The 71,776-nt window shown below is 44.8% G+C and overlaps 2 protein-coding genes across 2 annotated transcripts; one reads left to right on the forward strand and one right to left on the reverse strand.

Annotated features, from left to right (window-relative positions):
• The first annotated feature begins 20,167 nt into the window (after positions 1–20,167).
• LOC120019173 (serine palmitoyltransferase 2-like) lies at positions 20,168–51,903 on the forward strand. Its single transcript, XM_038962470.1, has 12 exons — positions 20,168–20,396; positions 27,394–27,588; positions 28,378–28,532; positions 29,127–29,275; positions 29,992–30,116; positions 33,149–33,242; positions 33,788–33,893; positions 35,020–35,239; positions 36,568–36,694; positions 46,644–46,779; positions 47,030–47,159; positions 48,590–51,903. Exons 1-12 carry the CDS (start codon positions 20,238–20,240, stop codon positions 48,737–48,739), a joined length of 1,746 nt encoding a protein of 581 aa, XP_038818398.1. The 5' UTR covers positions 20,168–20,237; the 3' UTR covers positions 48,740–51,903.
• An 11,043-nt stretch (positions 51,904–62,946) lies between these two features.
• Positions 62,947–71,438, reverse strand: LOC120019390 (isthmin-2-like). The gene is made up of 5 exons (XM_038962678.1): positions 71,385–71,438; positions 70,769–71,023; positions 68,179–68,473; positions 65,204–65,413; positions 62,947–63,464 (listed from the first exon to the last, which is right to left on the reverse strand). The coding sequence occupies exons 1-5, from the start codon at positions 71,436–71,438 to the stop codon at positions 62,947–62,949; spliced, it is 1,332 nt and encodes a 443-aa protein (XP_038818606.1).
• Positions 71,439–71,776: the final 338 nt, after the last annotated feature.

A 71,776-nucleotide genomic window follows, 5' to 3' on the forward strand; every position in this document is an offset into this window, starting at 1 on the left:
TACACAAAATAGTCCAAATTGCTGAAGTAAAATGAAAAAAATAACTTGTTTAAAAAATGGAGAAGTGGTGTGTGCATATGTATTCACAGCCTTTGCTATGAATCCCCTAAATAAGATCTGGTGCCTCCAATTACCTTCAGAAGTCACATAATTAGTTAGATTGAACACATGTGGACTTTATTTAAGTGTCACATGATCTCAGTATACACCTGTTCTGAAAGGCCCCAGAGTCTACAACACCACAAAGCAAGGGGCACCATGAAGACAAAGGAGCTCTCCAAACAGCTCAGGGAGGGAGTTGTGAAGTACATACAGTTGAATGGAGGGTAACACACAAAGTCTGGGACTTATTAGCAGTAGTGTAAAGTACTTACAGTTGAAGTCGGAAGTTTACATACACCTTAGCCAAATACATTTAAACTCCGTTTTTCACTATTCCTGACATTTAAACCTAGTAAAAATTCCGTGTCTTAGGTCAGTTATGATCATCACTTTGTTTTAATAATGTGAAATGTCAGAATTATAGTGAATTATTTCAGCTTTTATTTCTTTCATCACATTCCAAGTGGGTCAGAAGTTTACATGCACTCAGTATTTGGTAGCATTGCCTTTCAATTGTTTAACTTGGGTCAAATGTTTTGGGTAGCCTTCCACAAGCTTCCCACAATAAGTTGGGTGAATTTTGGCCCATTCCTCCTGACAGCTGGTGTATCTGAGTCAGGTTTGTAGGCCTCCTTGCTCGCACACTTTTTCAGTTCTGCCCACAAATGTTCTATAGGATTGAGGTCAGCACTTTGTGATGGCCACTCCAATACCTTGACTTTGTTGTCCTTAAGCCGTTTTTTTTTTGCCTCCTGATGCCATCTATTTTGTGAAGTGCACCAGTCCCTCCTGCAGCAAAGCACCCCCACAACATAATGCTGCCACCCAAGTGCTTCACGGTTGGGATGGTGTTCTCAGGCTTGCAAGCCTCCCCCTTTTTCCTCCAAACAGTTATATTTTTGTTTCATCAGACCAGAGACATTTCTCCAAAAAGTAGGATCTTTGTCCCCATGTGCAGTTGCGAACCGTAGTCTGGCTTTTTATGGTGGTTTTAGAGTAGTACCTGTTTCCTCCAGCATCTTCACAAGGTTCTTTGCTGTTGTTCTGGGATTGATTTGCGCTTTTCGCACCAAAGAACGTTCATCTCTAGGAGACAGAACGTGTCTCCTTCCTGAGCGGTATGACGGCTGCGTGGTCCCAGGATGATTATACTTGCGTACTACTGTTTGTACAGATGAACGTGGTACATTCAGGCGTTTGGAATGAACCAGACTTGTGGAGGGCTACAATTTTTTTACTTAGGTCTTGGCTGATTTCTTTTGATTTTCCCATGATGTCAAGCAAAGAGGCACTGAGTTTGAAGGTATACATCCACAGGTAGACCTCCAATTGACTCAAATGATGTAAATTAGCCTGTCATAATTTTCTGGAATTTTCCAAGCTGTTTAAAGGCACAGTCAACTTAGTGTATGTTAACTTCTGACCCACTGGAATTGTGAAACAGTGAGTTATAAGTGAAAAATTACTTGTGTCATGCACAAAGTAGATGTCCTAACCGACTTGCCAAAACTATAGTTTGTTAACAAGAAATTTGTGGAGTGGTTGATACACTAGGTTGGAGTCATTAAAACTTGTTTATGTAAACTTCCGACTTCAACAGTGTCAGGGTTGGGTTTCAAAAAATATCAGAAACTTTGAACATCCCATGGAGCACCATTAAATGGAAAGAACATGGGACCAGAACAAACCTGCCAAGAGAGGGCTGCCCACCAAAACTCATGCAAGGAAGATATTAATCAGAGGCAAAAAAGAGACCTAAGATAACCCTGAAGGTGCTGCAAAGCTCCACAGCAGAGATTGGAGTATCTGTCCATAGGTCCACTTTAAGCCGTACACTCCACAGAGCTGGGCTTTACAGAAGAGTGTCCAGAAAAAAGCCATTGCTTACAGAAAAAAATCTGCAAACACGTTTGGTGTTCACCAAAAGGCATGTGGGAGACTCCCCAAACATATGGAAGAAGGTACTCTGGTCAGATGAGACTAAAACTGAGCTTTTTGGCCATCAAGGAAAACGCTATATCTGGTGCAAACCCAACACCTCTCATCACCCCGAGAACATCATCCCCACAGTGAGGCATGGTTGTGGCAGCATCATGCTGTGGGGATGTTTGTCATCAAAAGGGACTGGGAAACTGGTCAGAATTGAAGGAATGATGGATGGCGCTAAAAGCAAGGGAAATTCTTGGGAGAAACCTGTTTCAGTCTTCCAGAGATTTGAGACTGGGACGGAGGTTCACCTTCCAGCAGGACAATGACCCTAAGCATACTGCTAAAGAAATACTTGAGTGGTTTAAGGGGAAACATTTAAATGTCTTGGAATGGCCTAGTCAAAGCCCAGACCTCAATCCAATTGAGAATATGTAGTATGACTTAAAGATTGCTGTACACCAGCGGAACCCATCCATCTTGAAGGAGCTGGAGTAGTTTTGCCTTGAAGAATGGGCAAAAATCCTAGTGGCTAGATGTGCCAAGCTTATAGAGACATACCCCAAGAGACTTGCAGCTGTAATTGCTGCAAAAGGTGGCTCTACACAGTATTGACTTTGGGGGGTGAATAGTTATACATGCTCAAGTTTTCTGTTTTTTTGTCTTATTTCTTGTTTGTTTCAAGGTAAAAAATGTTTTGCATCGTCAAAGTGGTAGACATGTTGTGTAAATCAAATGATACAATACCCCAAAAATACATTTTAATTCCAGGTTGTAAGGCAGCATTTTTCCTATTTTGTTAAGGGGGTGAATACTTTTGCAAGCCACTGTATGTACGTATAGGTAGGGGTAAAGTGACTAGGCTACAGTTCAAATAATAAACCAGCAGCAGTGAATGTGATGATTCAAAATAGTTTAGGGCTGACCCCAATTAGTTGATTGTTTGGTCGATAGGCTGTTGGTCGACCGAGATTTCTTTAGTTGAGCAGTAGCAAAAAAACACCTGTCTGATTGGATCCTGTCTGAGTGGACTGATCCGTTGTGGAGACCGTGGGGATGGCACAGTCCATCACTCTAAGACGTGCTACTGAAATTGTTTATGGTTCTATTACGTAGGAACAATGGTGCAACACTAATACAAATTATATTTTATAACATATTTGCTTTCTCCCGCATTGGGTAGCGGTTGCTGTCTGCAGTTCTGAAACACATCAGTGGTCTGTTGAATTGTGGCTTTTCCTAGACCATGTTGCTATGTGCATAATAGCAAAGTTAACCAGCATATTGGTGTTGAGAACAATGCGGCGGAGGCAGCAGCGGAGTTAGGAGACGAGAACACAGTCGAAGAAAAGTGAGATCTATAATCAATAGCCTAACTGTTAAATGTGCCTGGCTTTATAAATCATCCATATATATCTACAGAAATAAGATATTCTGCTTCTGTTGCCTGTTTGAGTGTAATTAAGGCTTTACACTCTCGATAGACCAGCCCTCTAGTATTATTTATCATTTAGTGTTTACACTGTAACAAATTGTCAGAGAAATTATATTTATAATGACCCTTTTTCTTGATCATCTTATTATTATTGTTATCATCATTGTAATAATGTCTATCATTACCAGGCTTAGTATAGCAGTCTTGTATAACCAACATCAAGCTGTAGGCCTAAGAGTGCATCCTGTTTAGCCTTAATACCGTAACTTACATATATTTCAATATTTATTTAGGCTACTGTGTCAATAATTTATAGTTGTTGGTTGTAGGGCCGTGTACCCCAAGACAGTTGTTGTTTGTACGGCCATGTACCCCAAGACAGTTGTTGGTTGTAGGGCCGTGTACCCCAAGACAGTTGTTTGTACGGCCATGTACCCCAAGACAGTTGTTGTTTGTAGGACGATGAATCCCAAGACAGTTGTTATTTGTAGGGCCATGTACCTCAAAACAGCTTTGGTTGTAGGACCATGTACCCCAAGACAGTTGTTGTTTATAGGGCCATGTACCTCAAGACAGTTGTTGTTTGTAGGGCCATGTACCCCAAGACAGTTGTTATTTGTAGGGCCGTGTACCCCAAGACAGTTGTTACTTGTAGGGCCGTGTACCCCAAGACAGTTGTTACTTGTAGGGCCATGTACCCCAAGACAGTTGTTGTTTGTAGGGCCATGTACCCCAAGACAGTTGTTGTTTGTAGGGCCGTGTACCCCAAGACAGTTGTTGGTTGTAGGGCCGTGTACCCCAAGACAGTTGTTGTTTGTACGGCCATGTACCCCAAGACAGTTGTTGGTTGTAGGGCCGTGTACCCCAAGACAGTTGTTTGTACGGCCATGTACCCCAAGACAGTTGTTGTTTGTAGGGCCGTGTACCCCAAGACAGTTGTTGTTTGTAGGACGATGAATCCCAAGACAGTTGTTATTTGTAGGGCCATGTACCTCAAAACAGCTTTGGTTGTAGGACCATGTACCCCAAGACAGTTATTGTTTGTAGGGCCGTGTACCCCAAGACAGTTGTTGTTTGTAGGACGATGAATCCCAAGACAGTTGTTATTTGTAGGGCCATGTACCTCAAAACAGCTTTGGTTGTAGGACCATGTACCCCAAGACAGTTGTTGTTTATAGGGCCATGTACCTCAAGACAGTTGTTGTTTGTAGGGCCATGTACCTCAAGACAGTTATTGTTTGTACGGCCATGTACCTCAAGACAGTTGTTATTTGTAGAGCCATGTACCCCAAGACAGTTATTGTTTATAGGGCCATGTACCTCAAGACAGTTATTGTTTGTACGGCCATGTACCCCAAGACAGTTGTTATTTGTAGAGCCATGTACCCCAAGACAGTTGTTGTTTGTAGGACGATGAATCCCAAGACAGTTGTTATTTGTAGGGCCATGTACCTCAAGACAGTTGTTGTTTGTAGGGCCGTGTACCTCAAGACAGTTATTGTTTGTAGGGCCATGTACCTCAAGACAGTTGTTGTTTGTAGGGCCGTGTACCCCAAGACAGTTGTTATTTGTAGAGCCATGTACCCCAAGACAGTTGTTATTTGTAGAGCCATGTACCCCAAGACAGTTGTGGGTTGTAGGACCGTGTACCCCAAGACAGTTGTTGTTTGTAGGGCCATGTACCTCAAGACAGTTATTGTTTGTAGAGCCATGTACCTCAAGACAGTTGTTGTTTGTAGGGCCGTGTACCCCAAGACAGTTGTTGTTTGTAGGACGATGAATCCCAAGACAGTTGTTGTTTGTAGGGCCATGTACCTCAAAACAGCTTTGGTTGTAGGGCCGTGTACCCCAAGACAGTTGTTGTTTGTAGGGCCATGTACCTCAAGACAGTTATTGTTTGTAGAGCCATGTACCTCAAGACAGTTGTTGTTTGTAGGGCCGTGTACCCCAAGACAGTTGTTGTTTGTAGGACGATGAATCCCAAGACAGTTGTTGTTTGTAGGGCCATGTACCTCAAAACAGCTTTGGTTGTAGGGCCGTGTACCCCAAGACAGTTGTTGTTTGTAGGGCCATGTACCTCAAGACAGTTGTTGTTTGTAGGGCCGTGTACCCCAAGACAGTTGTTGTTTGTAGGGCCATGTACCTCAAGACAGTTGTTGTTTGTAGGGCCGTGTACCCCAAGACAGTTGTTGTTTGTAGGGCTGTGTACCCCAAGACAGTTGTTATTTGTAGGGCCATGTACCCCAAGACAGTTGTTATTTGTAGAGCCATGTACCCCAAGACAGTTGTGGGTTGTAGGGCCGTGTACCTCAAGACAGTTGTTTGTAGGGCCGTGTACCTCAAGACAGTTGTTGTTTGTAGGGCCGTGTACCTCAAAACAGTTGTGGGTTGTAGGACCGTGTACCCCAAGACAGTTGTTGTTTGTAGGGCCGTGTACCCCAAGACAGTTGTTGTTTGTAGGGCGATGAATCCCAAGACAGTTGTTATTTGTAGGGCCATGTACCTCAAAACAGCTTTTGGTTGTAGGACCGTGTACCCCAAGACAGTTGTTGGTTGTAGGGCCGTGTACCCCAAGACAGTTGTTGTTTGTAGGGCCGTGTACCCCAAGACAGTTGTTGTTTGTAGGGCGATGAATCCCAAGACAGTTGTTATTTGTAGGGCCATGTACCGCAAAACAGCTTTGGTTGTAGGACCATGTACCCCAAGACAGTTGTTGGTTGTAGGGCCGTGTACCTCAAGACAGTTGTTGTTTGTAGGGCCGTGTACCCCAAGACAGTTGTTGTTTGTAGGGCCGTGTACCCCAAGACAGTTGTTGGTTGTAGGGCCATGTACCTCAAGACAGTTGTTGGTTGTAGAGCCATGTACCCCAAGACAGTTGTTGGTTGTAGGGCCGTGTACCCCAAGACAGTTGTTGTTTGTAGGGCTGTGTACCCCAAGACAGTTGTTATTTGTAGGGCCATGTACCCCAAGACAGTTGTTTGTAGGGCCGTGTACCCCAAGACAGTTGTTAGTTTTAAAGGACATGTACCTCAAGCTTTTGCAACATGTCTTTCTCATAACCTTGGTAGGCTTCACTTTTTGTTTTCTACCTGCAATGTCATTCTCTTAGGAACAAAACACACATAGTTCAACTACCATCACTTCAATCTGGCCCCTAGAGTTCCTACTCCGACAGAGAGAGAATCAAACACTTCAATCTGGCCCCTAGAGTTCCTACTCCGACAGAGAGAGAAACAAACACTTCAATCTGGCCCCTAGAGTTCCTGCTCCGACAGAGAAACAAACACTTCAATCTGGCCCCTAGAGTTCCTGCTCCGACAGAGAGAGAAACAAACACTTCAATCTGGCCCCTAGAGTTCCTACTCCGACAGAGAGAGAAACAAACACTTCAATCTGGCCCCTAGAGTTCCTGCTCCGACAGAGAAACAAACACTTCAATCTGGCCCCTAGAGTTCCTGCTCCGACAGAGAAACAAACACTTCAATCTGGCCCCTCGAGTTCCTGCTCCGACAGAGAAACAAACACTTCAATCTGGCCCCTCGAGTTCCTGCTCCGACAGAGAAACAAACACTTCAATCTGGCCCCTAGAGTTCCTACTCCGACAGAGCGAGAAACAAACACTTCAATCTGGCCCCTAGAGTTCCTGCTCCGACAGAGAAACAAACACTTCAATCTGGTCCCTAGAGTTCCTGCTCCGACAGAGCGAGAAACAAACACTTCAATCTGGCCCCTAGAGTTCCTGCTCCGACAGAGAAACAAACACTTCAATCTGGTCCCTAGAGTTCCTGCTCCGACAGAGCGAGAAACAAACACTTCAATCTGGCCCCTAGAGTTCCTACTCCGACAGAGAGAGAAACAAACACTTCAATCTGGCCCCTAGAGTTCCTACTCCGACAGATTGAAACACCTGATAGAGGTAATAATGACCGGATGCCAGGTATACTAGCCTTGCCTCAGTGGTCGACTATTCTTTTCTGGAGTCACTTTATTATGAGCCCCATGCCGATTCTCTGATAGACAGTTTTCACACTCCACTCCACACTGTGCCTCTTCAAGGCTTCACTGCCTATCTCTAGTCATAGCTGTTATGTTGCAATCAGAATTAATTTCCCTCCCACAGTGAGAGGTCAGGCTAAATGTGAAGCACATACACACACACTCCCTGTCAACCCATGAAGCCTTGCAAGCAAACAGTGTGTGTGTTTGTGTGCATGCATATGTGTGTGTGTGTTAGCTTGTCCACACAGCCCCTCGGGCACCGGAGAACAATAAAGCTTGACTCGCTCCATAGGAAAATGCTGTTTTATTTTGCATTGACCTTTATCATGTGGAGAGGAGTGAAGCCGGTGATTGTAATCCAATAGCATCTCAGCAGGAGATGCTTTTCAGACCCCGGTGGAGACTCGCTGTAATGGTGTCAGACGAGCAGTGCCGTGAGAGAATCAATCCACAGTATGACGAATCAATATCTGTTGTTACTGGTCTGATGCAAGGCTGCATATTTTAGTCGTTCAGAGTGTTATCTCTGTAGTCTGTAGTCTAGTCTGTAGTGTGTAATCTGTAGTGTGTAGTATGTAGTGTGTAATCTGTAGTGTGTAGTATGTAATCTGTAGTATGTAGTGTAATCTGTAGTGTGTAGTATGTAGTGTAATCTGTAGTGTGTAGTATGTAGTGTGAAATCAGTAGTGTGTAGTATGTAATCTGTAGTATGTAGTGTGAAATCAGTAGTGTGTAGTATGTAGTGTGTAATCTGTAGTGTATTGTATGTAGTGTGTAATCTGTAGTGTCTAGTATGTAGTCTGTAATCTGTAGTGTGTAGTGTGTAATCTGTAGTGTGTAATCTATAGTATGTAGTGTGTAATCTGTAGTATGTAGTGTGTAATCTGTAGTGTGTAATATATAGTATGTAGTGTGTAATCTGTAGTATGTAGTGTGTAATCTGTAGTGTGTAATATATAGTATGTAGTGTGTAATCTGTAGTATGTAGTGTGTAATCTGTAGTGTGTAATATATACACTGCTCAAAAAAATAAAGGGAACACTTAAACAACACAATGTAACTCCAAGTCAATCACACTTCTGTGAAATCAAACTGTACACTTAGGAAGCAACACTGATTGACAATAAATTTCACATGCTGTTGTGCAAATGGAATAGACAAAAGGTGGAAATTATAGGCAATTAGCAAGACACCCCCAAAAAAGGAGTGATTCTGCAGGTGGTGACCACAGACCACTTCTCAGTTCCTATGCTTCCTGGCTGATGTTTTGGTCACTTTTGAATGCTGGCGGTGCTCTCACTCTAGTGGTAGCATGAGACGGAGTCTACAACCCACACAAGTGGCTCAGGTAGTGCAGTTCATCCAGGATGGCACATCAATGCGAGCTGTGGCAAAAAGGTTTGCTGTGTCTGTCAGCGTAGTGTCCAGAGCATGGAGGCGCTACCAGGAGACAGGCCAGTACATCAGGAGACGTGGAGGAGGCCGTAGGAGGGCAACAACCCAGCAGCAGGACCGCTACCTCCGCCTTTGTGCAAGGAGGTGCACTGCCAGCGCCCTGCAAAATGACCTCCAGCAGGCCACAAATGTGCATGTGTCAGCATATGGTCTCACAAGGGGTCTGAGGATCTCATCTCGGTACCTAATGGCAGTCAGGCTACCTCTGGCGAGCACATGGAGGGCTGTGCGGCCCCACAAAGAAATGCCACCCCACACCATGACTGACCCATCGCCAAACCGGTCATGCTGGAGGATGTTGCAGGCAGCAGAACGTTCTCCACGGCGTCTCCAGACTCTGTCACGTCTGTCACATGTGCTCATGTGCTCAGTGTGAACCTGCTTTCATCTGTGAAGAGCACAGGGCGCCAGTGGCGAATTTGCCAATCTTGGTGTTCTCTGGCAAATGCCAAACGTCCTGCACGGTGTTGGGCTGTAAGCACAACCCCCACCTGTGGACGTCGGGCCCTCGTACCACCCTCATGGAGTCTGTTTCTGACCGTTTGAGCAGACACATGCACATTTGTGACCTGCTGGAGGTCATTTTGCAGGGCGCTGGCAGTGCACCTCCTTGCACAAAGGCGGAGGTAGCGGTCCTGCTGCTGGGTTGTTGCCCTCCTACGGCCTCCTCCACGTCTCCTGATGTACTGGCCTGTCTCCTGGTAGCGCCTCCATGCTCTGGACACTACGCTGACAGACACAGCAAACCTTTTTGCCACAGCTCGCATTGATGTGCCATCCTGGATGAACTGCACTACCTGAGCCACTTGTGTGGGTTGTAGACTCCGTCTCATGCTACCACTAGAGTGAGAGCACCGCCAGCATTCAAAAGTGACCAAAACATCAGCCAGGAAGCATAGGAACTGAGAAGTGGTCTGTGGTCACCACCTGCAGAATCACTCCTTTTTTGGGGGTGTCTTGCTAATTGCCTATAATTTCCACCTTTTGTCTATTCCATTTGCACAACAGCATGTGAAATTTATTGTCAATCAGTGTTGCTTCCTAAGTGTACAGTTTGATTTCACAGAAGTGTGATTGACTTGGAGTTACATTGTGTTGTTTAAGTGTTCCCTTTATTTTTTTGAGCAGTGTAGTATGTAGTGTGTAATATGTAGTGTGTAATTTGTAGTATGTAGTGTAATCTGTAGTATGTAGTGTGTAATCTGTAGTGTGTAGTGTGTAGTATGTAGTGTGTAGTATGTAGTGTGTAATCTGTAGTGTGTAGTATGTAGTGTGTAGTCTGTAGTGTGTAGTGTGTAGTCTGTAGTCTGTAGTGTGTAGTGTGTAGTGTGTAGTCTGTAGTGTGTAGTCTGTAGTGTGTAGTCTGTAGTGTGTAGTGTGTAGTCTGTAGTGTGTAGTCTGTAGTGTGTAGTGTGTAGTGTGTAGTCTGTAGTGTGTAGTGTGTAGTGTGTAGTCTGTAGTGTGTAGTCTGTAGTGTGTAGTATGTAGTGTGTCATCTGTAGTGTCTAGTCTGTAGTATGTAATCTGTAGCATGTAGTCTATTGTGTAGTCTGTAGTTTGCAGTGTGCAGTGTGTAGTCTTTAGAGTGTGGTCTGCAGTGTGTAGTCTGCAGTGTGTGTAGTCTGCAGTGTGTAGTCTGTAGAGTGTAGTCTGAGTGTGGTCTGCAGTGTGTAGTCTGCAGTGTGGGTAGTCTGCAGTGTGTTGTGTGTTGTGTGTAATATTGCTGGTATGTCTCTGTGTAGTCTGTAGTGTGTTGTGTGTAGTCTGTAGTGTGTTGTGTGTAATATTGCTGGTATGGTCTCTGTGTAGTCTGTAGTGTGTTGTGTGTAGTCTGCAGTGTGTTGTGTGTAGTCTGTAGTGTGTTGTGTGTAATATTGCTGGTATGGTCTCTGTGTAGTCTGTAGTGTGTTGTGTGTAATATTGCTGGTATGGTCTCTGTGTAGTCTGTAGTGTGTTGTGTGTAATATTGCTGGTATGGTCTCTGTGTAGTCTGTAGTGTGTTGTCTGTAGTGTGTTGTGTGTAATATTGCTGGTATGGTCTCTGTGTAGTCTGTAGTGTGTTGTGTGTAATATTGCTGGTATGGTCTCTGTGTAGTCTGTAGTGTGTTGTGTGTAATATTGCTGGTATGGTCTCTGTGTAGTCTGCAGTGTGTTGTGTGTAGTCTGCAGTGTGTTGTGTGTAATATTGCTGGTATGGTCTCTGTGTAGTCTGTAGTGTGTTGTGTGTAATATTGCTGGTATGTCTCTGTGTAGTGTGTTGTGTGTAGTCTGTAGTGTGTTGTGTGTAATATTGCTGGTATGGTCTCTGTGTAGTCTGTAGTGTGTTGTGTGTAGTCTGCAGTGTGTTGTGTGTAGTCTGTAGTGTGTTGTGTGTAATATTGCTGGTATGGTCTCTGTGTAGTCTGCAGTGTGTTGTGTGTAATATTGCTGGTATGGTCTCTGTGTAGTCTGTAGTGTGTTGTGTGTAATATTGCTGGTATGGTCTCTGTGTAGTCTGTAGTGTGTTGTGTGTAATATTGCTGGTATGGTCTCTGTGTAGTCTGCAGTGTGTTGTGTGTAGTCTGTAGTGTGTTGTGTGTAATATTGCTGGTATGGTCTCTGTGTAGTCTGTAGTGTGTTGTCTGTAGTGTGTTGTGTGTAATATTGCTGGTATGGTCTCTGTGTAGTCTGCAGTGTGTTGTGTGTAATATTGCTGGTATGGTCTCTGTGTAGTCTGTAGTGTGTTGTGTGTAGTCTGTAGTGTGTTGTGTGTAATATTGCTGGTATGGTCTCTGTGTAGTCTGTAGTGTGTTGTGTGTAATATTGCTGGTATGGTCTCTGTGTAGTCTGTAGTGTGTTGTGTGTAGTCTGTAGTGTGTTGTGTGTAATATTGCTGGTATGGTCTCTGTGTAGTCTGTAGTGTGTTGTGTGTAATATTGCTGGTATGGTCTCTGTGTAGTCTGTAGTGTGTTGTGTGTAATATTGCTGGTATGGTCTCTTTGGAGGTTTTTGTTGTTTGAACTGATAGAACCGAGAGCTTTACTGACCAAGTACCTGACTTTCGGGGCGAGGGCCCAGAGTTTTTTTTTTGTGGTCAGGCCATACGGTAGGGAAAGACTCCTGGCCCTAAGTAGACACATGTTTTTCAATTTGAGGAGCACCCCATTCTGTATGATGCTGTCGTCTACAAATTAAATTGAGCTTTCAGAAGCATAGCCCTACCACAGGCACCCTCAATGTATTCTTTCAGTTCTCAGTTGAGCTTTGACCATTATTGTTGAGACCGTGAGGTGTATTTAATTTTCTCAGACAGCTTGATAATGGCTCTTCACTAGTCTGTTGTTCGGGCTGTGAATGTGGAACAGTGGAAGATGAATGAGTTTCTTAAGAAAAGGAAATTGGTTATTTGGCCAGCTTTTGTGTGGCTTTGAACACAAACAGCTAAACAGTATTGTGTCCTTCCATAATGGAATCTTCAGCGTTCAGACGGAACACGATTGATAGGTGTTTATCTCTGTTCCAGAATGGAACAACCCCCAGACAGAAACAATATTGCGTTGTACAGAAAATCTATCTTTCACACTTTTCAATTCATGGGGCGGTTTTCTAGTTATTTGTTATCTATGTGTTTTTTGTGATATTTTCCTTCCCTGTCAGGAAAGACAAAGCAATGAGTCTCAATGATGAATGGGTGTGCTCTGTGCCCCTTTTTACCTGTTGAAAGTTCTGGACAAAGATCCCAGCAGACTGATGGCTTGTTGTTCCACTGCTTATAAGGTCGTGCTGAACTTATAAACCTCTGCCACTCTTTCTTTTTATAGAACTGCCTACTCTTATGAGTCAGTCTGAGTATTTGATTCTGATGTGAGTGACGCAGGCAAATCCTGATTTAGGCATCCGTTCAACATACTCTGTGAGAATCTCAATTGCATACTACTCGCGTCCGCTCTCCTTGCCTCCTTCTCAAACCCCAATGTATGAGAAAGCCAGAGATTCCGGCCCCCTCCTCATCACAACAGACTAGTTGAGTCTGGGGGTCTTAGCTTGACACTCATTTGGTAGTCATTCCAGACCAACATTCATATAGCTTGAGATTTGTCTATGGCCCGTGAGAATACTCATTGGATGACTGAGCAGTCAGTCAGTGGGTGTGTAGCAGAGGCTGAGGCTAGCCTCTGAATCCTGGAGAGCTGCAGACACACAGTAGTCTCCTCTCCTCAGCAGCGGCCCACTGTGTTTTCCCACTGAGGAAAAGCCTAATCATTATGCAAGACAAGTTTACTCATCACGCAAGTATGGTTCCCAAACCACGTCTGTTGCACTGAGGCTAGCCTCTGAATCCTGGAGAGCTGTTCTCCTGTTCTTTCCCTCTCCTCTCCTCTCTCCTCAGCCGTGGCTCCCCTTCCCAAGTATGACAGAGAGCTCAGAGTATAATCCATTATAAGGTTTAGGTTTAGACAGGCGTAAAAACTCTCTAATGGTTGTGTCAGTCAGAGATTGGCCCCCGCCTAGCAGTCACACACACACACACACACACACACACACACACACACACACACACACACACACACACACACACAAACACAAACACACACACATAGTTGCTGAGAGAGGCATGGCTTCCTGGAATTCAATGTTTAGCACACTGACAGCTGTGGAATGTGTTGTGCTGTGTGATTGAGTGACAGCTGGGACAAAGTCTTAATGTAATAAAAGACCAAGTGTCTTACTGTGGGGCCAAATGGCTCATAGCAGTTTCCTGTGGTTGTTGCTGTTCTTTTCTGATGGTGGCGATGTCTCGGGTTGATAATTTCTACCATGTTTCACTCGCTGCTCTTTCTCCCCTTTGCTTTCCCTCCCTCTGTTTTCTTTCACTTTCTCTCACACACACACACACACACACACACATTCACACAGAGAGGTCAATCATAATAGGTTATGACTCATCAGTAACCTGTCTTCATTATACCATTTACCACGCACATATTGTGATGTCATATTGTGCTAGAGCTAAACAATAGGTATTTTCTGTCCAAGATCTGAGATTTCTCTGGAATTTTTTATCTCAACCTTTTAAAACTATAACATTGAGATATTATGCATCTATCTCATTATTGGGAGCCACCTTGGCCATCAGGGTGATTGGTGTTACTTAGGATCAAGGGCGCAACTTTCACTGGGGACGGGGATGGGGGACATGAAATTGCATTTTTGTCCCCCCCAGTTTTATCATTGGAATGTGATACAAAATGAGGCAATGGTGTGCTTTAGGACCATGCGGACGCCTCCGAGCGGATCCGACTGGATAAAATAAAAGTTGTGTGTCCCCCCCACTTCTAAAATCAAATTTGCGCCCCTGTTTAGGATTATAAATAAACGGTAAACCTAGTCATTCATTACTAATCAGACTGTATTATACTGTGTTAAGGACATGGCTTGGTCTGTAGTATGGCAAATGTTTAGTTTATTAATTTGTAATAAATAAATAAAAATAAGGAGCACCCCATTAAAAATATTTTCAACTACTACTTAAGTAGTTTTTGGGGGTATCTGTACTTTACTCTTTATATTTTTGATAACTTTTACTTCACTACATTCCGAAAGAAAATATTGTACTTTTTACTCCATACATTTTCCCTGACAAACCAAAGTACTCATTACATTTTAAATGCTTAGCAGGACAGGACAATTGTGAAATTCACGCACTTATCAAAAGAACACGTGGTCATCCCTACTGCCTCTGGTCTGGCGGACTAAACACAAATACATCTTTTGTGAATAATGTCTTTGTGTCGGAGTGCTCCCCTAACTATCGGTACATTTTAAAAACAAGAAAATGGTGCCGTCTGCTTTGCCTAAAATAAGGAATTTGAAATGATTTATACTTTTACTTTTGATAGTGAAGTATATTTTTAGCAATTCCATTTACTTTTGATACTTAACTATATTTAAAACCAAGTACTTTCAGACTTTTACTCAAGTAGTATTTTACTGGGTGACTTTCACTTTTACTTGAGTAACTTTCTATTAAGGCATCTATACTTTTACTCAAGTATGACAATTGGGTACTTTTTCCACCACTGTGTGTGTTGTTTAAAAACACTGGTTCCCAACAGGCTGTCTGGGGTGTATAGGGAGAGATTGATGCCCCTGGATGATTTCATTAGATCACATCTACAGTAGGGAAACAACTACACAGGCTGTGAATACATCATCTGGAGAAGGGGAGGAAAGGGGACCCATCAATTGAATGTAACTCACAGGCAACACCATTCAATACATTTCCAATGATGTGTTTACCTGTCAGAGGGGAGACACAATAATTCAGTAGTTGTTCCTATATGGGTATTTAATATGAGTTGATGCTTTTTCACGATTACAGACACATCTGTCCATGTCATATTGTGGAGATTGGTTTGCAGGGATTTAACTTTGCAGGAAATTATTGTGATGTACACTGAGTGGACAAAACATTAAGAACATGTGCTCTGAATTCAGACTGACCAGGTGAATTCAGGTGAAAGCTATGATCGCTTATTGATGTCACTTGTTAAATCCACTTCAATCAGTGTAGATGAAGGGAAGGAGACAGGTTAAAGAAGGCTTTTTAAGCCTTGAGGCAATTGAGACATGGCTTCTGTATGTGCCATTGAGGGTGAATGGGAAAGACATTTAAGTGCCTTAGAACAGGGTATGGTAGTAGGTGTCAGTCGCACCGGTTTGTGTCAAGAACTGTAACGCGGCTGGGTATTTCACGCTCAAAAGTGTCCCGTGTGTATCGAGAATGGTCCTCCACCCAAAGGACATCCAGCCAACTTGACACATCCGCGGAAAGCATTGGAGTCAACATGGGCCAGCATCCCTGTGCAATGCTTTCAACACCTTGTAGAGTCGATGCCCCGATGAATTGAGGCTCTGTTCTGAGGGGAAAAGGCATGCCGGTGCAACTCAATATTAGGAAGGTGTTCTTACCTAAGTGGCTCGTCTGCAACAACAACATCTGTATCTACGCGTCTCTGTATTCCCTGGATAGAGATAACAGATACATGAAAGTGTTTTACCACAGGCAAAAATGCATCTATGCTGTTACACTATTGGTTGTTTTGGCTGTGTCTGCAGCACACCCGATCACAAAAAACTCTTACAGCAAATGCATACCTCTGTGAAAAAAAGTAACAAGTAATTGAACGATATGTGTTGTGATTTCATGTCATTCCCCCCCCCCCCCCCCCAATAAATATTCTGCCCCTGAGAAGATAATATTGTTCAGAAACAAAATATCCATTCAATCAGATTTGATTCAATAACCAATCAGGTCAGGTCTAAATCTATTTGGTGAAACAACATTGTGACATACAGTGTGTCATCCATTAGATCCTTTGCCTTCTCCCACTTAACCCTGTCCTAGATCCTAATAAAGCTTTACAGTCTCATATCTGCTATTAAGAAAAGATCTCAGGCTGTTGCCCAAAATGGCACCCTATTCCCTTTATAGTGCACTCCTTTTTTTAAACAGGGCCAGCTCCTGGTCAAAAGTAGTACCATTTTGAGACGACTACTATTCGTCTTAACAACCTCTATGCACGTTGGCAGAGCTAGTCGAGATAATTCATTGTAACACAGTGAAGGTATATAACCTTGAATAGGGTAAAAAGCATAAAAGTCTCCCGTTGAAAATCGATTGGACAGAGAATCAATTGGTTTGATGTTGTCAGGATATAAATGTCTTGATCTCAGAGTTCATAATAAGTTAGGTTAGAACATTGCTGTTGTACATTGAGGTATACTGTATAACCAACAGTGGTATTAAACCAAAGAGCTTAATATTTGGCGATATGATCCTTCTCCACTGTTTCTATGGTCCCACAGCGCCATCTAGGAGGGTGAGAGGAGTAGTGAAACACCTATACACAACCCTGTTCAATCAAACCCGTATGTAGTGATATTCTCCAAACCCAGTTACTAGTTCTATTGCTCCCACAGGTTAGTGTTGTGTTGGAGTGTTCTATTTAGCCTCTGGCAAACTTCATAGTCCACTTGAGAGAGTATCCTGTGCCAAGAAAGCAAGTGTGTGTTTATAACGTGTTAATAATACAGCAGGGTGAAGACCGATGTCGCTCTACACTGAGTATGCAAAACATTAGGAACACTTTCTCTTTCCATTGACATAGACTGACCAGGTGAAAGTTCTGATCCCTTATTGATGTCACCTGTTAAATCCGCTTCAATCAATGTAGATGAAGGGCAGGAGACAGCATAGCTGCGGGAAGTAGTTTGGGGGTTGGGTGGGCGGCGGTGCTGAAAAGTTATTTTGCCCACGCTACAGATGGCTATGTCGGCCCGCTAAAACAGGACTAGTAAAGGCCCAGTGCACTAGTTTTGTAGCAAAAAAATATAAAAAGAAAAAAGGTTTTGTTTGTTTCTTCAGATTTTTCAGGGGGTGCTGCAGCACCCTCAGAACCCCTACTTCCCTCGGCTGTGGGAGGAAACAAGTTAAAGAAGGAGTTTTAAGCCTTGAGACACTTGATACATGGATTGTGTATACATGGATGTGTGCCATTCAATGGATGAATGGGCTAGACAAAAGATTTAAGTGCCTTTGAACGGGGTACGGTAGTAGGTGCCAGGCGCACCGGTTTGAGTGTGTCAAGAACTGCAACGCTGCTGGGTTTTTCGCGCTCAACAGTTTCCAGTGTGTATCAAGAATGGTCCACCACCCAAAGGATATCCAGCCAACTTTTTCCGTACTTACAGTAAGTAAAAATACTTTAAAGTACTACTTAAGTCGTTTTTGGGGGGTATTTGTGTAGCAGGTTTCTTATGTACCACAGGAGAACCAAGAAATGAAGAGCGACACCACGGCTGTCTTTTAGGCTTTTATGTTGATCTGCAATAGTATTGTGAAAAGACGGGACAGGAACACATCAGTCTCCAATGCACCATCTGACAAGTTGTTCTTTCTCTCTCAGTGTTTTCTCGGACTCACACAATCACACTCATATATAAAGCCATAATGTATACTATAAAATAATAACCAGTCCTTAATACAAATAATGTATAATCTTAATTCTTAGACAATAGAACCATACCTGCAATAGTATTGTGAAAAGACAGGACAGGAACACATCAGTCTCCAATGCACCATCTGACAAGTTGTTCTACACAGGAGCATGAAGAAAGGTAAAACACATATCCTGTCTCACATCCCCAATACATTGCTAGGTGCTTTCAGTGTTGACAGTACCAAAATACAACAACTCATGTACAAAAACACTGCAACATAAACAAGTTACAACGTGAAATCGCCTCTATTCTATTCAGACCGTAGAGGACCAAACTACATCTCCCATAATGCAACGCCAGCACCAGTCGGCAGCTCAGCTAACCGTCTGCATCACAGAAAGGCATGCTAGCTAGCAACAGCAGCACTTTTAGCACTCTGTAAACTATATTAATAACAATAAAACTCTGAAAGTTACACGTTTCAATAGCCTCACACTCCCTTATAACAATATCTACAGCATTAACCTTGGGATGCTTTATTTATTTCACGTTATGGACTTCTACAAAGGAGTAATCTGCAACACATACATTTCTCTCTCAGTGTTTTCTCGGACTGAGGAGAGCGGGAGCTACGGGTAGTACCAGGGTGTTACTGACCCCCAACCTGGTTGTTCTGTTCTGCGTTGTGTACTATTCTAATAATTTGAAGTTTGATGGAATAACCATTTTAACTCTACTACATTTGTACTTTACTATTTATATATATTTTTTACTTTTTATTTTACTTCACTACATTCCTAAAGAAAATAATGTACTTTTTATTCTATACATTTTCCCAGACACCCAAAAGTACTTGTTGCGTTTTGAATTGTTAGCAGTACAGGAAAAATTATAAATGTTCTATTAAGGTATCTTTATTTTTACTCAAGTATGACACCGCTGACAACAGCTCTGCACTGCTCGGGGGAAGTGAAAGAAGTATTAATGCCCTTTCTTCTGCAGAGGCCATATCACCATAAAAGCTGCACGGCCAATGCAGATGTCAGATTGACCATGCAGCTCCTTTAACGCTCTATTTAAATAAATACAAATATATATACACTTATTTTTTGGGGGAGGGGGGTGCTGCACTTGACCTCAGGATAACAAGGACTATTGTTTTATGTTCTCTCCATGGTATTGACTCCAAAGATCAGGAGTGTTATTTCCTTCTATTCCAGGAATGTTTTAGCTGGCAATTCCAAGCAAAGCACAGGCTGTGACTACTGTGTTTGTTATCTTCCACTTCTTGTACTGGTAGGTACAAGAGGAAATAACTGGTGGATAAATGAAATAGTATTATGTGATAAGGTTACCTTTTATTATAAGGTTACCTATATTATGAAGTGTTTATGAATGACTATCACACAATTTTAAACAACAAATTATAGCTGTTTAAAAAGTATTTAAAGCTTTACCGAGCGGGATATTGTGTAGGTAAAGAAAGGCCCACTGAAAGAGGAGCAGATAAGGTTACTGTTTCAGGCCCCTGGCCAGTCATTGCGGCAGTATTTCACTATGTGGCAGTATGTTGCTATGTTTGTGTTCAACAGTAGGCTATGACTAGGGTAAATCATCAAAAAAGGTACAGCCTTCATGTGCAATTGACCTTATGTCCCAAATGGCACCCTAGTCCCTATATAGTGACCTACTTTTCATCAGAGCCCTTTGGGCCCTGGTCAAAAGTAGTGCCCTACATAGGGGGTAGGGGGTATTTGGGATACATGATAATTGGTTTAGACTAGGTATCTTGTAGACTGAGTGTGTGAGGAAACATATTCTGTAACCTTGGAGGATTGTAAATCGATTAACTGTAAACATTTAAACAAGTTGTCATGAACGCTGGAGATAATGTGAATCATTCATTAAAACAGTCATACAAGCTGGAAATAATGTTATTCTATTCAGTTTCCCAAAAATACTACTTTCACAAACATCCTATTCAGGGACATCTGGCTCAGTGGGTGGGTGTAAGGAAAATCGTCTCCTTAGACTGTTTTCCTGTAGGCCATGGCACATGACCAAAGTCCTGTACACACAAGTGAAGTGATACTCGTAGTGAAAATCGTAAAACCATGCAAAAGGTTACTACAGGCTCTTTCGATGGTAATTTACATGGCTAATCCCGTATTTATTCAGTTTTACATGACGTCATAAACTCCTCATTGGTCGCTGAAAGTTAACAGGGGCGTGCATTTCCGGTAATCTCATATTGTGTATTTGCAGTTTCCCCAGTCACAGAGAGAGAAGAGAGGTCCCGGGCACGTAAGTATACAAACCTGGATATTCAGGCGAATAAATGCCACCAAGTATGACCAAGAGCTCGGCGAATAAACTGACAAATGGAGATGTTTTCCACCGGACATCCAACGGTAAGACATCATCGAGAAGGAACGGTTTCGTGAAGAATCATTGCTTGTTCCAACAACCGCAACAGAAGAATCGGCGCCCGAGTGAGGTGAGGCCCACCCGTCAACACTACTGCTACTACCGCTCGATGAGAATAGGGAATGACCATTAGAATATCCGGCAACAATATAGATTGAATAAACACAGGCCAATAAAATGTAGCTACTTATTCCAACTATTTTTATTTGTCGCTTTTTTAAACTAGTATTGAAGTTGAGTCATTGTAACAAGTTTGATAGGGTGGATGCTTTGTGATGAAATGATTAAGCCTCAGAATGTGTTGACTGAATTATAATAATTATTTATCGTATCCGTTTTGTGAAAATGTGTCTTGCATCTCAACACAGCAAAGCATCACCACATAAGTACATCAATTGTATATATATATAGTTACAAACAACTACATCCGCAACACATGTGGTTACAGTTAACAGTTCGTATGGGGGAGGGAGCAGTTATTTATTCAATTGCCATATACTGGTGGGGATGAATGATTTCTGGGCTCAGGTGGTTTTGTAAAGATGGACTCTATCGGCGGGTTGATGGTAGCTGGTACTCCTGGTTGAGTGGGTGTGTCAGGTCGGTGGGAATTCTCGCTCCTGCTCTCACAACTCTCTCCAAGAACAGCGCTTCCATGTTCTTGAGTTTAACTCCGATGATTTTGCTTGACAGCGTTACTATTTTGTCGTTGGTTTTTGTTTTAGATGGATAGCTGATTGTACCAGGCTTGGAAACAGAAAGTGAGAACACTGAACAATGTATGTTTAGAACATGGCTGATATTATTTTATTGACCGGGGATTGATTTAATCTCCTCATGAAATACAGTCGTTGTCCCTTTCTGTATATCTGTTGTGTGTTTGCAATCCGAGAGAGTTTCGAGTCGATTTTATAGTTCCAAGATATTTGTATTGCTCAATTGATTCTATTTGTTCTGAGTCAATGTGGATTGGCCTGGTGTCATCTTCTATGGTTCTGAAGTTTGTAATTTCCTTGTTTTATTTTTACATTAAGAATGAGTCTGTTTTCTTTGCACCATTCTGTGGAGTGTGTTATTTCTGTCCTGTGGTCATCCTGGACCCCTCGATTAGACTGAAGAATAGGCTATGGGTGTTAGACAGCGTAATCATAGGCTGCTATGCTTTCATTGTGTAGGTTATTTAGTTTACTAACCAATTAACAATCAGCCACATGCTAGACTCATTTTCACCATTGTTTTCTCCATAACTCACTTTTAAACTAATCATTTACAACATAAAGTCACTCTTATAAACTCCAAACTCCTATCCAGGTTTTAAATGATCAAATAAAATGTTATTGGTCACATGCATGTGTTTAGCAGATGTTATTGCGGGTGTAGCGAAATGCTTGTGTTTCTAGCTCCGACAGTGCAGTAATATATAATGAGTAATATCTAACAATTGCACATATACTCAATACACACAAATCTAAGTAAAGGAATGATGAATTAAGAATATATAAATATATGGATGAGCAATGTCAGAGCGACATAGCCTAAGATTCAGTAGAATAGAATACAGTATATACATATGAGATGAGTAATGTAAGATATGTGAACATTATTAAAGTGACTAGTGTTCAATTTATTAAAGTGGCCAGTGATTCCAAGTCTATGTATCTAGGAAGAAGCCTCTAATGTGCTAGTGATGGCTATTTTACAGTCTGATGGCCTTGAGATAGAAGCTGTTTTTCAGTCTCTCGGTCCCAGCTTTGATGCACCTGTACTGACCTCACCTTCTGGATGATAGTGGGGTGAACAGGCAGTGGCTCGGGTGGTTGTTGTCCTTGATTATCTTTTTGGCCTTCCTGTGACATCGGGTGCTGTAGGTGTCCTGGAGAGCAGGTAGTTTTCCCCCAGTGATGTGATGGGCAGACCGCACCACCCTCTGGAGATCCCTGCGGTTGCGGGTGGTGCAGTTGCCGTACCAGGCGGTGATACAGCCCGACAGGATGCTCTCAATTGTGCGTCTAAGAGTTTGTGAGGGTCTTAGGTGACAAGCCACATTTTCTTCAGCCTCCTGAGGTTTGAGAGGTGCTTGTTGCGTCTTCTTCACCACACTGTCTGTGTGGGTGGACCATTTCAGTTTGTCAGTGATGTGTACACCAAGGAACTTGAAGCTTTCCACCTTCTCCACTGCGGTCCCGTCGATGTGGATAGGGGGGTGCTCCCTCTGCTGTTTCCTGAAGTCCACGATCACGATCATCTCCTTTGTTTTGTTGACGTTGAGTGAGAGGTTGTTTTCCTGGCACCACACTTCCAGATCCCTCACCTCCTTGCTGTAGGCTGTCTTGTCATTGTTGGTGATCAAGCCTTTGTGGAACCCCAGTGTTGAGGATCAGAGGAGTGAAGGTGGAACATACATCTTGTGTCTGAGCCGTTGAATTGCGACTCCTCTGTCTCTGTACTGACATTTTGCCTGTTTGATTGCCTTGCGGAGGGAATAACTACACTGTTTGTATTCGGCCATATTCCCAGTCACCTTTCCATGGTTAAATGCGGTAGTTCGTGCTTTCAGTTTTGTGCGAATGCTGCCATCTATCCACGATTTCTGGTTAGGGTAGGTTTTAATGGTCACAGTGGGTACAACATCTCCTATACACTTCCTGATAAACTCAGTCACCGTATCAGTATATACGTCAATGTTATTCGCTGAAGCTACCCGGAACATATCCCAGTCCGCGTGATCAAACAATCTTGAAGCATGGATTCCGATTGGTCAGACCAGTGTTGAGTAGTTCTTAGCACGGGTACTTCCTGTTTGAGTTTCTGCCTATAGGAAGGGAAGAGCAAAATGGAGTCGTGGTCAGATTTGCCGAAAGGGGGGCGGGGGAGGGCCTTGTAAGCATCCCGGAAGTTGGAGTAGCAGTGGTCGAGTGTTTTAGCACTGCGAGTACTACAGTCTGTGTTAGAACTTCTGCAGCCTTTTTCTCAAATTTCCTTTTTTATAATCCTCAGCCACAATACATGCAGCCTCAGGATATATGGTTTCCAGTTTGCATAACATGACGATTAGATTTTTTAGGATCCCCGTTAGCCAAAGCAAATGGTGACAGCTAGTCTTACTGGAGTCCAACACCCTAACCTAAAAGACTAAACATTTAAACACATGAACATGTAGTTTGCGTGGTATAGAAGTTCTACTGACACTACCATGGAGAATACCAATCAGAACGGGGAGGCAGGGCAGTTGGTTGTGCAACGTAACTGCAGAGGAGTACTTTGTCTCCCAGGCAGCACACACATGACACAACACAAGCCTCCCCTGGGGATAATGACTGCTGGCTATAGGAAGTGGTCCTTGGGAGGGCTGAATGTCTCTGAGGACAGAAGGCGAGAGGATGAGGAAAAGGGACACTGACAGCTAGGCTTTGATGTGTTGGGAGCTTGGGGCGGTTGGACACACACTTGAGGCTACCGTGGAATTCTAAATTGAACCCATTTTCCTATACCCCTCAGGCAATGTAGATATGAAAGGGTTGTATAGAAACCAAACAACATGGTAATAACGTGTACCTGGACTCCATCTAGTCCACTGATGGACAGAATTAATTTTCTCTATACACTTGACCTATAGACTACCGTCTGATCTTAACAAGTGTCTTGGGGACAAGAATTCATCCTTCAGAATCATTGGAATTTGGAGCATTTTGAATTCAAAGTAACTGACCGGTTGGCCCCTTTTAACAGGTTGTTGCTCTCAACCCGAAGGTGATCTTTGTTGAGCTAGTGATGCAGATAATTCAACAGTACCCTTATCCTACCCACCCTTGGTTGATAATCCTGGTGTTGTATCACCGTCGAGAGTTTTAATAAAGATTAGGTTTAGGAGCGGCAAAAATTGAGAGCCTGGGCATTCACTTCGTTGGCATTGCCCTCCTATAAGACCTCTTTATCCAGCTCATGTGACAGTGACACGTCCTGGATGTGTGGAACTCGTCTCTTTTCATGGAATACGAAACGCCCTATTAGATCCCTGTACTGTAGACTACTGTTCCTCACACGAGTTGGTCTTCGGACGGTTGCTAATGCACAGCTATAAAATGTGTTCAGATATGATCTGTCTGGTTTTTACTAGTCTGTGGTAGTGGCTGGAGGGCCTAGGCCACTAACTGCTCTCTCTGAGCGGTATATTTGACTTTAAACATTTCTCTTTGTGTTTCAGTTAGCTTGAAGGTCTAGTTGTTAGCAGTCAGACCTGTATGTGGGTTAGTGGTGTAGTTTAGAGGGCTATTTCATCATGTCCGTTCCTTATGGGAGAATGACTCTGGGATCAGTTCTGAGTTGCATTGAGCACGTAGTCCACATGCGCGCACACACCATAAAGGTAGCGAGAGGCATGACTGGGTCACATGTGGTTGCTAAGCAGCCAGGGTTTAATGGGTGACCAGGCTGACTGACTTTAGGTCATTTGATTTGAGAGTTTAGTTTTCAACACAACAAGCCACAGTTCAGCCTCAATGAAAAGCCTTTGGATAGCCCTCTGGATAGCCCTCTGGATAGCCCTCTGGATAGCCCTCTGGATAGCCCTCTGGATAGCCCTCTGGATAGCCCTCTGGATAGCCCTCTGGATAGCCCTCTGGATAGCCCTCTATCCTCTAGATAACCCTCTGGATAGCCCTCTATCCTCTGGATAACCCTCTGGATAGCCCTCTATCCTCTGGATAACCCTCTGGATAGCCCTCTATCCTCAGGATAGCCCTCTGGATAGCCCTCTGGATAACCCTCTATCCTCTGGATAGCCCTCTGGATAGCCCTCTGGATAGCCCTCTATCCTCTGGATAACCCTCTGGATAGCCCTCTATCCTCTGGATAGCCCTCTGGATAGCCCTCTGGGCCCAGGGTCCAGGTGATCTGGTTTTGCAGGAGGGATAAAAAACACTGTCACTATTCAGGGGTCTGTTTTGTACAAACAATCTTTATTCAAAGGATCTAATCTGTAGGCATATATACATACATACATGCATGCATACATACATACATACATGCATACATACAGTTGGAAGTTTACATACACTTAGGATGGAGTCATTTAACATTCGTATTTCAACCACTCCACAAATTTCTTGTTAACAAACTATTGTTTTGGCAAGTCGGTTAGGACATCTACTTTGTGCATGACAAGTAATTTTTCCAACAATTGTTTACAGACATAATTTCACTTATAAGTCACTGTATCACATTTCCAGTGGATCAGAAGTTTTCATACACTAAGTTGACTGTCCCTTTAAACAGCTTGGAAAATTCCAGAAAATTATGTCATGGATTTAGATGCTTTTGATAGGCTAATTGACATCATTTGAGTCAATTGGAGGTGTACCTGTGGATGTATTTCAAGGCCTACCTTCAAAGTCCATGCCTCTTTACTTGACATCATGGGAAAATCAAAAGAAATCAGCCAAGACCTCAGAAGAAAATGGTAGATCTCTACAAGTCTGGTTCATCGTTGGGAGCAATTTCCAAACGCCTGAAGGTACCACGTTCATCTTTACAAGCAATAGTACGCAAGTATAAACACCATGGGACCAAGCAGCCGTCATACCGCTCAGGAAGGAGACGCGTTCTGTCTCCTAGAGATGAACGTACTTTGGTGCGAAAAGTGTAAATCAATCACAGAACAACAGTAAAGGACCTTGTGAAGATGCTGGAGGAAACAGGTACAAAAGTATCTTTATCCACAGTAAAACAAGTCTTATATCAACATAACATGAAAGGCTGCTCAGCAAGGAAGAAGCCACTGCTCCAAAACCACCATTAAAAAGCCAGACTACGGTTTACAACTGCACGTGGGGACAAAGATTGTACTTTTTGGAGAAATGTCTTCTGGTCTGATGAAACAAAAATAGAACTGTTTGGCCATAATGACCATCATTATGTTTGGAGGAAAAAGGGGGAGGCTTGCAAGCCAAAGAACACCATCCCAACCGTGAAGCACGTGGGTGGCAGCATCCCCATGTTGTGGGGGTGCTTTGCTGCAGGAGGGACTGGTGCGCTTCACAAAATAGATGGCATCATGAGGCAGGAAAATTGTGGATATATTGAAGCAACATCTCAAGACATCAGTCAGGAAGTTAAAGCTTGGTTACAAATGGGTCTTCCAAATGGACAATGACCCCAAGCATACTTCCAAAGTTGTGGCAAAATGACTTAAGGACAACAAAGTCAAGGTATTGGAGTGGCCATCACAAGCCCTGCCCTCAATCCTATAGAAAATGTGTGTGCAGAGCTGAAAAGGCGTGTGTGAGCAAGGAGGCCTACAAACCTGACTCAGTTACACCAGCTCTGTCAGGAGGAATTGGCCAAAATTCACCCAATTTATTGTGGGAAGCTTGTGGAAGGCTACCTGAAACGTTTGACCCAAGTTCAAAAATTTAAAGGCAATGCTACCAAATACTAATTGAGTGTATGTAATCTTCTGACCCATTGGGAATGTGATGAAAGAAATAAAAGCTGAAATAAATAATTTGCTCGACTATTATTCTGACATTTCACATTCTTAAAATAAAGTGGTGATCCTAACTGACCTAAAACAGGGATTTTTTACTAGGATTAAATTGAGTTTAAATGTATTTGTCTAAGGTGTATGTAAACTTCCGACTGTCACATATTCTGCATGTTTCTATAGAGCAAACAGATTAGGCCTGACTAAAAGTAAATCATGACCTTGTAAGGAGAGTCAGAGAGATACAGTATCTCTGCTGGGTTTAACACTTCTGCATCTGTGTTATATGTAGATTAGTTTCACACTTCTGTGATCAATGGCTCAGTTTACTCACTCAAATGCCATTTGTTGATCTTTCCTCAACTTGGGTGTGTCCCATGGGACAGACGGCAATGGTGCAACCACCATTAGACTTTTCTGCAGACACCACAGGCTAATATTAGAACAGACTAGGCTACCCAATAAATGGTGGTTCAAATGCTACCTGCTTTGCATGACCAAAATTGCATGTAAAGATGGACACCAAATCCCTTCCAGTCAGCAACACAACCATCTTCTGTTTGTCTGTGTATTTCTTCTTTTCCAGAACAACCATGTTGTTCGTAACGACAGCCTGTACAACAAAGCGTTTGTGGAGCAGTTTGAGGAGACTCCTCTGCTTGTGGCTGTTCTCACCTACGTGGGCTACGGGATCCTCACCATCTTCGGGTACCTGCGGGACTTCCTCCGGCATTGGGGCATGGAGAAGTGCCATGTGGCCAGAGAGAGGGAAGAGCAGAAGGTAAGAGATGCAGATGAGTTTTTCCTTGGAGGCTATTCACTTTTTTTCTGTTTAGCTCCTGTCTTGGATGCGCGTTTGTTCTCGCTGACAGATCTAGAATCGGATTACCCCGCCCCTGAATTATTTTTTTTAACCATTAAGGGTTTGGAGAAATAGCTGACCCTGTCAGTGGTTACTGGTTAGGGGCAACTTCTGTCTACCTAGTCCATTGTCATTCATTCATTGCTTCTACTTTAAAACGCCCCTCTAAAACCCCTCTCTAAAACGGTTTTATGATGTAGGCTATTACAGTGCTCATATTTACTCTGGTGCTGTGTGAATAGGGTGTGAAATATGCCTGAACTATACAGACGTGTAACATGGGAAGGTGTGAAACTGATTTCTCCAGACACATTCCACTACAGCTTTAGCGTTTTCGAAACCTGTTTTTTTGTAAACCGCAATGCTCAGTGCAACCGTTATGCGTTATGCCAAACCAGTTGTCCTGAAGCTGTGAAAGAGACACACCTATGCCTGTGGAATTTGCGTTGTCTATAAACACACTCTTTCTGGCTAGTGCACACCAAATGCTTTAATATTGAACAGTTAGGTCAAACGATTTCTTTGAAAGCTTGGGAGAAAGACATACCTGTGTGTTTGCATAAATTCAGACCGTGTTATTGATTCCAACAATGACTGACAAGTCTCTCTGTGTCTCTCTCTCTCTCTCTGTGTCTCTCTCTCTCTGTGTGACTCTCTCTCTGTCTCTCTCGCTCTCTTTCTCTGTGTCTCTGTCTGTGTGTTTTCTAGGACTTTGTTCCACTGTACCAGGACTTTGAGAACTTCTACACCCGGAATCTATACATGCGTATCCGTGACAACTGGAACAGGCCGATCTGCAGTGTTCCAGGAGCCAAGATGGACCTGTTGGAGAGGGCCTCCAAAGACTACAACTGGACCTTCCAGTGAGTGGCCCATCCTAACCATAATAACTCTAACAGGGCTTGTGTGCATGTGTAGCTACTAGACTATTGTATATGGTACTGTAGACTCTGGACCTACCCATGGACTATCATGGCTTTTACAGGGAGTAGATGGGTCTGTGTGAGAACGACCCATGTCATGGGTCTATCATGCCCCCTCTATCACCTACAGGTCATTGTCCTACTTACAATGATAAGAGAGGGAAGTCTATCTGGGGACGAACGTGATGTGTAGAAACCAACAGACAATATCTGTCACGTATCGTTGTGTGGTAAAACCTCATTCACTCTTTGCTAGGCAGGATATGCTGCTGTCACAACTGCATGTAAGTGTTAGGGAACCCGTCAAGAACAAGTTCAAAACAAAACCTGATATTATTGTCAACACGATAGCTACTCTTGCTGCTTGTCAAAACTCACAAGTACAGTATAAAAGAAACAGAAGCCTTCGTTTGGTGTGTTTAGCGTTATCAGCAGGTTTTAAAATACAGGACTTCACAGTGTAAGATCGGACCTCCTCCAACACAACTGTAGTTCTGTCTCGTCAGAGTTGCTATAAGTTGTCTTTCTACCCAGACACACAGGTAAGGTGGTGAAAGACGTGATCAACATGGGTTCATATAACTACCTGGGCTTTGCTGAGAACACTGGGAGGTGTGCCGACGCTGCCACAGAGTCGACCCACCACTATGGCGTTGGAGTGGGTAGCACCCGCTATGAGATGGGTAAGACATGGTTATAATCACCTTCTTGTTGGGGACAAGGGCCGTTTTGTTTTTAAACACTCATATCTCTGGACCGCAGGTAGAGCATGGTGCTTACAACGCCAGGATAGTGGGTTCGATTCCCGGTACTACCCGTACCAAAAATGTATGCACGCGTGACTGTTAAGTCGCTTGGATAAACATATCTTCTAAATGTCATATGTTATTTAAAAGGAAGCGCTGATACAAAACGTTGGTAAAATTTAAAACTGCAGACAACCTTCTGGGGACAAACTGGCTCACTCATTCTGTTGTTGGGCTTGGTTGTGCCGTCTACTTTGGTAGTTTTGCCATTTTTAAAGGAAACAAGGAAACAAAAGTCCTCTTGTCATGTATCCCACAATGACAGAGCACAGAATAGAAAGACATGTTGGACATTAACATTCTAGTCAAGTCGTCCTCCATGTGTTGTTTTTGTCAGGCCTTTGTTATGTGCAGGAAGCTGTTGTTCTGAGGTAGTGCATCTTTGTGTTGTTGTATTGTAGTATGACCTGGACAGTTGTATTGAGTTAAAAATGGATAGTGATGTTGATTTAGAGCGTCACTGTAACTGATATGGATACTAGTGAATGTTAGTACGTTTTGTATTGATGTCATGCACGCTTTATGGTGTCATGAACACTCGTTGAAGTAAGACATCATTTTTATTTACATGTTCCTGTTCCTGCTGTATCCAGGTAACCTGGATCTCCATGAGGAGTTGGAACAGCTGGTTGCTAGGTTCCTGGGGGTGGAGTCATCTATGGCGTTTGGGATGGGCTTTGCTACCAACTCCATGAACATTCCGGCTCTGGCTGGAAAGGTAGGGATAAAAATATATATTTCTCACATGCTTACGTCATTTAGAATCTGCTCTTATCCACAGAGACTTTAGGCCTAAAGTCAGTGCATTTAACTAACATATATAGGTAAGACAACCACATATCACAGTCGCATTTTGCATTACTGAAATCATTTTCAATACTTCCTAATCAAACACAATAGTGTACATATTTCTGCGTGCAAAAATGAGCACGGGACCGGAGCGAATTGTTTTTATTTTTTATTGGGAAGGGACAGGAAAGTTCCGGGGTTATGAAACGGTTGTGTGATCAGGAAAGACTGGACAGGAATGGTTTTGAGCTCCCGTGTCAACCTGTAGCACTGTCCTCTGTAGTGGCTTGTGGTTGGAGGCCAGGCAGTTGCCATACTAAGCAGTGATGCAGCCGGTCAAGACGCTCTCAGTGGTGCAGCTGTAGAACTTTGTGAGGATCTGAGGGCCCATGCTGAATCTTTTCAGCCTCATGAGGGGGAAAAAGCATTGTTGTTTCCTCTTCACGACTGGGTTGCTGTGTGGGGACCATAATATGTCCTTATTGATGTGGACATTGAGGAACTTGAAGCTCTCGACCTGCTCCACTACAGCCCTTTTGATTTAAATGAGGGCGTGCTCGGCCCTCCGTTTCCTGTCGTCCACGATCAGCGAATTTGTATTACTGACGTTGAGGGAGAGGTTGTTGTCCTGGCACCACACTGCCAGGTCTCTGACTTCCCTATAGGCTGTGTCATCGTCATTGGTGATCAGGCCAAACCACCGTCTTCTGCAAACTTAATGATGGTGTTGGAGTCATGCGCGGCCATGGGTGAACAGGGACTACAGACCCCTAAGGGCACCCCTAAGGGGCTCCGTGTTGAGGTTCCGCATGGCGGATGTTTTGTTGCCTACCCCCACCACCTGGGGGCAGCCGATCAGGAAGTTGGGAATCCAGTTGCAGAAGGAAGTGTTTAGTCTCAGGGTCCTTAACTTAGCGATGAGCTTTGAGGGCACTATGGTGTTGAATGCTGAGCTGTAGTCAATGAATAGCATTCTCACAGGTGTTCCTTTTGTCCAGGTGGGAAAGGGCAGTGTGGAGTTCAATAGAGATTGCATCATCTGTAGATTTGTTTGGGCGGTATGTGACTTGGAGTGGGTCCAGGGTTTCTGGGATGACGGTCCAGGGTTTCTGGGATGACGGTCCAGAGTTTCTGGGATGACGGTCCAGGGTTTCTGGGATGACGGTCCAGGGTTTCTGGTCCTGATCTTACTACATGTATTTCTCACTCCATGAACATTCCTGCTGGCTAGGTAGGAATCTCACCCTCTCTCTCACCCTCTCTCTCACCCTCTCTCTCACCCTCTCTCTCACCCTCTCTCTCACCCTCTGTGTCTCATCTCTGTTCTCTCTCTTTCTTATCTCTCTTATCTCGCTCTCGCTCTCACGTTCTGTAAGTCAATGAACTGAAGTAACCTCTCATTGATGTTAACCAGTTGAATGATAGGACAACATTTTGATTTCCACCTAAATAGACCCAAACGTAATAATTTCCCATGAGATGGCCATGAACAATAACTGGTAATGTAGCATAGTTTTAGAAAGATCTGGAACTCACCTTTCTGGTAAAAACATTTATATAAATTGCTGAGGTCTACTCACTTGAGGACACAAGCTCAAGTACATAGTATAAGTATTATGAAAATATGAAAAATCATATTTCTTTCCTATTCAACAAAAGTGTGGCTTGAAATAACAAATGCTTTAAATATTATAACAATGAAATTCTAAACAATTTCACCGTTCCTAGAACTGTAAAATAAATATGAACATACTTAGTGACCGTACAATATTGGCACCATTTCATATAACTGTTGACAGAGAATTTTCTCCTGAACGTCCTCTGAGCGGCGCAGAAACTCCATTCAATGTTTGCAGACTCGTTACAACTTCAGCTTTAAGCACAGTGATTTTGTCCGTCTCTGACCCAGACAAAGTGGTCTTGCTTCAATTCTACGAAATGATTTAGTTAAGAGGTAAATCCGGCTGAGCATATCACACAGAGATGAAACCACTATGGCTGGATTCGTTTGACTGTCACCGTTCATTTTCCTTCTCCCAAGCTCAGCTCACTCGCTCAGAGGAAGAGATAATTGATTCTTTGTCTGGATAGGCCAGAAAATGTGACACGTCACTCCTTATGCAAATGTAGGGTCTGAAACCTGACACTTGGAAATAGAGAGCAGACAACTGGGGCTTTTTGGCATTATAAGGCAAGGGACACTACGGCGTTCACAGGGCGCTTTCGACACCAACATGTCATTCGGGAATCAGTCCAGAACTGCTCAAAGTCCCCCATATGGGGGTTCACGCCGTTCCAAAATTCTCTAGTTTCCTCAGTGTGTTTTCAAAACATTGAGAAACAGGTCGTTAATCATCATGATGCCTGAAAGGCCTTGAGTTATTAGGATAGGAAGCTCACTCTCCGCCCCTCTCTCTCTCTCCGCCCCCCCCCTCTCTCTCCCCCCCCCCCCCCTCTCTCTCTCCCCCCCCTCTCTCTCCGCTCCTCTCTCCGCCCCCCTCTCTCTCCACCCCTACTCTCTCTGACTCATATAACCCTTTACTTCTCCTCCTCTAAGTTTTGTTTTGACAAAAAGTGAAGTAAAAGTCTCTGACTGGCAGGCGCGTGGTCGTCCTCGTGAAAGTAGTCAACACACTTCCTCTCGACAGACGCACACATTGAGGAGAGGCGAAGGACCATTCACATGTTCCTGATAGACTTCCTCCTCCTCGCCTCTTCTTCTTGGAAATTACATCGTTGCTTAATGCACTAATTCTGCTCAATCGTTCAATCACTAGATGATGGAATTGTGTAACTTGTCTTGTGGTAACTATACAATGGCTGTGGGGTGTCGTGGTGTGATGTCTGAGGTGTCATTGACTGTGACCCCCCTTCAGGGAAACTGTCCTGTATACCACTTTACTGTGTTAGGGTTTTTGTGTTGCGATGTAAATAAATGATATTATTTTGCTGTAATTCCAGGGTTGTTTGATCCTGAGTGATGAGTTAAACCATGCCTCTCTGGTGCTGGGCGCTCGGCTGTCTGGATCCATCATCAGAGTCTTCAAGCACAACAGTGAGTCATTTAGTGTTGTCAAAGACGACCCTGTTTGATCACCATCTATCTATTACCTCAGGCAGCTCTCTACAGTAAACTTACAGATCACAATGGGATGTAATCTGCTCCGTGCAATCAACACAACACTAAAGACCAACTGTCTCTCATTAGAAGCTCTAGTCTCTGTCTAGCTGTTTGTTTGTCTTTATATTAGTCTGAGCACATGTAAGCCACCGTCCATCTCCAGCCACCTCTACACCATCTACTGTTCCTCCCTATCCAGTTAGACGTGACTCTGTAGTTAGGTGTCAGTTAATAATATGGATATTTCGTGCCAGTGTTTGTTTTGTTTTCTCTCATTGCTCCTCCTGGCATTCTATTTTAGACTGACAAGACAGGGGAGATGTGACGCATAAACACATTTCTTCACTCGAAGACTTGCTGCCACTCAGTGTTAGCCAGCCATCTTGTTGTTGTCTTGCTTGGGATACAATGTCTAAACATTCAGGTACTTACGCTGCATTATTCAGACGCTTTTCTATGTTCTGTGTCTGTCTCTCTAGATATGGTGAGTCTAGAGAAGCTGTTGAGAGATGCCATAGTCCACGGCCAGCCCAGAACACGCAGGCCCTGGAAGAAGATCCTCATTCTGGTCGAAGGAATATACAGGTACTGTACCTTTTTTAAGAGGTATCATATGTACAGCTATCATCTGCATTTCTATTCTGAGTTTTCTTATTAAGCGTTCATTAATGAATTCCAATAAATAATGGAAATAACCCCAGCTGAATCAGACGCTCACAATACATTTTAGAAAGTCTCCCTGCAGGCTCGGCACGGCCTAGTCTCCCTGCAGGCTCGGCACGGCCTAGTCTCCCTGCAGGCTCGGCACGGCCTAGTCTCCCTGCAGGCTCGGCACGGCCTAGTCTCCCTGCAGGCTCGGCACGGCCTAGTCTCCCTGCAGGCTCGGCACGGCCTAGTCTCCCTGCAGGCTCGGCACGGCCTAGTCTCCCTGCAGGCTCGGCACGGCCTAGTCTCCCTGCAGGCTCGGCACGGCCTAGTCTCCCTGCAGGCTCGGCACGGCCTAGTCTCCCTGCAGGCTCGGCACGGCCTAGTCTCCCTGCAGGCTCGGCACGGCCTAGTCTCCCTGCAGGCTCGGCACGGCCTAGTCTCCCTGCAGGCTCGGCACGGCCTAGTCTCCCTGCAGGCTCGGCACGGCCTAGTCTCCCTGCAGGCTCGGCACGGCCTAGTCGTACAGTTAGGAAGTTTCTTTTAACTGGGTGTGGCAGGATGTTGACTGAATAATTTCCTAGTCTTTACATAGAAGTGGGCATAAATATAGTGCGACTTGAGTTGTTTGTCATGTACTTAGTGTAAAGGTCCACCAATCCGTTGTGATCAGTATGGATCTTGGTGAAGCTGCCTGTCCCTGATCAGTTCACTAAATGTGTCGTTAAAACGGTCTGACACACCCTGAGTGATCTAGAGAAACACACAGTCACTGACTTCTCACTGCAAATGAAGATCAAAAAGAAACATACACTGCTTACGTTGTTTTAGATTGCACATAGGGAGACGTTCACATGTCTTAGTACGGCGGTGTGGTCATTTTCCAGACACAACAGTTGATCCACAGAATATTTATAGTGTGTGTGCTGTGCGTACACGTTTGTGTGTGTGTGCTGTGTGTACACGTTAATGTCGTGTGTGTGCTGTGCGTACACGTTCATGTCCATGTATGTGTGTGTCTGTCTCTCCTCCCTCCACATCTCACCATTCTCCTCTCCATCTTCAGTATGGAGGGATCCATCGTGCGTCTGCCTGAGGTGATAGCCCTGAAGAAGCGCTACAAGGCCTTTCTCTACCTGGACGAGGCCCACAGCATCGGGGCACTAGGACCTCGCGGTGGAGGGGTGGTCGAGTACTTTGGTCTGGACCCCAAAGATGTTGACATCATGATGGGAACGTTCACTAAGAGCTTTGGTGCTGCTGGAGGGTATATCGGAGGAAAAAGGGTGAGTTGGCTGTCTGACAGAGGTTAAAGGTCAGGGGAGGTCATTATTGGAGTATTTACCAAGAGCTTTAGTGCTGCTGGAGGATAGGTCGGAGGACTAGGCCGCTGCTGGAGGATAGGTCGGAGGACTAGGCCGCTGCTGGAGGATAGATCGGAGGACTAGGCCGCTGCTGGAGGATAGATCGGAGGACTAGGCCGCTGCTGGAGGATAGATCGGAGGACTAGGCCGCTGCTGGAGGATAGATCGGAGGACTAGGCCGCTGCTGGAGGATAGATCGCAGGACTAGGCCGCTGCTGGAGGATAGATCGGAGGACTAGGCCGCTGCTGGAGGATAGATCGGAGGACTAGGCCGCTGCTGGAGGATAGATCGGAGGACTAGGCCGCTGCTGGAGGATAGATCGGAGGACTAGGCCGCTGCTGGAGGATAGATTGGAGGACTAGGCCGCTGCTGGAGGATAGATCGGAGGACTAGGCCGCTGCTGGAGGATAGATCGGAGGACTAGGCCGCTGCTGGAGGATAGATCGGAGGACTAGGCCGCTGCTGGAGGATAGATCGGAGGACTAGGCCGCTGCTGGAGGATAGATCGGAGGACTAGGCCGCTGCTGGAGGATAGATCGGAGGACTAGGCCGCTGCTGGAGGATAGATCGGAGGACTAGGCCGCTGCTGGAGGATAGATCGGAGGACTAGGCCGCTGCTGGAGGATAGATCGGAGGACTAGGCCGCTGCTGGAGGATAGATCGGAGGACTAGGCCGCTGCTGGAGGATAGATCGGAGGACTAGGCCGCTGCTGGAGGATAGCCAGCTCTCTCCGAAAGGCAGAAACTTGAGTGCCAGCTTTTTTCCTCATGTTCCCGTTCCATTAAGTGAATGAATACTAGACTAGGAAGTATGGCTAAGCAACGCCAAAAGATCTGCGATCAGGAGAAATGTTCTTGGCGGGGTGCCAAGACCTCTGAAGCAGCACTCAGTGCTGGAAACACCAAAACATTCAGTTACAACAGAGCTAGGTGCAGGGGTCCCTCCCTTCTAACACTGAAACTGCCTTGGGTGTTCCTACACAGATAATCGCCACTGACATGAGTCATGACATGTATATTATGAGTCGAAGCCTTTGTTTTCAGGGCTGGTTACTGATACAGTTTACTGAAAAAGTTTTGGTGTGGTGGTTTCGTCATCAACAGGACAAGCCGGTTTCATCATTGCCCAATGAGACATTTCCCACAGTGAAACCAGACTTCCATGGCTCAGTTGGAGCACGTTTGATTTCTGAATAGATCCCATACTGTCTACATGAGAATGACAATGGCCTCTTCTCTTCCCCCATAGGAGTTGATAGACTACCTGCGGTCCCACTCCCACAGTGCTATCTACGCCACCTCCATGTCTCCTCCTGTGTCCCAACAGATCATCACTTCTATGAAGATTATCATGGGGGAGGACGGTACCACTCTGGGTGAGTTTACACAGCCAGCCTCCATCAGCTGGGAGGAAACACACTGTGTAGCTGAAATAGAACTAGTTAGTATCCCAAATCCTGCAATCAGTAACACTTTACCCCTGTTTTATATGTATACTGAACAAAAATATAAACGCAACATGTAAAGTCTTGGTCCCATGTTTCATGAGTTGAAATAAAAGATCCCAGAAATGTTCCATACGCACAAAAAGCTTATTTCGCTCAAATTTTGTGGACACATTTGTTTACATCCCTGTTAGTGAGCATTTCTCCTTTGCCAAGATAATCCATCCACCTGACAGGTGTGGCATATCAAGAAGCTGATTAAACAGCATGATCATTACACAGGTGCACCTTGTGCTGGGGACAATAAAAGCCCACTCTAAAATGTGCTGTTTAGTCACTCAACACAATGTCACAGATGTCTCAGGTTTTGAGGGAGTTTGCAATTGGCATGCTGACTGCAGGAATGTCCACCAGAGCTGTTTCCAGATAATTTGATGTTCATTTCTCCACCATAAGCCTCCTCCAACTTCATTTTCTGAGAATTTGTCAGTACGTACAACCGACCTCAAAGCCGCAGACCACGTGTAATCACGCCAGCCCAGGACCTCAACATCCGGCTTCTTCACCTGAGGCATCGTCAGGGAGGTGTGGTGCGGAGTATTTCTGTCTGAAATAAAACCCTTTTGTGGGGAAAAACTCATTCTGATTGGCTGGGCCTGGCTCCACAGTGGGTGGGCCTGTCTCCCAAGTGGGTGTGGCCTATGCCCTCCCAGGCTTCCCCGTGGCTGTACCCCTGCCCAGTCATGTGAAATCCATAGATTATGGCCAAATGAATGTATTTCAATTCACTGATTTCCTTAAATGATCTCTAAATCAGAAAAATATTTGAAAATGTTGCATTTATATTTTGGTTCAGTATACTGTGTATTCAGACCCCTTGACTTTTTCCACATTTTGTTACATTACAGCCTTATTCTAAAACGGATTTAAAAATAAATCCTCATCAATCAACACACAATCCCCCGAAATGACAAAGCGAAAACAGTTTATTAAAAATCAACAGAAATACCTTTACACAAGTATTCAGACCCTTTGCTATGAGACTCAATTGAGCTCAGGTGAATCCTGTTTCCACTGATCATCCATGAGACGTTTCTACAACTTGATTGGAGTCCATCTGTGGTAAATTCAATTGATTGGCCATGATTTGAAAAGTCACACACCTGTCTATATAAGGTCCCACAGTTGACAGCCAATGTCAGAGTAAAAACCAATCCATGATTGTGTTGAGGCACAGTTCTGCGGAAGGGTACCAAAAAATGTCTGCAGCATTGAAGGTCCCCAAGAACACAGTGGCCTCCATCATTCTTAAATGGATGAAGTTTGGAACCACCAAGACTTTTCCTAGAGCTGGCTGCCCGGCCTAACTGAGCAATTGGGAGAAGGGCCTTGGTCCGGGAGGTGACCAAGAACCCAGTGGTCACTCTAACAGAGCTCCAGAGTTCCTCTGTGGAGATGTGAGAACCTTCCAGAAGGACAACCATCTCTGCAGCACTGCACCAATCAGGCCTTTATGGTTGAATGGCCAGAGGGAAGCCACTCCTCACTAAAAGGCACATGACAGCCCCTTGCCGTTTGCCAATTGTGATCTAAAGACTCTCAGACCATGAGAAACAAGATTCTCTGGTCTGATGAAACATTTACATTACATTTACATTTAAGTCATTTAGCAGACGCTCTTATCCAGAGCGACTTACAAATTGGTGCATTCACCTTATGACATCCAGTGGAACAGCCACTTTACAATAGTGCATCTAAATCTTTTAAGGGGGGGGGGGGGGGTCAGAAGGATTGCTTTATCCTATCCTAGGTATTCCTTAAAGAGGTGGGGTTTCAGGTGTCTCCGGAAGGTGGTGATTGACTCCGCTGTCCTGGCGTCGTGAGGGAGTTTGTTCCACCATTGGGGTGCCAGAGCAGCGAACAGTTTTGACTGGGCTGAGCGGGAACTGTACTTCCTCAGTGGTAGGGAGGCGAGCAGGCCAGAGGTGGATGAACGCAGTGCCCTTGTTTGGGTGTAGGGCCTGATCAGAGCCTGAAGGTACTGAGGTGCCGTTCCCCTCACAGCTCCGTAGGCAAGCACCATGGTCTTGTAGCGGATGCGAGCTTCAACTGGAAGCCAGTGGAGAGAGCGGAGGAGCGGGGTGACGTGAGAGAACTTGGGAAGGTTGAACACCAGACGGGCTGCGGCGTTCTGGATGAGTTGTAGGGGTTTAATGGCACAGGCAGGGAGCCCAGCCAACAGCGAGTTGCAGTAATCCAGACGGGAGATGACAAGTGCCTGGATTAGGACCTGCGCCGCTTCCTGTGTGAGGCAGGGTCGTACTCTGCGGATGTTGTAGAGCATGAACCTACAGGAACGGGCCACCGCCTTGATGTTAGTTGAGAACGACAGGGTGTTGTCCAGGATCACGCCAAGGTTCTTAGCGCTCTGGGAGGAGGACACAATGGAGTTGTCAACCGTGATGGCGAGATCATGGAACGGGCAGTCCTTCCCCGGGAGGAAGAGCAGCTCCGTCTTGCCGAGGTTCAGCTTGAGGTGGTGATCCGTCATCCACACTGATATGTCTGCCAGACATGCAGAGATGCGATTCGCCACCTGGTCATCAGAAGGGGGAAAGGAGAAGATTAATTGTGTGTCGTCTGCATAGCAATGATAGGAGAGACCATGTGAGGTTATGACAGAGCCAAGTGACTTGGTGTATAGCGAGAATAGGAGAGGGCCTAGAACAGAGCCCTGGGGGACACCAGTGGTGAGAGCGCGTGGTGAGGAGACAGATTCTCGCCACGCCACCTGGTAGGAGCGACCTGTCAGGTAGGACGCAATCCAAGCGTGGGCCGCGCCGGAGATGCCCAACTCGGAGAGGGTGGAGAGGAGGATCTGATGGTTCACAGTATCAAAGGCAGCCGATAGGTCTAGAAGGATGAGAGCAGAGGAGAGAGAGTTAGCTTTAGCAGTGCGGAGCGCCTCCGTGACACAGAGAAGAGCAGTCTCAGTTGAATGACTAGTCTTGAAACCTGACTGATTTGGATCAAGAAGGTCATTCTGAGAGAGATAGCAGGAGAGCTGGCCAAGGACGGCACGTTCAAGAGTTTTGGAGAGAAAAGAAAGAAGGGATACTGGTCTGTAGTTGTTGACATCAGAGGGATCGAGTGTAGGTTTTTTCAGAAGGGGTGCAACTCTCGCTCTCTTGAAGACGGAAGGGACGTAGCCAGCGGTCAAGGATGAGTTGATGAGCGAGGTGAGGTAAGGGAGAAGGTCTCCGGAAATGGTCTGGAGAAGAGAGGAGGGGATAGGGTCAAGCGGGCAGGTTGTTGGGCGGCCGGCCGTCACAAGACGCGAGATTTCATCTGGAGAGAGAGGGGAGAAAGAGGTCAGAGCACAGGGTAGGGCAGTGTGAGCAGAACCAGCGGTGTCGTTTGACTTAGCAAACGAGGATCGGATGTCGTCGACCTTCTTTTCAAAATGGTTGACGAAGTCATCTGCAGAGAGGGAGGAGGGGGGAGGAGGATTCAGGAGGGAGGAGAAGGTGGCAAAGAGCTTCCTAGGGTTAGAGGCAGATGCTTGGAATTTAGAGTGGTAGAAAGTGGCTTTAGCAGCAGAGACAGAAGAGGAAAATGTAGAGAGGAGGGAGTGAAAGGATGCCAGGTCCGCAGGGAGGCGAGTTTTCCTCCATTTCCGCTCGGCTGCCCGGAGCCCTGTTCTGTGAGCTCGCAATGAGTCGTCGAGCCACGGAGCGGGAGGGGAGGACCGAGCCGGCCTGGAGGATAGGGGACATAGAGAGTCAAAGGATGCAGAAAGGGAGGAGAGGAGGGTTGAGGAGGCAGAATCAGGAGATAGGTTGGAGAAGGTTTGAGCAGAGGGAAGAGATGATAGGATGGAAGAGGAGAGAGTAGCGGGGGAGAGAGAGCGAAGGTTGGGACGGCGCGATACCATCCGAGTAGGGGCAGTGTGGGAAGTGTTGGATGAGAGCGAGAGGGAAAAGGATACAAGGTAGTGGTCGGAGACTTGGAGGGGAGTTGCAATGAGGTTAGTGGAAGAACAGCATCTAGTAAAGATGAGGTCAAGCGTATTGCCTGCCTTGTGAGTAGGGGGGGAAGGTGAGAGGGTGAGGTCAAAAGAGGAGAGGAGTGGAAAGAAGGAGGCAGAGAGGAATGAGTCAAAGGTAGACGTGGGGAGGTTAAAGTCACCCAGAACTGTGAGAGGTGAGCCGTCCTCGGGAAAGGAGCTTATCAAGGCATCAAGCTCATTGATGAACTCTCCGAGGGAACCTGGAGGGCGATAAATGATAAGGATGTTAAGCTTGAAAGGGCTGGTAACTGTGACAGCATGGAATTCAAAGGAGGCGATAGACAGATGGGTAAGGGGAGAAAGAGAGAATGACCACTTGGGAGAGATGAGGATCCCGGTGCCACCACCCCGCTGACCAGAAGCTCTCGGGGTGTGCGAGAACACGTGGGCAGACGAAGAGAGAGCAGTAGGAGTAGCAGTGTTATCTGTGGTGATCCATGTTTCCGTCAGTGCCAAGAAGTCGAGGGACTGGAGGGAAGCATAGGCTGAGATGAACTCTGCCTTGTTGGCCGCAGATCGGCAGTTCCAGAGGCTACCGGAGACCTGGAACTCCACGTGGGTCGTGCGGGCTGGGACCACCAGGTTAGGGTGGCCGCGGCCACGCGGTGTGAAGCGTTTGTATGGTCTGTGCAGAGAGGAGAGAACAGGGATAGACAGACACATAGTTGACAGGCTACAGAAGAGGCTACGCTAATGCAAAGGAGATTGGAATGACAAGTGGACTACACGTCTCGAATGTTCAGAAAGTTAAGCTTACGTTGCAAAAATCTTATTGACTAAAATGATTAAAATGATACAGTACTGCTGAAGTAGGCTGGCTAGCAGTGGCTGCGTTGTTGACTTTGTTTGAAAGTGTAGCTGGCTAGGTAACCTCGATAGCTGGCTAGGTAACCTCGGTAACTGGCCAGATAATTAGTCTAACTACACAATTGTCCTAGATACAAGGACAGCAAAGACAACTATGTAGCTAGCTAACACTAGCTAGCTAACACTACACTAGTCAAATCGTTCCGTTGTAATGTAATAGTTTCTACAGTGCTGCTATTCGGTAGAAGTTGGCTAGCTAGCAGTGTTAGCAGTGTTAGCAGTGTTGACTAGCAGTATTGACTAGGTAGGGGAACGGCAGCGCGGCGGACGAAAATAGCTGGCTAGCTAACCGAAAATTACTCTAGACTCCACAGTTATCTTAGATACAAGGACAGCAAAGACAACTGTGTAGCTAGCTAACACTACACTAATCAAGTCGTTCCGTTGTTCCGTTGAATGTAATAGATTCTACAGTGCTGCTATTCGGTGGCTAGCTGGCTAGCTAGCAGTGTTGATTACGTTACGTTACGTTAAAAGGACGAAAATAGCTGGCTAGCTAACCTAGAAAATCGCTCTAAACTACACAATTATCTTTGATACAAAGACGGCTATGTAGCTAGCTAAGATCAAACAAATCAAACCGTTGTACTGTAATGAAATGAAGTGAAATGTGATACTACCTGTCGGAGCGAAGTGGAATGCGACCGGGTTGTTGAATGCGGAAGCTATTTTTGAAACCAAGATTAAACTCTTTGGCCTGAATGCCAAGCGTCATGTCTGGAGGAAACCTGGCACCATCCCTACGGTGAAGCATGGTGGTGGCAGCATCTTGCTGTGGGGATATTTTTCAGTGGCAGGGACTGGGAGACCAGTCAGGATCGAGGATCAAGGGAAAGATGAACAGAGAAAAGTACAGAGATCCTTGATGAAAACCTGCTCCAGAGTGCTCAGGACTTCAGACGGGGGAAGGTTCACCTTCCAACAGGACAACAACCCTAAGCACACAGCAAGGCAATGCAGGAGTGGCTCCGGGACAAGTCTCTGAATGTCCTTGAGTGGCCCAGCCAGAGTCCAGACTTGAACCCGATCGAAGATCTCTGTAGAGACCTGAAAATATCTGTACAGCAACGCTCCCTATCCAACCTGACAGAGCTTGAGAGGATCTGCAGAGAGGAATAGGATGAACCTCCCAAATACAGGTGTGCTCCGGAACTCGAGGCTGTAATCGCTGCCAATAGTGCTTCAACAAAGTACTGAGTAAATAGTCTGAATACCCTTGTAAATGTGTAAATTTTTTGAATACCCTTGTAAATTTACATTTTTTATTTATAATAAATTAGCAAAAATGTCAATCTGTTTTTGCTTTGTCATTATGGGGTATTGTGTGTAGATTGATGGGGGAGGGGGGCAATTTAATCCATTTTAGAACGTAACAAAATGTGGAAAAAGTCAAGGGGTCTGAATACTTTCCGAATGCACTGTATCAACCTCAACTACTCCCGAACATTAACTACGGTATTGGCACTGACCCTGTAAAACCTGAAAAACCTGATTCCATCATCAATACTTAATCATCAGGAGTTGAATCTGGTCCAAAGGGTTGATGATGACGGCAATACAAAAGGTTTTCACTTGCGTTAGGCGGTGCCTGGTACCGCACAGTGTCATTACCACCAGTAACCACAAGGTGGAAGTACAGACCTGGAAAGCATTACTGACTTCTGACTAAATTCATTGATTCTTGCTCACAGAAAAACTGAAGGAAAAACAGTTTGCATTGATTAAAAAATATGCACTTAAAATACAATTAGCTGTGTGTGGATTCTTCCAAACTAAAACTTAACACGAATATAAAATCCAATAGCTGTTGAGTCCTGGTTGAACTGTACTTAAAAACTAGTGAAAGTTGGGTCTCCTGTCTGGTCCATCTGTAGAACACAATCTCCTCTCTTCAACCTGAGTGCTGTCATCAGGTGCAGTGGAGTTGACGGTCACTCCTACACACACTGTACAGCAAACATCTGGAACCAGCTCAGCCCATCCAGAGTGTATCTATCCCCCTCTCGGTAGCACCAGGCTGGGTTAAAACATCCAGTTGGTCCCCTGCTTCCCTCAGGGCTCTGAGTGATTTGAAGCCTGTGAACTGGTAGTATGGACTTTCCCCACATGGCTTCATGGCTTTCAGATGTCTGTCTGTCTGAGCTCCAGTGTGTGTGTGTGTGGCTTCCAGCTGTGTACAAAGCGACATGCCACTGTGGATTAGAGTTCTCTCAGGAGTTCACTATGCTCCACACACACACACACACACACACACACACACACAGCCTAAACCCAGCGAGGGTCCGGGTCACTCCAGGATTATGTTATTCTGACAGGGAGGTTCCTCCTGTTCCTACCTAGATAGTTGCAAATAACCACAGATCTCGGATCAGATTACCCTATAGTCAACCTTAACAGTAACCACTGGAGGATGAAAACATATCTGATCCTGTATCAGCGGATAGGGACAAAGTACAGAACTGATATCTCTGCACCACTATCTCAATGGTCCAGACCAGTCTCTGACTGACACAAAGACATGGAAATGGCTGATCCCACAGTGATAGTTTTCTCAGGAAAGAGGAACGTTGGCAGTTTTATTGTTCAAAGCCTCATATGTGTTTGAAATTCAAGCCTTTGAAGTTACTGCCATGGCTAGGTCGCTAGGAGGGGTAGTGAGGCTAGATCGCTAGGAGGGGTAGTGAGGCTAGGTCGCTAGGAGGGGTAGTGGGGCTAGGTCGCTAGGAGGGGTAGTGAGGCTAGGTCGCTAGGAGGGGTAGTGAGGCTAGGTCGCTAGGAGGGGTAGTGAGGCTAGGTCGCTAGGAGGGGTAGTGAGGCTAGGTCGCTAGGAGGGGTAGTGAGGCTAGGTCGCTAGGAGGGGTAGTGAGGCTAGGTCGCTAGGAGGGGTAGTGAGGCTAGGTCGCTAGGAGGGGTAGTGAGGCTAGGTCACTAGGAGGGGTAGTGAGGCTAGGTCACTAGGAGGGGTAGTGAGGCTAGGTGGCTAGGAGGGGTAGTGAGGCTAGGAGGGGTAGTGAGGCTAGGAGGGGTAGTGAGGCTAGGAGGGGTAGTGAGGCTAGGAGGGGTAGTGAGGCTAGGAGGGGTAGTGAGGCTAGGAGGGGTAGTGAGGCTAGGAGGGGTAGTGAGGCTAGGAGGGGTAGTGAGGCTAGGAGGGGTAGTGAGGCTAGGAGGGGTAGTGAGGCTAGGAGGGGTAGTGAGGCTAGGTCGCTAGGAGGGGTAGTGAGGCTAGGTCGCTAGGAGGGGTAGTGAGGCTGAATGTTTTGGCCATAGTGTTGAGTGCCAGAATGACTGACTGGGTTTCACATCTCGGGGAACTAACACGAGTCTTCAGATCTCAGCCAAGGTTACCCATCATACTCTCCATTACACAACCAGAATGACTTTCTCTGGTTTGTAGCTCAAATCAATTGTCTGCATAGGACAGACAACTAAAATGCATATTTCATATCTGGATGGGACGGGGAACAGTCAGGACATCAATTTAAAAGGAATGTGAAACAAGTAGAAAGCAATCCCTCCTGAGAATATCCCCCCCCTTTTTTTTCAGCTTATATGACTCTTCAGTTCTCGCAGAATGGTTTTGAATTCCTGGGCTCAAGAAAATAATGTCTGTGTGAATTGAATATCAGACTTGCTGTGTCTTGGATATCTTTAAAGCTGTATGTTTCTGTCTCTCAAAATGAAATGTCAGATGCTGGTTTGGAGCTCTTTCTCATGTCGCTGAAGTCACAGCAACACCTGTACCCACGACCCAGGCCTAGTGAACAGGCAGGAACTAGGGTCTAAGCCTGTACCCACGACCCAGGCCTAGTGAACAGGCAGGAACTAGGGTCTAAGCCTGTACCCACGACCCAGGCCTAGTGAACAGGCAGGAACTAGGGTCTAAGCCTGTACCCACGACCCAGGCCTAGTGAACAGGCAGGAACTAGGGTCTAAGCCTGTACCCACGACCCAGGCCTAGTGAACAGGCAGGAACTAGGGTCTAAGCCTGTACCCACGACCCAGGCCTAGTGAACAGGCAGGAACTAGGGTCTAAGCCTGTACCCACGACCCAGGCCTAGTGAACAGGCAGGAACTAGGGTCTAAGCCTGTACCCACGACCCAGGCCTAGTGAACAGGCAGGAACTAGGGTCTAAGCCTGTACCCACGACCCAGGCCTAGTGAACAGGCAGGAACTAGGGTCTAAGCCTGTACCCACGACCCAGGCCTAGTGAACAGGCAGGAACTAGGGTCTAAGCCTGTACCCACGACCCAGGCCTAGTGAACAGGCAGGAACTAGGGTCTAAGCCTGTACCCACGACCCAGGCCTAGTGAACAGGCAGGAACTAGGGTCTAAGCCTGTACCCACGACCCAGGCCTAGTGAACAGGCAGGAACTAGGGTCTAAGCCTGTACCCACGACCCAGGCCTGGTGAACAGGCAGGAACTAGGGTCTAAGCCTGTACCCACGACCCAGGCCTGGTGAACAGGCAGGAACTAGGGTCTAAGCCTGTACCCACGACCCAGGCCTAGTGAACAGGCAGGAACTAGGGTCTAAGCCTGTACCCACGACACAGGCCTAGTGAACAGGCAGGAACTAGGGTCTAAGCCTGTACCCAGGCCTAGTGAACAGGCAGGAACTAGGGTCTAAGCCTGTACCCAGGCCTAGTGAACAGGCAGGAACTAGGGTCTAAGGCCTAAGAGAGGTCGCGTGCCAGCCAGCCTGTTTCTGCTCTCTTGCCAGCTCCTCATGGGATTGACAATGGAGTAGGAGCAAACTAAAACCCATCAGGCGACAAGGGAGGGTCTGGAATAGAGGGTGTGAGCAACAGTCCTTTTTAAAGGGGTGTGGTTTACCTGTTTAATTGTATTACTGGTTAATGGTTGTAATTACTAATGGTTTAACAGGTTTACTAATGGGTTTACGGGATAATGGATTAAATAGAGAATGGTTTCATTGTGTTTTCAGGTGAGGTCCGTCTGAGGCAGCTGTCAGAGAACACTACGTACTTCAGGAGGAAACTCAGAGAGATGGGCTTTATCATCTATGGCAACGATGACTCTCCTGTCGTACCCATGATGCTCTACATGCCCGCCAAGATAGGGTAGGTCTGGTAACAGCCTGTTAGAGATTTTTACCAGAACACAAACAAAACACCAAGAGGGGGTAGGTTTTATCAGTCCGCCGCGTAACATCTTGGTCAACACAGTTTTAGAGTAAATAACCACGGTGAACATGATTGTTTCTGTTCACTTTTCTCTGACACGATCAACATGGCATTCCTCAGTCAGTCACAGAATAAGCAGATTGGTCACATGGTCTCTAACCCCGCTCTCTGATTGGTTTTCTCTCAGGGCGTTCGGTAGGGAGATGTTGAAGAGGAACATTGGGACGGTGGTGGTTGGCTTTCCAGCCACGCCCATCATCGAGTCCAGGGCCAGGTTCTGTGTGTCTGCTGCCCACACCAGAGATATATTGGACACGGTGAGTCAACCAATCACGGACTAGAGTCAAAGGACTCCTCCCCCTCCCCATGGCGTCATCTCTATCTGCATCTTGCTGGTTCTTTTGTCTGTCTCTCATTCAATAGGATATTTTGTCTGTCTGTCTCACTCAATAGGGTTTGTGTTCATCACTAGTTATATTCTATTCAACTCTCTGATGTTAGTATAGGATGGAAGGAGAAGAAACTGCATTTGAGTATTGAGATGCACCTCAAGTATCTGTGGTCCTAGAATTGGGTCCAGTTCAATTGATGGGAATGTTTATGGTTGGTAAGTTGTATATCAATGGTTAGAAAGACTATTTCTGCCTTGAGACAACAGCATCATCCTTTTAATGGCTGAAAGAATCCCTCCACATCTCTTCAAAGCAGTGGGACTGACTGACTGACACTTTCCCAGTAGTGAGTTAGTCAAGTCTGGCTTCTGACTTTCATGGCTGATGTGCTGCAGGTGTGAAGGACAGGAAATATGTGATTTATTAGAGAGGGTGAGAGGGTTCAGAATATATGTTTCTTTCAAATACTTCAACTGGCCTCAATAGAGCTTACCTGGCGCAATGGAACCAACAATCGTCCCATAATTACCAACTCCACCCGTCTGGTACACCCAGGCAGGTTCAGTCATATGTACCACATGTTTTGGGAGAACAGCTATTATTTGAACCCAGGTGTGGGTGGGAGTGACTTGGAAGGACGACAACACAGGCCATTACTATGGTGGAGCAGCGAGCTCAGACACTTCTATTTAGGAGTGTTGTCTGTCCAAGAGCTCAGACACTTCTATTTAGGAGTGTTGTCTGTCCAAGAGCTCAGACACTTCTATTTAGGAGTGTTGTCTGTCCAAGAACAGTCCATCTTTTTGATGAGTGGGTCATCACTGTTTTTAATAGTCCGCTTCACTTGTTGAAATGTATGAAGATACTTTTTACTCTCTTTACTCTCTTTACTAAGTTCAGAGAAGGTATGGAAAAAAGAAAGTAGAGAGAGATAGATTGTTTCCAGGTGGGTTGCGGACCGATGGTATTACAGGACAGATAAAGTCTCCTGAGGTAAGTGGTGTAGTTTTAGCTCGGGTTGTGTATTCTTTGTTCACCCTTATGCAAATGGCCCCCATTTCTCTTCACTAACAATTTAATCAGGTGAATTTCAGGGTTCAGCAACCCTCACCATGCTGTAAGAAACACACCTCCCCCATCTCAATCTCCTGGATCAGCAGGAAGTACTCCTGGTTCTAATGTTCAACATGCTGCTGTTGATCTTGATGTTGTATAGCTTTTCATTTCTCCACAGTAGAGGATCCTGCTTCTGAGACCAAATAGAATCCATCCAGCTCTCTCTCATACTGTTGTTGATGTTGAGTAGCTTTTCATCATTCCACTTGTTGTTACATCTTCTCTCCTGTCTTCCCCAGGCGTTGGAGGCCATCAGTGAGGTAGGAGATGTATTACAGCTGAAGTATTCTCGACACCAGAGACATCATCTCCCCTCCTCCCTGGGTTCATGGTCCTCTGAGGAGAGTCTGCTCCAGGAACCCAGCCACGTCAAGCCTTCTGTCATGTAACTAACTGAAACGCCTACACTGATGTAGGGTCAAGTTGCCTCTAGATGCTGATCTTGTGTCAGTTTAGTATTTTTCCACACTAATAGTTAATGTTAGGATTGGGGGATGGAAAGCTGATCCTAGATCTGTACCTAAGTGGAACTTCACCAGGTCTGAAAAGTCACCATGGTCCTCATGTGTCCGTAGGGTTTTCTTAATGCATCTTAACTTATTGTGACTTAATTTTTTTTGAGTTTGTACCTTAACGTTGAGTCTTAAATATGTCTGTGTGCATTATGGGGTCTTCCAATGCAATAATAACAAGATTACATTGACATTGTAGTAATTTAGCAGACTTTTCCAGAGCCACTCAGAGCATCTTGCTCAACGGCACATTGACAGCTTTTTCACTGATTCGGCTCTGGGATTCGAACCTTTAGCTTACAGACCCAACACTTTAAACCACTAGGCTGCCTGCTGCGTTTCCTAAAGGTATTTTCAGCTTTTAAGATAGGAGGGAGTAATCAAGGGGTCTGAAACCTGGAACGTTTTAATATTAAAATATACAGTACCACTTGTTTGGTTATACCAATGGTTGGTTACTGGCAGGAGTTATGTAACAGACAAAGTAAATGAATAATATCTATCATTCCTTACATTAGTAGAGCACTGTTGATATGGGTAAAATACCCCTCCCCACCTAAATATAGGCCTTCATATCACATGGGGTACATCAAGTGTCAACCTTATTTTTTTATTTAATTTAACTTAAACCTTTCCACTTTAATCTGTGTTTTATACTTGAATATTGTCACTGGGTCCTTTCTCTAACCAAATCTATGTATTGTACATTATCTACTGTTTATACTGTAAATTAACATGTGAAATCTTCTTTGACTTAACATCGTAGCTAGTCACCAATCACAGAGCTGCTTTCCATGAGTAGTCCTAGCTCTCTCTCTAATCTACCTATCACACCTGGCTCATGTTCATTAGGGCACATCTCAGCCAAAACAAGCAATTTCTTATTGGACAAGCCCTGGTAGTCCCTCCCAGTTTCAGTTAGTTTTGTTCCATTTTGTGCCTAATGAACACGACCTTGTTCCAAAAAGATCCGTTGTGATATTTAGAATAGTAGGGGGAATCCCTTTGTAGAGCTGACATGTTGTGAATCATCTTTTTCAGCCTTTAATATTTAGTGTTCTTTACACCTGTACTGGAATAACTTGAACTCATATGTCTTAAACGTTTTGAACAGCTCTAGAGTCTTTAACAGAGCCATAGCTGGAGATTCTCTAATACTGCTATAGGATGAATAAGAGCCAGGTCGTGTTGTGTGTTTCTTTAGGATCGGTTTCCTGGAATAAAAGAAAATATATATATATATTTCAATGGAGATTCTTGCCTTCATCTGTGTCCGGGAAACTGACCGTTACTGAAGAGACATGTCATGTGAATATCGAACTGTATATCTGAACCGAAGTGCTTAGTTTATTATTAAACAATCCAGCGCTGATGTCTTCTTCCTGAACAATGACACGCTGGGTGTAATGTAACCACACTGTCTATCTGTATGTATGACGATGCTGCATCCTAACCATGCTTGTCTGATGTACAGATATGTCCTTATTCGGAAAACACTTCCTATGGATACCCTCTTTGTAAGCTATTATAAGTGCATCCATAATGCCTTATGAGCTATGTATAATGCATTATAATGCACAAAATAGGTTTAATACAGGAAGTGTTACCCCTTTGTTTATTTATTGCAAATTCCCTATAGTATTTCAATCTGCCTTGTTTTGGGGAAGATGTTTCTAATGTAGTATCTCTGTGGGTTGCAGCTCTAAGTTCTACAGCGGTTCTTCTAAATTCCATTTACAGTCAGCCATTTCAGGAAGTCAAATTTTATGGAATTTCAGTTTGGAATTTTTTTATGGAAATTCAGAAAACGATTAGAATTTACCTAGTGAATTGACTTGATTTGTAAAGGGATTGACCCCCAACCCTGTTCCAGAGGAACTATGTACGCGCGTTTTAATAACCGACAACATGTCTTCAGTGCTAATACTACTGACGTGCATTATAAATACACAGATGATGTAGCCTCACTGTAACGACAGGCGTTGCGGCTGGCTAACGACTGCTTGGTTTGAAGGAAGCGTATTTTTACCGCCGACTGTCTCTCACAATGATTCTTCTTATCTGATATGGCATTCCAGAATTAGCTGATTTTTGTTTTGGCTGGCTTGTATATTTCTTTTGTGTAAATTATATATTTGATTTTCCATGGGTCAACCTATGGGTCATTTCAAGTGTAATATTGTGATTAGTCAAATATCCGGTTTGTAGTTGAGGTGTGTGAGTGTAGAAATGTATCGAACAGAGCTGAGGCTGAGACTGTGATCATTCCACCACTACAAGCTCCTTTTAAACTATCTGTGACATTTTAAAGTGTCTAGAATTTGTTCAGCAGTAAAACTGAAACCTAGTTGATTCTGCATTGTATTTAGTTCAAGCTGGGTGGGCCCATGTAGTGTCTCTTGGTCCCGAATGGCACTCTTTTTCCTATAGTGTACTACTTTTAACCAGAGCCTTAGTCAAAAGTAGTGCATTATATAGGCAATGGGGCACAATTTGGGATGCCTGCTCCGTATCCTGTTCCCATCTCTATTGAGACAGGATGTGATTGCTCATATCCAGCAACATGATCTCAGGAGAGCTGTTTACATTTCTACAAAGCAAATAACATTTAGCCTCAGATTTAATTCATCACTGGCCCGTTTTTTAAAGTAAATGTGTTTTTAAAATGAAAAGATTAAAAAGTCCTTTGATGTAAAATGACATTGTTTAACCAGCAATGGGAGAGATTTGTGAACTGACTTTTGGACTATGAATAAAACCTGTATGTTATCAGTAGGCTTTTACCCTTGGCAAGTTCAATGTTTGGAGATAGTTAGGGTTGAAAGAAACCATTTGAGGTTTTTGAAGCAATGGTGTGTGTTAAACCGTGCTGTTGGAAACGGTGCTAAGATTAAATCTGTCTTTGTTTGTATCAAGCTCTTGGTTAGATTTGTCTTTTGGCAAAGGTCTATATACATACGCACGATGTGTAATGTAATCTATCGGAAAGTCTTTACAGAATGAATACCATTAAATGACTTACAACCTGTTTGTATCTTAAAGAAGACATCTCTGATTTATTCCGTTTATATGTTACACACACTGACCTATAGAGAAATGTATCTATCGCTATGACTAACACCAACATCTGTATCTCTAATGAAAACGATAGAACAAATGATTCTGTGTGTGTATCCTTCTCATTGTTGAGTTGAGCAACTATATGCATTTCTCATTGAAAAAACACCTATTGCCTATATGATTCAACATTTCCGATTTTTAACATTTTTAGTCCGTCCCAAAAATGTCTCCTGTCCTTTTTATGTATTTTCCTTGAGCTGTTTATTTTTTATTTATTTTTTCCTCCTCTGTTCTGTCTTAACATCTGTGGATATTTATCTATTATTCTGAGAACAAATGTGGTCACGATCTGTCTAGATGCATTCTACACAGAACTAATTTGTAGTCAATTTAGAACTGTAGAGCTCACTGTAGATGCGCCCGCTTCAATGGGGCCAGAAGCCATGCTTTGTTACGATTCTGAATGGCAACAATGCAAGAAGCTGTCATGTGGGGAATTGTAGGTGGCTCTTTTCAGCTAGTTTTATCTTGTTCAACAACTCAGACATGCGTCGCATGTGGCAAGGACTATAGACTATCACACACAGAAAATGCAAATTCAGCTGTGTGGTGCCCGCTGAAGCCTCACCTCCCAGCCAAACTTAACACATTCTATGCTCGCTTCAAGGCAGACAATACTGAGCCATTCAGGAAGACTCCCGCTGCTCTTGACGTCTAGGTGCTTTTGCTCTCCGAGGCTTACGTGAGGAAAACGCTCAAAAGAGTGAATACTCACGAAGCCGCCGGCCCAGATGGCACCCAGAGTGTGTGCTGACCAGCTTGCAGACGTATTCTCCGCTATCTTCTCAGACCCAATCTAATTTGCCTACCGCTCCATCAGATCCATGGAAGATGCCATTTCCATCACTATTCACACGGCCGCTACACATCTAGTCAAGAGGAACAACTATGTGAGAATGCTGTTCATTGACTATAGTTCAGCATTTGACACTATTGTTCCCTCCAAGCGCAACACCAAGCACAGAGCCCTGGCTCTGAACACCACCCTCTGCAACTGGTCCTGGACTTCCTGAAGGGCCGACCACACGCTGAGAGGATTGGCAACAACACCTCCACATGGACTCTTAATACAGGGTTGGTGACGACACCACAGTTGTAGGCCTGATAACCAACAATGATGAGTCAGCCTATAGGGAGGAGGTAAGTGAACTGTCATAGTGGTGTCATGACAACAACCTCTCCCTCAATGTCTGCAAAACAAAGGACGCAGGGGGGGGGGGGGGGGGCGGCGGTATCTCTCCCTTACCAGACGGAGTCGGAGCATGAGGTCTGATACCGACAGGCTCAGAGACAGTTTCTATCTACATGCCATCAGACTGCTGAACACCTGAACTGGACTGACCACCTGGTCTGATTCTCCACACCTTAAACATGCACTCACTCATATGCGCACACACACACACACACACACACATCACAACTGCTGCTACCAGACTCTTATTATACTGCTCAGTTTATACACTAGCCCCCATCTCCCCTTTGTGTAAATACACGTGTAAATATTGGACTTTATATGGTCCTTTCCTGTATTATACTGATGCTAAAATGTTTATTCTATTCTACTGAGCCATTTACTTTATTTTCATATTCTTATCTTTTATTGTGTCTTATTGTTGTTTCATTGTCGAGAAGGAACCTACAAGTAAGCATGTCGTTGGCTGATGTATATCCCATGCGTATCCCGTACATACAACTTGATGTCTTCTTTTGAGCTGTTTTCACTGATTTCATGTCAATGCCAAAATGGCTCAAATTCGCTACCTAGCTCCACAAACATTTTTAGACTATACCTGGTCTGTTTTGTTGCTAAACAACCAACCCGTCTAAAGAACTGTAGAAGACCGACATCATAAAGGCTTTATGGAAAGGGGGATACCTAGTCAGTTGTACAACTGAATGTGTTCAACTGAAATGTGTCTTCCGCTTTTAACCCAACCCCTCAATCAGAAAGGTGTGGAGGACTTAATTGACATCCACGTCTCCGGCGCCCGGGGAACAGTGGGCTAACTGCCTTGCTTGGGCAGAACGACAGATTTTTACCTTGTCGGTTACTGGCCCAACGCCCCCTCCCGCCAGGCTACCTGCTACCCTTTTATTTACCAGTCGTGTGTGTGTGTGTGCATGGGTACACAGCACTGATGTTTTCTTGCTATTTTAATTCTACATGAATCACATTTATGCGTCATGGTGAACCTAAAGACATTTTAGAGTATTTAAAGCCAGTATTTGGATTACCTTAGCCTGTGGATCTCCATTGGCCTGACCTCTGACCTCTTAATCCCTGTTATTTAGCCCCCTGTAAGAGAATATAGAGAGACATGATTATGTACTGTAGCTACACTCACATTTATAGACTAAAGCAACCCTGTGAGCAGTGCTGGTACCCAATTGTCATACTTGAGTAAAATTATAGATGCCTTTTAATAGAAAGTTACTCAAGGAAAAGCTCAAGTCATCCAGTAATATACTGCTTGAGTCAAAGTATTTGGTTATAAAGTAAATGTATTTGCTAAATATACTTAAGTATCAAAAGTGAGATTCCTTTTTATATTAAGGAAAGCATATGGCATCATTTCTTGTTTTTAAAATTTAAGGATAGCCAGGGCCACACTCCAACAGTCAGATATTATTTATAAAAATGTATGTGTGTTTAGTGAGTCTGCCAGATCAGAGGCAGTAGGGTTGACCACGTGTTCTCTTGATAAATGCGTGAATTGGACCAATTTCCTGTCCTGCTAATCATTCAAAATGTAACGAGTACTTTTGGTTGTCAGGTAAAATGTATGGAGTAAAAAGTACAATGTTTCCTTCAGGAATGTAGTGAAATAGAAGTTATAAATAGTAAAAAATATAAACAGTAAAATAAAGTACAGATACCCCCAAAACCTACTAAGTAGTACTTTAAAGTATTTTTGCTTAAGTACTTTACACCACTGCCTGTGAGAGTATATGGACAGACATGATTATGCAGTAGAACAACCCTGAAAACAGATTGATGGCTTTGATGTTGTCTGTGAACCATAGAATCATGAATCAATGGAGATGTGATGTTTACTTCCCAACCTATAGCAAGAGAAACCAACTTTCTTCCACAACACTGTCGTGTTTATAGGTTCGCTGTGTGCATCCCTGCCAGTTGCCTGACTCTCTGAGGTCGTTAAAGATCCCATGGCGCTTATCGTAAGAGTAGGGGTGTTGACCCCGGTGTCCTGGCTAAATTCCCAAGCCGTCCCTCATACCATCAGTCACCTAATCATCCCCAGCTTACAATTGGCTCTTTCATCCCCCTCCTCTCCACTGTAACTATTCCCCAGGTCATTGCTGTAAATGAAAACTTGTTCTCAGTCAACTTACCTAGTAAAATAAAAAAGTTGATAATGCCCTGAATTAAGACCGAGAGCTGAGTCCCTGTGATTTCTATAGTAACTAATAGGTAAGAATGTATCAGTCTAAGAAGTGTTAGTTCCGCCGGGTTCTCCAAATCCCTGTTGAACTGTAAAAACAAAATGATGTCATCTGTAGAACACCGTTGATGAAGAAAGTTGAGTCAACATCCGATCCTGTTGATCCGTGGTGTTTAAGCTAATCTAATAATGTAAGCAGTTTGAACACACACTTTATCCATGTGTGATTTGAATCAGAGTGCAAAGTTAAATCCTGCTTCCTATTAATCCACATAGTGATGCAGTCACAAATCACCACAACCTTTTGATACACATCCCAGTGATTCTATACTTGAGAAACACACTGTCAAATTGAACCTGTCAATGAAGTTCATAAGCTTGACTAATACACATCTGAAGCTTCTAATGTGTCCCAGAATGAACTTTTATTTTCAAAGAAACCGTGTCTCCAGTGTAGATCTTATCTCAATGTTCTACTCCATAATTTTCCAATCCCCCTCTTCCTAACAAAATCAACATCGACAGACAACTTCCTCTTTGATCCAATCCCTTTGTTTGCATCCAACACTGGAGATAGAGGAGCTCGCTCTGGGAAATAAACACGTCAAATAAAACTTTCTGCCTGTTTCAGTCTGTTTTGTCTCCAATTGAAAGCAGATTGCTGTTCTACACGTGGTAAGGCTGGGGATCATTCAATCTCTATGGGTTCAGCAGCATCTCTATGGGTTCAGCAGCATCTCTATGGGTTCAGCAGCATCTCTATGGGTTCAGCAGCATCTCTATGGGTTCAGCAGCATCTCTATGGGTTCAGCTTTGTAAGATTAGTCAGCGGGCCTGCATGGTCCTGGTCAAATGGAAAAACAAAGTCGGCTTCTCTCCCTGGCTGTCTAGCTGGAACCCTGAGAGAGATACCGAGGGCATCCTTCACTGATCAGGTTCTTGTGAAAACATTACATTTGGTAAGAACACAGGCCTGTCAAAGTTTGCTAATGTGTTCCCTGTTGTGTTTTTGAAATGTAGTGGATGAGTAGAGGCCTAGTGGGAGTTGTGGGAAGTCAACCACACAGAGAAACAGAACATTGTACATTAATCGTTTTGCTACTTTACATTTTGTTCTGAACTGTTAAGAGCTACAAGTCAGAATTTCACAGTACCTTTACACCCGCTGTATTCTGTTCATGTGACAAATACACTTTGATTTGACATCTGAATGTGTGTAAACTGGACTGAATAAGGACACCTTCAAACGAGCCAGACAATCAATGCAAATGTCTTTATATTCCTCGTTGTATTTGTCACGACATATTTCCACTGCAATACAATAAAAATATCAAAGGATATACAGACACTTAATATAGTCAATGTTGGAGTGGTCCTGTCATGTGACGTCACCGTGTCTCCATCCGTAGTAGAGTTGCAACATTCCTGAAACTTAACCAACATGTATTTTTTTCAGGAATCCCGGTTGAAGAATTCCAGGTCGGATGATTCCTTTCGCAGCATATTCCCTGCTGATTCCAGAAATTCTCAAGATTTCAGAGAAATCTGGGAAAGTTGTCAGATTTTTTGCGACCCTAGACCGTAATAGTGCACCATGTAGGTTTTAGAAGAGTCAAAGTTGGAGCAGACTTTTAAAAAACGGACAATAAATACTGTACAATGCGGTAGTAACACTAGTTTAGGAAATCACAAAAGATCAACCATGCTTTTAAAACAGAAACTCACATGATAATACACTTTACAAATGAACAATGCAGCATTTCTGCCAAGTCATCCCTTCACAATTATAACAACATATAAACAAACGGCGACATGGGTAAATATGCTGACGCACCATCGTTTGTGGTTTTTATACATTAAATAAAAGGCCTTCCTTAAACGTGTCATTTCAAAACTAGATTTCCTTATAGAGGTTTGGAGCGTAAACATTTAGACTAAGAGTCCCCTCTATAATGAAGCCTTTGCCAATACAACACAGCAACGCAAACAGCTATTTAAATGTAATTACATTAATTGAAAGAATACATTTCTTGCCAAATAACACACAAAGAGGATAATTTCATAATTTTAAGTGTATTTATCCACTATCCATTTTCCTCTGCTGTTTTCATTTCCCTAACAGGTACCATTATGTGAATGAGCATTCTGAACCACTGGGTCCCGATACTTCTCCACTGTTGAGGTACATGTAAATATTGACTATATTCTCTAACAACTTGAGTTCCCCTGAGAACTGTAGAAACATCCATGATTGAAGGTTATCAAGCTGTCATTGTTGAGACTCTGGACCATAAGCTCAGTCCAGACCAGATCACTCCACCCTGTAGGTTCTAAGAACATCTGTTTTGCATGTTATCATGAATTACCATGAATTACCATGAATTATCATGAATTACCATGAAATGCTGGAGGTTGTTGTTCTTGTTTGCCAAGATCTTTAGACCCAATTCTCTCCTCAGCCATAAATATATATTTTAAAGAAGAATCGCTCAAACACGTTAGTGCAACCACATGTAGATTCCTCGCCAGTCCCTATCACATCTGAAGTCTCTTCTCTTAGCAGCATCGTTAAGACTTTTCAATTGGCCAAGACATGTTCCGTCTCGCCATTCCCCTCTTCGAAATAAGACTTACCACAGTATCAAACATCTCACATAGCAAAATCATATAAGGAAGTACGTTATGGAAAAGTTATGTTGCTCTGTTCAGCAGTGTTGGGATTTGTTACTCGAAAAAGTTACTAGTTAACAAAATTAACACGCTCCGTTACAGTATTACTTTGTGTGGAAAGTAACGCGTTACATTAGTAGTTATATTACTTTGTGTGGAAAGTAACGCGTTACATTAGTAGTTATATTACTTTGTGTGGAAAGTAACGCGTTACATTAGTAGTTATATTACTTTGTGTGGAAAGTAACGCGTTACATTAGTAGTTATATTACTTTGTGTGGAAAGTAACGCGTTACATTAGTAGTTATATTACTTTGTGTGGAAAGTAACGCGTTACATTAGTAGTTATATTACTTTGTGTGGAAAGTAACGCGTTACATTAGTAGTTACATTACTTTGTGTGGAAAGTAACGCGTTACATTAGTAGTTATATTACTTTGTGTGGAAAGTAACGCGTTACATTAGTAGTTATATTACTTTGTGTGGAAAGTAACGCGTTACATTAGTAGTTATATTACTTTGTGTGGAAAGTAACGCGTTACATTAGTAGTTATATTACTTTGCGTGGAAAGTAACGCGTTACATTAGTAGTTATATTACTTTGTGTGGAAAGTAACGCGTTACATTAGTAGTTATATTACTTTGTGTGGAAAGTAACGCGTTACATTAGTAGTTATATTACTTTGTGTGGAAAGTAACGCGTTACATTAGTAGTTATATTACTTTGTGTGGAAAGTAACGCGTTACATTAGTAGTTATATTACTTTGCGTTACCTTCATTAAAAAAATCTCAAACTCACAATTTTTTTGACTTTCGGAGGGAGAAAGGCGAGCCGTTCACGCTCTACCAAAGATAGGCTACTTACTAACTCAGGTTGGAGCTGCTTTCCTGAGCTAGTCTAAAGGTGCTGTGTTATCATATGGGCTACTTAATTAGCCATGTAGACTGTCATCCAAACATCTCTACAGAGGTCCTATCTTTTCATTGAACATCTTTCTATGGAGCCACCAGTTATGGATATAGAGCGAGTAGGCTACACGGACCCATAACCATGTATAGAGGACACACCTGCCAGTAGATGGGGAAAAGGCCACTCTAAGGGCGTTTCTATGGACAGCAGCTGTCATGACATTTCTACAAACAGGCTTTCTCCGCTGCTCGACAACTAAATGAGGAAACAAGTGGAGATCGGATCATGGAAACACGTGGCCGGTAGAGATATGATTCTGAAAGTAACGCACGCGTTGTTTGACAAAGTAAATGTAATAATACACTATATATTCAACAGTATGTGGACACCCCTTCAAATGAGTGGATTTGGTTATTGCAGCACCACCCGTTACTGACAGGTGTATAAAATCTCCATAGACAAACATTGGCAGTAGAATGGCGTTACTGAAGAGCTCAGTGACTTTCAACGTGGGACCATCAAAGGATGCCATCTTTCCAACAAGTTAGTTCATCAAATTTCGTCCCTGCTAGAGCTGCCCCGGTGTCCTGCTAGAGCTGCCCCGGTCAACTGTAAGTGCTGTTATTGTGAAGTGGAAACGTCTAGGAGCAACAACGGCTCAGCCGCAAAGTGAAAGCTCACAGACGGGACCACCAAGTGCTGAAGCGCACAGCACGTATGAATTGTCTGTCCTCGGTTGCAACATTCACTACCGAGTTCCAAACTGCCTCTGGAAGCAACGTCAGCACAATAACTGTTTGTCGGGAGCTACATTAAATGCGTTTCCATGGCCGAACAACCGTACACAAGCCTAAAATCACCATGCACAAGGCCAAGCGTGGGCTGGAGTGGTGTAAAGCTCGCTGCCATTGAACTCTGGAGCATTGGAAACACGTTCTCTGGAGTATTGAATCACGGTTCACCATCTGGCAGTCTGACAGACTGCCCCAATGCATAGTTCCAACTGTAAAGTTTGGTGGAGGAGGAATAATGGTCTGTGGCTGTTTTTCATGGTTCAGGCTAGGCCCCTTAGTTCCAGTGAAGGGACCTCGGTGTTACTCTGGACCCTGATCTCTCTTTTGATGAACATATCAAGACTGTTTCAAGGACAGCTTTTTTCCATCTACGTAACATTGCAAAAATCAGAAACCTTCTGTCCAAAAATGATGCAGAAAAATTTATCCATTCTTTTGTCACTTCTAGGTTAGACTACTGCAATGCTCTACTTTCCGGCTACCCGGATAAAGCACTAAATAAACTTCAGTTAGTGCTAAACACGGCTGCTAGAATCTTGACTAGAACCAAAACATTTGATCATATTACTCCAGTGCTAGCCTCTCTACTCTGTTAAGGCAAGGGCTGATTTCAATGTTTTGCTGCTAACCTGCAAAGCATTACATGGGCTTGCTCCTACCTATCTTTCCGATTTGGTCCTGCCGTACATACCTACACGTACGCTACGGTCACAAGACGCAGGCCTCCTAACTGTCCCTAGAATTTCTAAGCAAAAAGCTGGAGGCAGGGCTTTCTCCTATAGAGCTCCATTTTTATGGAATAGTCTGCCTATCCATGTGAGAGACGCAGACTCAGTCTCAACCTTTAAGTCTTTATTGAAGACTCATCTCTTCAGTAGGTCCTATGATTGAGTGTAGTCGGGCCCAGGAGTGTGAAGGTGAATGGAAAGGCACTGGAGCAACGAACCGCCCTTGCTGTCTCTGCCTGGCCGGTTCCCCTCTCTCCACTGGTATTCTCTGCCTCTAACGCTATTACAGGGGCTGAGTCACTGGCTTACTGGTGCTCTTCCATGCTGTCCCTAGGAGGGGTGCGTCACTTGAGTGGGTTGAGTCACTGATGTGATCTTCCTGTCTGGGTTGGCGACCCCCCCTTGGGTTGTGCCGTGGGGGAGATCTTGGTGGGCTATACTCGGCCTTGTCTCAGGATGGTAAGTTGGTGGTTGAAGATATCCCTCTAGTGGTGTGGAGGCTGTGCTTTGGCAAAGTGGGTGGGGTTATATCCTTACTGTTTGGCCCTGTCCAGGGGTATCGTCGGACGGGGCCACACTGTCTCCCGACCCCTCCTGTCTCAGCCTCCAGTATTTATGCTACAGTAGTTATGTGTCGGGGGGCTGGGGTCAGTCTGTTATATCTGGAGTATTTCTCCTGTCTTATCCGGTGTCCTGTGTGAAATTTAAGTATGCTTTCTCTAATTCTTTCTTTCTCTCTCTCAGAGGACCTGAGCCCTAGGACCATGCCTCAGGACTACCTGGCCTGATGACTCCTTGCTGTCCCCAGTCCACCTGGCCGTGCTGCTGCTCCAGTTTCAACAGTTCTGCCTGCGGCTATGGAACCCTGACCTGTTCACTGGACGTGCTACCTTGTCCCAGACCTGCTGTTTTCAACTCTCTAGAGACAGCAGGAGCGGTAGAGATACTCTGAATGATCGGCTATGAAAAGCCAACTGACATTTACTCCTGAGGTGCTGACCTGTTGCACCCTTGACAACCACTGTGATTATTATTATTTGACCCTGCTGGTCATCTATGAACATTTGAACATCTTGGCCATGTTCTGTTATAATCTCCACCCGGCACAGCCAGAAGAGGACTGGCCACCCCTCATAGCCTGTTTCGTCTCTAGGTTTCTTCCTAGGGTCTGGCCTTTCTAGGGAGTTTTTCCTAGCCACCGTGCTTCTAAATCAAATCAAATGTATTTATATAGCCCTTCTTACATCAGCTGATATATCAAAAGTGCTGTACAGAAACCCAGCCTAAAACCCCAAACAGCAAGCAATGCAGGTGTAGAAGCACGGTGGCTAGGAAAAACTCCCTAGAGAGGCCAAAACCTAGGAAGAAACCTAGAGACGAACCAGGCTATGAGGGGTGGCCAGTCCTCTTGTTCTACACCTGCATTGCTTGCTGTTTGGGGTTTTAGGCTAGTTTCTGTACAGCACTTTGAGATATCAGCTAATGTAAGAAGGGCTTTATAAATAAATTTGATTTGATTTGAAATCTTAACGCTACAGCATACAATGACATTCTAGACGATTCGGTCTAAGGCCCAATTCTGGGGAAGGCCCTTTCCTGTTTCATCATTACAATGCCCCCATGCACAAAACGAGATTCATACAGAAATGGTTTGTTGAGATAGGTTTGGAAGAACTTGACTGGCCTGCACAGAGCCCTGACGTTAACCCCATTGAACACCTTTGGGATGAATTGGAACGCCAACTGCGAGCCAGGCCTAATCGCCCAACATCAGTGCCCGACCTCACTAACGCTCTTGTGGCTGAATGGAAGCAAGTCCCCGCAGCAATGTTCCAACATCTAGTGGAAAGCCTTCCCAGAAGAGTGGAGGCTGTTATAGCAGCAAAGGGGGGACCAATTCCATATTAACGCCCATGATTTTGGAGTGAGATGTTCGATGAGCAGGTGTCCACATACTTTTGGTCATGTAATGTATTACCCAATTTGAAAAAAGTACCGCGTTACTTTACTCCATTACTCATAAAAGTAATCTGATTATATAACATGTTACTTTTGTAATGCGTTACCCCCAACACTGATGGTCAGTCAAACAGACAGAGCTCCTACAACACCAACAGGCTAGATGACAACGTCATGCTTACATGCACACAGGATTGTGGACAGACATCGAGAGAGCTGGGAATCATGCTGGATGCGAAACACATCGGCAGGACTGCATCTCTTTTTTTTGTTCAGTTCAATGAAGTTCAATTCTGTTCTGTTGGGTCTGGTCGCATGATGTTTAATGTGCAAAATCCTAACTTGAGATTAACTTGCACCTTAAACTTCTCAATCCCCAAACTTCCTATGGACTTTAATGCAATGCAAAACAGCCCTGCTTTCTTTTCTCAAGTCAGGATTGTACCCCACTGTTCTGGCACATTCTGGGTAATGTAGTTTTGGCTACTGCATGCGTTCTCAGTACTCCCGGGCCTCCTCCAGCTCGTTCATGAACACGTCCTGGTGGGGGTTCTCCGGGCAGACCAGGCCGTTGTTGGGCGGTCGCAGCGCGTGGAAGTGGCTCCAGTCACCTTTACACAGGATCCAGGGCAGCACGTCCACCTTGAAGTGGAGCTCCGGTGAGAACTCCGTGCTGATCAGGTTGGGCGTTCCCGCACCCTTCCCCCGTGTGATCAGACGGCCACGGTTGTCGTAGCAACAGTGCTGGGCGGCGAGCGTGGCGACGTCGCCGGAGAGGGCCGAGCGGATGCAAGTCCTCGCCGAGGGTTTGTAGATGTCCAGGCGTTCTTTAGGGCCACTGGCGTCACGCCAACGGAACGTCCGGTCGTGTCCCTCGTCGAAGACGCTGACCACGGTGTAGGCAGTGGCCGAGGGGTAATTGCAGGGGCAGCTGGGTAGTTCTGACAGGACCTGGTTGAGGTATCTCTGGAGGAAGTTGCTCTTACAGTTCAGCCACTTCTCACAGGTGTCCACGTCTAAAGGGAGAGCAGAGGGAGACCATTGTGTCAATTACCATCTAATTACATAGTTATTTCTGCTCTGTTCTGTCTGGCCTGTTCTGTCCTACTCTGTTCTGTTAGCCCTGTTCTGTTCTGCCCTGTCCTACTCTGTTCTGTTAGCCCTGTTCTGTTCTGCCCTGTCCTACTCTGTTCTGCCCTGTCCTACTCTGCTATGTTTTGTTTTGTTCTGTTCTGTTCTGCCCTGTTCTGTTCTGTTCTGTTCTGCCCTGCTCTGTTCTGCCCTGTTCTGTTCTGCCCTGTTCTGTTCTGCCCTGCTCTGTTCTGCCCTGCTCTGTTCTGTTCTGTTCTGTTCTGCCCTGTTCTGTTCTGTTCTGTTCTGTTCTGTTCTGCCCTGCTCTGTTCTGTTCTGCTCTGTTCTGTTCTGCCCTGCTCTGTTCTGTTCTGTTCTGTTCTGCCCTGCTCTGTTCTGTTCTGCCCTGCTCTGTTCTGTTCTGTTCTGCCCTGCTCTGTTCTGCCCTGTTCTGTTCTGCCCTGTTCTGTTCTGTTCTGTTCTGCCCTGTTCTGCCCTGTTCTGTTCTGTTCTGTTCTGCTCTGCTCTGTTCTGTTCTGTTCTGCCCTGCTCTGTTCTGCCCTGCTCTGTTCTGTTCTGCCCTGCCCTGCTCTGTTCTGTTCTGCCCTGCTCTGTTCTGCCCTGTTCTGTTCTGCCCTGTTCTGTTCTGTTCTGTTCTGCCCTGTTCTGTTCTGTTCTGCCCTGCTCTGTTCTGCCCTGCTCTGTTCTGCCCTGCTCTGTTCTGTTCTGTTCTGCCCTGCTCTGTTCTGCCCTGCTCTGCTCTGTTCTGTTCTGCCCTGTTCTGTTTTGTTCTGTTCTGTTCTGCCCTGCTCTGTTCTGCCCTGCTCTGTTCTGTTCTGTTCTGCCCTGCTCTGTTCTGCCCTGCTCTGTTCTGTTCTGTTCTGTTCTGTTCTGCCCTGCTCTGTTCTGCTCTGTTCTGTTCTGCCCTGCTCTGTTCTGCCCTGCTCTGTTCTGTTCTGTTCTGCCCTGCTCTGTTCTTTTCTGCCCTGTTCTGTTCTGCTCTGTTCTGCCCTGCTCTGTTCTGTTCTGTTCTGCCCTGCTCTGTTCTGTTCTGTTCTGCCCTGTTCTGTTCTGTTCTGCCCTGCTCTGTTCTGCCCTGCTCTGTTCTGTTCTGTTCTGCCCTGCTCTGTTCTGTTCTGTTCTGCCCTGCTCTGTTCTGTTCTGCCCTGCTCTGTTCTGCCCTGTTCTGCCCTGTTCTGTTCTGCTCTGTTCTGTTCTGCTCTGTTCTGTTCTGCCCTGCTCTGTTCTGCCCTGTTCTATTATGTTCTGTTCTGCCCTGTTCTGCTCTGCTCTGTTCTGCTCTGTTCTGTTCTGTTCTGTTCTGTTCTGTTCTGTTCTGTTCTGCCCTGCTCTGTTCTGCCCTGCTCTGTTCTGCTCTGTTCTGCCCTGCTTTTTTCTGCTCTGTTCTATTATGTTCTGTTCTGCCCTGTTCTGTTCTATTATGTTCTGTTCTGCCCTGTTCTGTTCTGCTCTGTTCTATTATGTTCTGTTCTGCCCTGTTCTGTTCTGCTCTGTTCTATTATGTTCTGTTCTGCCCTGTTCTGTTCTGCTCTGTTCTGTTCTGCCCTGTTCTGTTCTGCCCTGTTCTGTTCTGCCCTGCTCTGTTCTGCTCTGTTCTGTTCTGTTATGTTCTGTTATATATATTTTTTCCCAGGTGTAAATCGAAAAAGGGTATTCAACGTACCTGTGCCAAAAGGTTCAGTGCCGTTCTCCATCTGGAAGGGGAAAGGCTCAGCCACAGTGTTGACATGGTCGGGACAAGGCTCCATGTCACATTTGGAGGCCTCTGTCAGGGTGCAGGAGTAACCACAGGACCGTGTCCTTTTCCTCTCTCCATGACCACAGGTGACAGAGCACGGGGACCAGGCGCTCCACTCCTCCGTCTCCTCCTTCTCTGTGGGGGGACAAAACAAATCTCATGATATTAAATGATAATGCATTTAGATGTATAGTGTTTCTCCTATTTAAGCTGTTTTACATTTTATGGAGGTAACACACACACACACACACTTCTCCCCCATCACATGATTACTCGCTAATCAGTAAGAGTTGAATTTCTCTCCCAGCCGTGGGATTTCCTAGCTAGGCTACATCCTAACTGTGTAGAACTCCAATTAGAAGCATTTGGCTGGTTCCCCACCTGTGCTTAACGAGCTATCAAGGAAAAGGAAAACAACTTGAAAGGGTTAATTAGTAGTACTACTTAGGTCGTTTTTGGGGGGAATCTGTACTTTACTATTTATATTTTTGATTATTTTTACTTCACTACATTCTGAAAGAAAATAATGTACTTTTTACTCCATACATTTTCCCTGACAGCTAAAAGTACTCGTTACATTATGAATGCTTAACAGGACAGGAAAATGGTCTAATTCACGGACTTATCAAGAGAACATCCCTGCTCATCCCTTCTGCCTCTGATCTGGAGGACTCACTAAAGACAAATACTTCATTTGTGAATTATGTCAGTGTGCCCCTGGCTATCCGTAAATGTAAAAAAACAAGAAAATTGTGCCGTCTAGTTTGACTAATATAAGGAGTTTGAAATGTTTTATACTTTTACTTTTGATACTTAAGTATATTTTTGAAATTACATTTACTTTGATACTTAAGTATATTTAAAATCAAATACTTTTAGACTTTTAAGTAGTATTTTACTGGGTGAGTTTTACTTGAGTCATTTTCTGTTAAGGTATCTTTACTTTTACTCAAGTATGACAATTGGGTACTTTTTCCACCGCTGTAGTAAACAGTGGTGCTGAGAAACAAAGCTAGATTTGGTTTAGATGCATTTACTGCACTGACGTATGACCCAGAAGCTAGACTGTAGACATTACAAGGATAAGTAAATTGGCTCTTAAAACTCCTTTATCTAATCCCTTAACATCCACATTACTAAAAGTGTAAAGTGAATTTACAGGAAATTCTATTTTATAAGTGTTTCCATGACAGGAAAATCCAAATCCATAACAAGGCTTTTCTATGTACAGTTGAATGCTCCTCTGGTCTAACCTTTCTCCTCTGGTCTAACCTTCAGCCTATCTGCCTTCTAAAAAGTTTGAGTCTGGTGTTTAATGATACTGAAAACATGTCCGCCCTCGATTACCGACGAGATGAGGTGGGTGCAGAAATTGCAGCTTTGTTCGGCGGCGCAGCCGTGTCCTTTGTGGCACAGCCAGCTCACCATACGGCCGAACACAGGAATAGACTCTTCTCAGGAGCATTTAATTTACAGAAGGGAAGCCCCAGCGTTACGCTAGTCTGACTGACATACTTTATGTTCACTAAAAGCCTTCAGATCTGATCACTTCATAAACATTGTTGCCCTGTTCCTAGATCACATGCACCTCATTTAGACGTTCAATGTTGATGAATGTATACATACTGTATGCACACATGCTCATTTACATCACAATCTATGAAGCTGCAGCCCTTCTCTCTCTTGAATAAAGCTGCCTGGTTCTGCTGTAGTCTACAGGGATGAATAAAGCTGCCTGGCTCTGCTGTGGTCTACAGGGCTGAATAAAGCTGCCTGGCTCTGCTGTGGTCTACAGGGATGAATAAAGCTGCCTGGCTCTGCTGTGGTCTACAGGGCTGAATAAAGCTGCCTGGCTCTGCTGTGGTCTACAGGGCTGAATAAAGCTGCCTGGCTCTGCTGTGGTCTACAGGGCTGAATAAAGCTGCCTGGCTCTGCTGTGGTCTACAGGGATGAATAAAGCTGCTTGGTTCTGCTGTGGTCTACAGGGATTAATAAAGCTGCCTGGCTCTGCTGTGGTCTACAGGGATGAATAAAGCTGCCTGCCTGTGCAGCCAGAAGGCACTATGCTCTTTTCCCATCATGCACAGGGAGAAAATGGACTGAGAACTAAGAGAAACAAAAAACAATAGAGGCGTAAATGTTATCCACGTCCCTGAAAGCCCCCGAATTCTTGAACAGGCTCAAAAGGCCTTGCCGCCCAGGGCAGAGGGCCGAGTCGGGGTCTGGGGGGCCCAGAGGGGGGATGAAAGACCCAGCCGAATGGCCCCTGTCATCCACTGTTCCCAATCTGCCCTCTAATTATACACAAGCAGTGGGCTGTTTTGTCCATCCGGGGGAACAGGCTCATGCTGCCATTAGCGAGCGCATCAGGCCCATCTTCAAAAGACAGCAGGCCTCCACAGCGAGCTGCAAGTTGGGACCCAGTGTCCACTTCAAAGGCTGGAGCTCCACAATGGCCTGACGGTCGAGTGCTCGCAGAGCATAGCTCTCTCGCTCGCTCAGTCAGTACAGCCCTGCCACCCTGCCACAGTCCTCAGTCAGTACAGCCCCCGCCACCCTGCTGCAGTCCTCAGCCCCTTCTCTCTCTCTCCCTCGGTCTCTCTGTCTCTCTCTCTTTCTTTCTGTCTATCGACCTTTTTGCTAACGAATCACTTATTGACATTTTTCTTAATCCTGTGAATCTTTCTTTCTCTTTGTTTCTCACTATTTCAAAACAATAAAATTCTCAACTTTTGTAGGCCATTTTATAATGATCCACTACTCTGAGGCATGCAAAAGTGGATCAGAGATCACTGTTCTTTTCCATTTTTTTTTTACTACTTTGTCCTGCTATACAGACACTGTGCCACTTAGCGAACAAAATAAAGTCTCACCATAGTAGCTCTGTGTGGCGTCCCAACCCTCGTTCCAGCGACTGTCCCAGTCATCTCCCACTTCGCTAGGGAGAGGCTCTTCGCTACCATACTCCAACAGGTAATCTTCCTCGACTTCCTCTTCCTCTCCAGTCTCCTCCGGCCCTGAGCGGCCCGTCCCATCCTCGCTGGAGTCAGCGTCTGTGTATCCCCAGAACAGAGGCCAGAACAGCTTCTTACCCCCCAGCCAGCCTACAGAGGACGGGGGGGACGGGGGGATCCAGTCCTTTATCAGATCCATCTCTAAGTCCATGTTAGGGTCGTCCACCACCTCAATGGTCACCTGGGAGGGAGGAAAGGAGAGTGATCATTTAGAGAACCATTGTGGAAGCTTGATATTGATATTGATTTCGTGGACATGCTAAGATAGCTACAACTAGTCCTTATATGGTCACAAAGTCTGCCAAAACTAAAAGGTTGAACACTTACTTCACAAAAATACTTTTAATAGGAGGATGCATAAACTGAACATCTCAATGTTACTGGAAGTTTACCAAATTCACTGACGGCACATAAAACATACCTTTCAGAAGTATCAAGGGATTTACATGCCTAATTTCTAGCTCTGACTTAACCAGTCAGACATGAGATGAGCAATGAGCACTCAGTCAGAAGATCCCACGCTTAACTACATCTCGTTACACTGGTAGGCCACTACTGTATGACTCAACCCTGTACGTTAGCTCACTCCCATAGTAGTTGTCAGAACCAGGCAACATGGAGAGACTATGAGAGGGTAGAGCCAGTCTGCATGGGGTCATTACATCCAGCTAACCACATCCTGAAGTGAACTGCCCTGAGTCGACCAGTAGATGGAACTAACTACTGTGGGATTGAGATGCGTTCAACGAAAGGACATGCTGAAGACATTGAGGCTAATCACTGGAGGAATCACAGGAAATGACATGCTGAAGACATTGAGGCTAATCGCTGGCGGAATCACAGGAAATGACATGCTGAAGACATTGAGGCTAATCGCTGGCGGAACCACAGGAAATGACATGCTGAAGACAGAGGCTAAACGCTGGAGGAATCACAGGAAATGACATGCTGAAGACATTGAGGCTAATCGCTGGCGGAACCACAGGAAATGACATGCTGAAGACATTGAGGCTAATCGCTGGAGGAATCACAGGAAATGACATGCTGAAGACATTGAGGCTAATCGCTGGCGGAATCACAGGAAATGACATGCTGAAGACATTGAGGCTAATCGCTGGCGGAATCACAGGAAATGACATGCTGAAGACATTGAGGCTAATCGCTGGCGGAATCACAGGAAATGACATGCTGAAGACATTGAGGCTAATCGCTGGAGGAATCACAGGAAATGACATGCTGAAGACATTGAGGCTAATCGCTGGCGGAATCACAGGAAATGACATGCTGAAGACATTGAGGCTAATCGCTGGAGGAATCACAGGAAATGACATGCTGAAGACATTGAGGCTAATCGCTGGAGGAATCACAGGAAATGACATGCTGAAAACATTGAGGTTAATCGCTGGAGGAATCACAGGAAATGGAAGTGTCATGATCGTCTTTAGGTGAATGAGAGGACCAAGGCGCAGCGTGATATGAATACATCTTCTTTTATTTTTTGAAGATGAAAACGAACACTAATACAAACTAGACAAAAAAACAAACGTGAAGCTACACAACGAAAGTGCAGACACAAGCAACTAACATCAAACATAGACAATTACCCACAACCTACCTAATGCCTATGGCTGCCTTAAATATGGCTCCCAATCAGAGACAACGATAGACAGCTGTCTCTGATTGAGAACCAATCCAGGCAACCATAGACTTACATAAACACCTACACTGAACACAACCCCATGAACTCTACAAAACCCCCTATACAATACAAACACCCTAGACTAGACAAAAAACACACAAACATCCCCCATGTCACACCCTGACCTAACTAAAATAATAAAGAAAACAAAGATAACTAAGGCCAGGGCGTGACAGGAAGAAGTGAAGGTGAGGACTGGAACTATTTATTCAATGTGAAAGTAGCTACCGTCTTGTTCTGCTGAATTGCCACTCATGCCAAGTAGAAACTCCTCACCACAGAATGGAATCAACATAAAGGATCTCTATAATCACTGCTCTTCCCTGCTTTACCAGGGTGCAATGCATTGTTGGTAGAGCATTTTTATTTTTTTACCTTTTTTTATTGAACTAGGCAAGCCAGTTAAGAACACATTCTTGTTTACAATGACGGCCTACACCGGCCAAACCCGGACGACGCTGGGCCAATTATGTGCCGCCCTATGGGATTCCCAATCACAGCCGGTTGTGATACAGCCTGGATTCGAACCAGGGTGTCTGTAATGACACCTCTAGCGCTTCCAACAGCAGGATTCTGTGTTTGATTCCCGGGACCAACCATATGTAAAATGTATGCATGCATGACTGTAAGTCGCTTTGGATAAGAATGTATGCTAAATGGCATATATTATGTATATATATTATGTATATTAGGTGAGTTTCCCCCGTACAAATGTAAATCGCTCTTGAGGGGCTAGAAAAGCATTATAAAAAATACTATCAATTATCGTCACCACACCTGGATGTTGGGGTTCTGCGAGCTGATGTCTGCGTTGGCCAGCTCAGGGAAGTTCTTCAGGTCCAGAACGAAGGGCTTGATCTCCTCCTTAGGCTCAGGCTGGGGCAGAACCCCTACGGAGCGGTGCTGCGAGTGGGACCACCTCCTCTTGTGGCGGTGCTCAGTGACAGGGGGAAGGAGGCTCTGGACCTGGTTCTGCTGCTCCAGGGCCTCCGGTCCATGATGGACCCCACTGATGGGCGGCTGAGCACGAGCCTGAGGAAAAAGATAGGACACCTCAATTAAGCATCATGATGAAAGATCTGGACCGCTCTGAAGACCTTGATGACATTAGTCATAAACAATACAGTGATTACTGGCTCGTTTAAGATACAAAGGTTACTTGCTTTAGCTATTTGCCCAGGAAAAGCATTTGCACCATGCTATGACTTAGTGACAGAGCTCCTAGAAACCATTGGGGCAACAAACCAGCAGACCAACCAACCAAACCCCGTCCATCCGTCTGCTTCTCATTTATTTCTCACAGCAGCCAGAGCCCTGGCATCCAGGCCTTTGACAAAGAGGAGCCTGTGCCAGATTCTCTAGTTTTAATGAGAGAGCTTCGGAGTCGTGGGACCCCTGGGATGGTGGGCAGGCTGGCCCTGTGTTTCAATCTGCCGTGTCCTGCCATGCCCTAGGGCAGCAGGTAGCCTAGTGGTTAAGAGTGTTGGGCCAGTAACCGAAAGGTCGCTAGGTCAAATCCCCAAGCCTTGTGAAAGGCACTTAATCCTAATTGCTACAGGAACTCACTCTGGATGAGAATGTCTGTTAATAACTAAAATGTAAACTATGTGCAGCTACACTCAACAGACAGAAGCCATAGGTCTCTCTAAGGTCCTCCTCCCTCTGTCTCTCCCTCTGTCCTCCCTCTGTCTCTCCCTCTGTCCTCCCCCTGTCTCTCCCTCTGTTTCTCCCTCTGTCCTCCCTCTGTCTCTCCCTCTGTCTCTCCCTCTGTCCTCCCTCTGTCTC

This window comes from Salvelinus namaycush, chromosome 24, assembly GCF_016432855.1.
Source record: "Salvelinus namaycush isolate Seneca chromosome 24, SaNama_1.0, whole genome shotgun sequence".
Classification (NCBI taxonomy): domain Eukaryota; kingdom Metazoa; phylum Chordata; class Actinopteri; order Salmoniformes; family Salmonidae; genus Salvelinus; species Salvelinus namaycush.

Excerpts from the sequence above, each read along its gene's own strand:
- LOC120019173 (XM_038962470.1), top strand. The coding sequence starts at position 20,238 with ATGCCACCAAGTATGACCAAGAGCTCGGCGAATAAACTGACAAATGGA. Across the intron at positions 29,276-29,991 it reads TAGCACCCGCTATGAGATGG|GTAACCTGGATCTCCATGAG; the intron begins GTAAGACATGGT and ends TGCTGTATCCAG. Across the intron at positions 36,695-46,643 it reads GGAGGACGGTACCACTCTGG|GTGAGGTCCGTCTGAGGCAG; the intron begins GTGAGTTTACAC and ends TTGTGTTTTCAG.
- LOC120019390 (XM_038962678.1), bottom strand. The coding sequence starts at position 71,438 with ATGGCAGGACACGGCAGATTGAAACACAGGGCCAGCCTGCCCACCATC. Across the intron at positions 65,414-68,178 it reads GGACAGTCGCTGGAACGAGG|AGAAGGAGGAGACGGAGGAG; the intron begins GTTGGGACGCCA and ends GTCCCCCCACAG. Across the intron at positions 63,465-65,203 it reads CACTGAACCTTTTGGCACAG|ACGTGGACACCTGTGAGAAG; the intron begins GTACGTTGAATA and ends CTCTCCCTTTAG.